This window comes from Amborella trichopoda, chromosome 1 (assembly GCF_054954075.1).
Source record: "Amborella trichopoda isolate Santa Cruz 75 chromosome 1, AtrichopodaSantaCruz75HAP2 v2.0, whole genome shotgun sequence".
Classification (NCBI taxonomy): domain Eukaryota; kingdom Viridiplantae; phylum Streptophyta; class Magnoliopsida; order Amborellales; family Amborellaceae; genus Amborella; species Amborella trichopoda.
This window is the reverse complement of record NC_142336.1, coordinates 36,955,495-37,020,785: the sequence shown is the minus strand read 5'-3', so window position 1 is coordinate 37,020,785 and position 65,291 is coordinate 36,955,495. Positions and strand designations below refer to the sequence as shown.

At 37.3% G+C, this 65,291-nt stretch overlaps 1 protein-coding gene and 1 long non-coding RNA gene across 5 annotated transcripts; both read right to left on the bottom strand.

Annotated features, from left to right (window-relative positions):
* Nucleotides 1-11,460: 11,460 nt before the first annotated feature.
* Nucleotides 11,461-15,921, bottom strand: LOC110007184 (uncharacterized). Of its 3 annotated transcripts, none has more exons than XR_002280777.2 (4): nucleotides 15,525-15,921; nucleotides 11,999-13,228; nucleotides 11,776-11,868; nucleotides 11,461-11,675 (listed from the first exon to the last, which is right to left on the bottom strand). It is a non-coding gene; the product is annotated as an uncharacterized LOC110007184 (long non-coding RNA). The 3 variants fall into 3 exon arrangements; XR_002280776.2 differs by having other exon boundaries at nucleotides 11,806-11,868; XR_016053363.1 differs by having other exon boundaries at nucleotides 11,806-11,868; nucleotides 11,999-12,506.
* Nucleotides 15,922-29,042: 13,121 nt separating this feature from the next.
* CHR5 (chromatin remodeling 5) lies at nucleotides 29,043-63,720 on the bottom strand. 2 transcript variants are annotated; one of them, XM_011624653.3, is made up of 31 exons: nucleotides 63,237-63,720; nucleotides 60,075-60,978; nucleotides 59,884-59,948; nucleotides 58,637-59,071; nucleotides 51,959-52,192; nucleotides 51,676-51,759; nucleotides 50,851-50,910; nucleotides 50,668-50,771; nucleotides 50,302-50,353; nucleotides 46,979-47,042; nucleotides 46,157-46,250; nucleotides 45,838-45,925; nucleotides 45,498-45,632; nucleotides 42,421-42,612; nucleotides 42,228-42,295; nucleotides 39,403-39,496; nucleotides 39,162-39,286; nucleotides 39,002-39,065; nucleotides 38,483-38,695; nucleotides 36,887-37,129; nucleotides 36,669-36,779; nucleotides 36,461-36,550; nucleotides 35,761-35,943; nucleotides 35,565-35,645; nucleotides 35,203-35,439; nucleotides 34,404-34,559; nucleotides 34,085-34,262; nucleotides 33,824-34,005; nucleotides 33,052-33,426; nucleotides 32,880-32,970; nucleotides 29,043-30,026 (listed from the first exon to the last, which is right to left on the bottom strand). In XM_011624653.3, exons 2-31 carry the CDS (start codon nucleotides 60,886-60,888, stop codon nucleotides 29,524-29,526), a joined length of 5,415 nt encoding a protein of 1,804 aa, XP_011622955.1. In that variant the 5' UTR covers nucleotides 60,889-60,978; nucleotides 63,237-63,720; the 3' UTR covers nucleotides 29,043-29,523. The 2 variants fall into 2 exon arrangements, with proteins under 2 accessions (XP_011622955.1, XP_088719961.1); XM_088863835.1 differs by lacking the exon at nucleotides 45,498-45,632.
* Between the last annotated feature and the right edge of the window lie 1,571 nt (nucleotides 63,721-65,291).

Genomic DNA, 65,291 nt, shown 5'->3' with positions numbered 1-65,291 from the left:
AAATGCATGCCAGGTCCCTGAAGGCCAAACGGCGATGAGCCTGACCGAGTCAGGCTCAGACCCGGAGCCTATATCCAAGTTACTTATGTTCATGCTCTAGCATCGCTCGTGCTCCAGCATCGAACACGACACTGAAGGACAAACGCCAATGGGTTGGACCGAGCCTGGCTCAAGCCCGAAGCCCAAACATAGGTCACCGTCGTCTGTGTAACTTGTGACCAGTGGCGTATGTGTAACTTGTGACCAGCACCGTCTGTGTAACTTGTGACTAGCACCGTCATTGTAACTTGTGACTAGCACTGTCTGTGTAGCTTGTGACCAGCGCCGTTTGTGTAACTTGTGACCACTGTGCATGTTACTACTACCCATGCTAGTGTCGTGCATGTCTAAGCCATGTTACCACTGTGAGTGTTCTGTCAACATCCCCAGTGGAGTTGCACGTCCCACAACCCATCATCCCCAGTGGAGTTAGGTTTATGCCAAAAAAAAAAGGCATGCTTGTCTCTTCAATTCCGAGTGGGTCTGTCTCACACCAAGTAATTATCCTCTTAGACCTATTCCCATCTTATCCCCAGGGAGTCGGGTCACATTCCATAAACCTATTCTCCATAGAGTCTTATCATTTACCCAAAGAGTCACACTTGCCCCTAATCCCCAGTAAAGTCTACATCTGTTTGCCATTCCTCGTCAGGTTGCCGCCTTCATCTAAGCCCTTTGCTTGTGTATGGTTTTAACCATTTTATCCCCAGGGAATCAAATTGTCCCCCATGCTTTTATTCTCCATGGACCTTCACCCATATGGCAACCCACACAATGGTCCGTGCTGTATGACCTTATACTACACATCCATGGTCCAAATTATACGACCTTAAACTGTATTGCAGGTCTCGTTGCACGACCTTAAACTGCATGGTCTTAGCAGCATGACTTTAAATTACATAGCCACGGTCCAAGCTATATGACCTTAAACCATAGTGCACGTCCTGGCCGCATGACGTTAAAAGGCTTAGCACCATGGTCCAAACTATATGACCTTAAACTGTAGCGGAGGTCTAGTTGCACGACCTTAAACAGCATGGTCCTAGCTACACAACTTTAAACTACCTAGCCACGGTCCAAGCTATATGACCTTAAAACTATAGTGTACGTCTTGGCCACATGATGTTAAACTGCTTTACCCAGGTCCAGGAGGCATGAACTTAAACATGCCCCCACACACGTGCATGTGCCCTATACATGCGTCCTCACACATGCCTTCCCTAACTCACCCGTTCGTATGCACGTACCACCTTCATTAACCTCCCCAGTAAATCCATCTCCCTTCATTACCATTCATCATTCCCAAGTGAGTCTCACCCATGCTCACAAAACGGTGAGCCATCCCTCCATCCATACTCGTCGTAAGCTATTGGGTCACCATTATCCACTTTCCATCCATTCACCATTCATCCCTTATAAACAGCCTCGTGCCATCTCCCCAAAGTGAGTTAAACCACCACCATACTCACTCCATGGCCTCCACAGACTACCATCCATCTCCACCATGGTTCATCTATTCCCTAAACTATAGTGTACGTCCTGGACGCATGACGTTAAAGGCTTCGCACAGGTCCCGAAGGCATGACCCTAAACATGCCTTCACCAAAAAAAAGGGAAATAACGAGCATGGTGTATACCTGAACAAGGGAACGCCATGAGTAAAAATGACGGACAGTCATGGTCACGAAACCATGAGTAAAAGAGTTTCGTAAAATAAAAACCCGAGCACGGTGAAAACCCGAAAGGGCACCGTGAGTAAAAATGAGAATAAGGGTTGACATGGCCGAAAGGTCTGGGTAAAAGAGCCTAAAATGAAAGGAAGTTGGTGAAAACCATTTCTATGGCGCCACTTCCCAAGTCCAAGTGAAAATCCATAAAGGACACTTGGACCAATAAGCAGGTTGATGTAGCATACGCCTCATTGGCGGCTTTAGTAACTGAGCAAGAAGAAAAATCCCTGGTGTCAAAATGCCTTGATACTAAGACCCAAAAAGATGAGTAATAAGGAAATATTTCGACAGCCTGAGTCCATTCGTAAAAGGGACTCGAAGGATAGAAGACTCGCCAAGAAGGCAAGACAAGTCTCATGAAGAAGAGCACTATTCCCAGGAGGTCACTATTGCACACCAAGATGCTGAAGGTGCCCCAAGAAAGCCAAGTCAACCGGACCTTGGACCTGTTATGCAGCAACAGGATTGAGCCCTCAGGGGTCGCCTTGGAAAAAGAAGAGAGGTATCCTGATTGTTGAAGCTACTAGTAGTAAGTAGGGCTGTGCCCACAGTTGGTCCCCTCGATATACTGAGGTACCCTGCCCGCCAACCAAATTTAGTACGAAAAGCAGACGACTGCCAACAAAAGGCCCATCAGCAGACCATCCAAAACAAAGAAACTAAGACTAAATGGGAAAAATACCCTTAAGCATAACACTCGACCGACAGACGGGCCTAATTCTGACCAACGAGGTCTGTACAAAATCCTCAACTGATAGAATCACAAACAGTCCATGCGAGGGTGAGGACTTTGATAGGATCCCTTAAAAAGTCTCTTCTCCCCGTTAAGGCTCCATGGATAGACCTGTACATTGCATCCAAATGTTTGAGCATTCTACTTACAACATTGCGTGGATCTCCTCGGTGTTCACGTGGTCATGTGGCTAGGAAGAAAAAAGTAATAAAGTTGAAGGAAATTTTCCAAATGTTGTCCTTCTCACTTCTCTCGAAGCACAACATTCAGCGGGGCAAGCTGTTTGAACACATTTTTCAGCACCTTGGGTCCCCGATGTGGAATAAAAGAGAAGCCGATCAATAAAGCCCTAATATACAGTGGAATTCTCGACAGTCTCATAATTGCCCCAGAATGGGTCAGAATCTTCCTAAGCACTCCAAAATGCCACCTGCCAAGTTTCATCACAATTCGACATATCTAAAGCAGCGCAGACAAAGAAACAATTTAAAAAAAAATCAACCACTAGCACTCTGAAACGGACCCCGTAACTAGAACTCTATTTTCGGTATGTCAAACAGCTGTGGGGACCATCGCCATTAGATTTGGCACGGTTGAAAATCTTTAGGGGTTTCTTCTTAAACAGACGTTCCAAGACAAATTTATGGGTGAAACATTAAAAAGGGATAGGTCGCACGCTATTCTCGTGCGGCCTTCCTGCACCAATCTCCAGTAAAGGAGATTGGTTCACATAATCACAAGTAGTAACTTTGAAGACTCGTATCTTACTCGTAATTAGTCAGATCGTGCTCAAATTTGATGAGCGTTTTCGTCTTGTCAATACGAGTGTTTTGATATGTGGCACAGCCCGTGATGATACCCGAGCAAGGAGAAAAACTAGAGAGAAGTCGGTGATTCATGAAGAAAGTTGTAGAAAATTCAGCAGCAACATGCCTCGTTCGAGCGGCCATTTCACGGTATTCACGTAGCCAATCGACGAGAAACCAATTGCATTAAGTACGTAAGATCCGAGGATATGTCTAGTATGAACCCCATGTACGATGAACGGTTGGATTCGACACATGAAGGCATCAAAGTTGCTGCAGATTTCGGCTGTCAGATTTCAAGTTTCGGTTAAAACCCAAGATGCTGAAATCTTCATTCCCCCACAAAATCGAGCTGTGTTTGTTGCAACGCATTCATGACGGCATGCTCAGTGCAATTCAGTGAAGAAACCAAAGAAATAAAATCAAGAAACGTGCACACTATTGATCGAAAGTTTTCAAGATCTATACAAATTTCGAGTCACATGATCGTAGCCTCAAAACGCGATCCGTACCTCGAAGTTAATATCAAATCGATCGTCATGCCGAGCCCAACAAGAAAGTAATCATTATTCGACCAAATGGACGTCGGAACAACCATGGAAGATCACGCACGTTCTAAGGCAGCAACATGGACTGTTTGGAAATTCCATATATTGTTGGGCAGGGGCAAAACTATCTTTTTGTACTCATTTTTAGATTTTATTTTAATTCAAATAAATTGTAATTATCATCAATTAGGCTAGATTTTGGGCATCCACTCATGTTTGGGTCCAATTCTATAAATACATGTTAAACCTAATTGTAAAAGGATCCCTCAGTTTTCAATCTTATGAATAAAATTTGAGAGTTTCACATTGAAATTGTGGGCACGTCTTGGAGGGAGAGAGAGAAAAAAAATTTCGATACCCTTTATTGAAGGTAACTTTCTCTTTTCTCCTCTCATCTCTCTTTCTCTCTCCTCTTCCCTTATCTCTCTTTCTCTCTCCTCTTCTCATCTCTTTATTTCTCTCTCCTCTCATCTATCTCTTTCTCTCTCTTACTTTCATCTATCTCTTTCTCTCTCCTCTATTCTCTCTCTTTCTCTCTCCTCTATTCTCTCTCTTTCTCTCTCCTCTTTCTCTCTTTCTTTTTCTCTCTTTCTTTTTCTCTCCTCTTTTTCTTTTCTCCATCTTTATTTCTCTCTGATCTTTCCTTCCTCTCTTCTCTTCCACCATACATGGCAGTGTCTATTGCCGAGCATGACCTCCTCCTTCTCTTAATCTCCTGGAACATACACAGTGAGCCGGGCCTTAACTTGAGTGGCGGGCCGGGCCTCTGTCCAAGTTCCCATGTCTCTTTCTCTCGTCATGGACGGTGAAACCTCATCACCATCCATGTTTTCTTCTATTTTCTCTCTCTTATGTTATGGACAGTGCAACCTCATTGCTGTCCATGTTTTCTTATATTTTCTCTCTCCTATGTCATGGACAACGGAACTTCATCGTTGTCCATGTCTTCTTCTACTTTTTCTTCCTTATGTCATGGATAACAGAACCTCATCGCCATCCATATTTTCTCTCTCCTCTATCATGGATGGCAGAACCTCATCGCCATCTATGTTTTCTCTCTCCTTTGTCATGGATGGTGAAACCTCATCGTCGTCCATGTTTTCTTTTCCCTTCTCTCTCTTTTGTCATGGGCTGCGGAACCTGATCACCGTCCATGTTTTCTTTTCTTTTCTCTCTCCTCTGTCATGGACAGCGGAACCTCATCGTCGTCCACATTTTCTTTTCCCTTCTCTCTTTCTATCATGGATGGTAAAACCTCATCGTCGTCCATTTTTTCTCTCTCCTCTATCATGGACAACGAAACCTCATTGTCGTCCATGTTTTCTTTTCTTTTCTCTCTCCTCTGTCATGGACGTCGGAATCTCATCGTCGTCCATGTTTTCTTTTCCCTTCTCTCGCCTCTGTCATGGACAGTGGAACCTCATCGTCGTCCATATCTTCTCTCTCATGTTCTCTCTCTCTTCTGTCATGGACGGTAAAAACTCATCGTCGTTTCTCTCTCCCCTGTCATGGACGGCAAAACCTCATCGCCATCCATATTTTCTCTTTCCCCTGTCACGGACGGCGGAACCTCATCGTCGTCCATGTTCCCTTCCCTTTCTCACTCTTCTGTCATGGACGGTGAAACCCCTCACCGTCCATGTTTCTCTTTTCCTTTCTCTCTTCTTTCTCTTTCTTCTTACTTCTTTCTTCTCTCTATTCTTTCTCTCTCTTCTCCCCTCTCTTTCTTCTTCCTCCTCTTTTTTCCTCTCCTTTCTTCTCTCCTCTAGTCCTTTCTTTTTCTTCTCCTTCCTCCTCTCTTTTATTCCCTTCTTTTCACCTCTCTCTCTTCTCTTTTCTTTTACTCTCTTCTTCTCGTCCTCTTCTTTCTCTTTCTTTCTTCTCTTTTATCTCTCCTTACTCTCTCTTCTCTTTTCTCATCCTTCTCTCCTTTTTTATTTTTCTCTACTCCCTCTCTTTTTGTTCTCTCTTCTTTCTTCTTCCTCTTTCGTTTGACCAAGGAAGGATAAAATTAGCACTGTCATGCTAGTTTCATCGTCGAGCAGTATTGTTGCCGTGCCGATCTGAATTACCGTGCCCGTCTTGCTGCCATGACTAGCTAGCCATCGTGTCAGGACTGATCGGTGATCTATCTATCGTCGAGTAGTATTGCCGATGTGCCGGTCTGAGTTACCATGCCCCTCTTACTACCACGCTCGGTTAATCACTTACTGGTCTAACTACTGTGTCAGTCTAGCCACCTGGTCAAATTTCTCTTTCTCTTCTTCTCTTCCCTCTATTCTATTTCTCCCTTCTCCTCTTATTACCCCAAATCTTCATCTCATTCCTTCCCTTTCTTCTTTTGAATGTGCATGCCTATGTGCATTCGCCCAAAGACAAGGTGGGGTCCCTTGGCCCACTTGTCTTGTCAAATTAGCCATATGTGTGTGATTGCAGAAACAAGAGAGTATAAGCCAAAGGAAGCTATTTCGAACCAATTGTAGGACTGGGGGCCTTCCCATCGTGATCCAAAAGAGCGCCCACGTGAGTTAGCCCGAGCGAGTCGTAGACTCAAGTGAGGAGTGTCCCGCCTCACATTAAAATTTCTCTTTCATTGGTTGGTATACCTACCCTTAGTTCCTAACAAGGTTCCCTAGAGAGCGGTCTCAAGTCTTAGGTTCTCTTGAAACCTGAGACACGTGCCACCAGGTCTTCCCAAGCCGGAGGGCGAGATCGAGGCACCTAATCACCGAGATAGGCATACCCAAATACATGTTTGGGAACTTCTCTACATTATAGCATGAAACTCATGTCAATGAATTTATCACTTCATCACTGCAATTTAAGCCGACAATCGTTGTTTTCCCAAAGTTAACCATGAGATCTAAAGCAACTTTGCAGCATATTAAGAAAGTTGCAATATGGCTAACCTGGGCAATCTGAGCTTCGCAGAATAGCAATGTGTCATCAAAATATTGCAAGTGGGAAATACAAGGTCCTCTATTAGGCAGATGAAAACCCAAAAATGGCCCCTCCTTGACTTTAGACAACATTAAACTAAGACATTCAACATACATATTGAAAAGGAAAGGAGAGAGAGGGTCACCTTGGCGAAGACCAAGGAAGTCCGATTGGGTCCAAATCGGACTTCCTTTATACAGAATAGAGAAGTGTGTTGAAGATAAGCAACCAAAGATCCATTGTGTCCATCAATTGCTAAAGCCCATGTTTTTCATAATTTCTAATAAAATACTCCATATCGTCTTTTCCATATCTAGTTTGATCACCACTCCAAGATTCTCACTACTTATCTGTGAGTGGATACATTCTTGCGCACTGAAGTCACTGTCCTAAATTAGCCTATCATTGATGAAAGCTGACTGGGGACTAGAGATAATGGAAGGAAGAACCACCTTCAATCGCTCAGCCAAAACCTTTGCTACTATTTTGTATAAGCTCGTCAACAGACTAATGGGTCTAATATCTCCCAATTAGGCAATACTTGACTTTTTGGGGATTAAGGCAATGAAGGTGGAATTCACTCCCTTAAACAGATGCCCTCTCCTAAGAAAACCTCTGGTCATTTCCATGAGCTCGCTACTAACCAAATTCCAGAAATTTTGAAAAAAGAGTAAAGGAAACCCATCAAGACTAGGGGCCTTTCACCCGAGAGGGTAAAAACCGCTTTTTTTAACTCTTCCAAGGAGACATCCTTATCCAATATAGGAATCAAATTGGAGGGGAGGACTTTAAATCCCACCGTACTTAACCTGAGCAGAACCTGGACTTATGAAGAGAAGGCCTGGAAATGGCTAATGATAGCTTGTCACATGCCCTCCCTATCATTAGAATCCACTTCCTGAATAGTAAGTCCAGACACATCGTTCTGGCGCCTTCGAGTGTTAGCTATGGCATGACAGAATTTGGTGTTCAAGTCACCCTCCTTCAACTAATTAACCCTAGATCTTTGACTCCAATACACATCTTCTACCCTTCTAAGCACATGAAGTTCATTCACTTTGAAGTTTTGCGCCATAGCCAACTCCTCAGACCAAACCCTTGACTGATGCATATGTTCATATGTCTTCTCTATGCATTTTAATACCTCGTCAATCTTCTTTTTTACAGAAGAACACATAACTCTTTTCCAATCCAATAGCTTATGTTTGATGCTCAATAGCTTTTTATGAATTTAGAAGTCTAAAGAGCCAAAGGAGATTGAATTCTCCCAGGTACTTCTGATTATCTCAGCAACTTCCTTTTCCTGGAGCTACCCAATTTCAAGCCTGAAAGGTTTGGGACCCCCTGACCAGACTTTAGAAGATAGCAAAAGAGGAATATGGTCAGAGGAGAGTCTAGGGAGGGCTTTGATAGAGGCTAAAGGGAACAATTCAAACTATTCCCCAGACACCAAGAATTTGTTAATCTTTGGCATAGACAAATTTACAACACTACCATTAGTTCAAGTAAATTTCGTGCCTTAAATGGGAAGATCAATCAAAGCATGGGATTCTATAAAGCGATTAAAAAGATGCATGGCAGCAATAATCATCCCCCCATTTGAACTCTCTTCAAGCCACCTAGTGAAGTTAAAATCCCCCAAATACAAATAGGATATTGAAACTGAGAAATAACATCAGACATATCAAAACTGAACATTTCTTTTTGGGTAGAAGTATGAGGGCCGTAAACATTCATCAACCCCCACTGAAAATCCGCCTCTAGATCCACAAAACCAACAAGCAAAAAGTTTTCTTTTTTCACCAAAGTAAAAGACAGCAAGACTGAAGGATCCCATAGGATCCACACACCCCCAGAGGCCCCAACATAATCCAAGCCCGCGAAATCTAAAGCTTCAGGACCTCAAACCTTTCGAGCCCCAGATAAATTAGGATTGGGAAGTTTAGTTTCTCGAAGCATAAGCACAATGGGTTTATACTTACCTATCAAAAAAAGAACACCGTTTTTACGCCTGAGGTCGCTCAGGCCTTTAACATTCCAAGATAGTACTAGCATTAGAAAGGTTTAGAAAGGGAAGAGCCAGACCCATCCCTTCTGAAGACGAATAAACTCTCTGCCTCCAATAGCGTATCCTCCGTAGCCTCATCAAAAGCAGCATCCAGGGATGATGACGAAGAAGGAGAGGGACTAAAATCGGCGGCATGTTTGTCACGGATGACAGTTCCTGGAGCAGCACCCGGACGATGTCCCCGAGCCAACAGTCGAGCTGACGATCTAGTGCCTTTCATCGAGCTCTTACCTTTGATCTTTTTCTTAGCCGAATCCTTCGATGGAGACTTCTCACCAGCAATTGCGTCCTTCTTACCTGCTTCATCACGAACCATCTTCCCATCATCATCAGCTTTCCTTCCTTGATTCTCATCTCTAAGTTTCGCCACTATGTCCTTGAAGACAACCCCAATGGGCACATCGAAATTCATTCTGTTATTCTGAACAATAGCACCCACCCTCTCCTCATAATGAAGTAAAGTAGAAGAGGGCATAACTGACATCGGAGCCGGATTCCAACATGCTCAGTTGTCAGGTGGACGAGTTGTGGCCGCTCTTCAAAATGAATCATAGACAACGGCACAATTGCTTCAGCTTCCACAATTGCGAGCACATGCTCCTCCACCCCTCCTTCGTCTTCTAATCCAGGAATAGGCGGAATCTCCATGTCTCCCTCTTCCATCACCGCAATAGGGTCAACCTCCTCGTTCACCACGACCAGAGCCAAAGGATTAATGTTGAGTGGATCAAAGGTCTGCCTTATAGAGGGGCGGTTCTTCCTTGCTGCACGACTATGCCAGAGGGGATACATGATTCCAAGCACAGTAAGTACAAGCTTTAGAAAAAAATATGATTGGTATTATGAAAATTGAAATAAATTGTGTTTTTTATTTTAGTGTAAATAAGTTTATAGGTACTCTCTCTATCTCTCTCTCTATATTTGGCCACTTAAAATGAGTTTATATCACAAATTTGTAGTATCTGTTGGGGTTTCTTCTGCATTTTTTTTTCCATTGGGGTTTTTCACCCTTGCTGTATTGAGTTTACATCACAAATCTGTAGTATCCATCTGTTGCATTTTTTTCCCCATTAGCACTTACTTGGGCCTATTGTTCCAAACTTTTGAGTTTCAAAATAACTCTTTTCACTTCAATGGTTGATGCAATCCATTGACGTGATAGTGTGAGAATAGGCCATTTGATCTCATATGATAATTTTAACTTAATCATCCTTTGAAAAACAAATCAAATGAGTTCATTGAGAACGAGTCTTTCTTTCAAAATTTCTTGAGCTCTGTTATGTTTATATTTATACATTTTCATATATCATATGTTGTGTTCATGTCCAATATCTTCATGTGACATCTGATGCACCATATAATGAATCACTTTCTATTAGAAATAGAAATTGTATTCTTCTTATAATGAACTGTAGAATACACCTGTTGCAAAATTTATTTGTTCTCAATTGTCTTTCTCCTTTATTTTCTTTCCCTTTTTGCTTTTTCACTACCATTTTATAATCTAGAGAGAGAGAAAACACAATCCCCTGCATGTGGGAAGATGTCATATCTGAATCTCCTTCTTCTTGGATTGCTTGAGATGTAACATATAAGAATAAAATCAGTATGGGCAATATTTTTCTTTTGGGTTGAGACAAAAAAATTGATTGTTAAAATGATTGTGATGAAGTTTTTAATATATTCGTTGTGACTTCTTTATAGAATAGATCTCGACAACCAATTCCCTTTATAAAATGTATCTTGAGAACCAATTCCGTCAAATGATTTGTAAACACAAACCAGGATGTGGTCGGACGTGTGTTTATATCAATGACACACGATAACTATAATAAGCATTTTTATAAATGCTCTAACTGGAATGTATGTAATATTCATTTATTAACATAATGTAGAAACATATTGGTGTTCATTTGTAAGCATATATCTAACACATTTATCTTATTATGTTAACCACTAGAATGAGACTGGATGCAGTTATCTAGAGTGGTGTGATAAAATTCTAGGTGAAGATAGGAAGCCTATGGTTAAAAAGTTTTTGTCTCAGAGGTCAGATGTTTGTGTTTGTGTTGCTAATGGAGTAGATAGATCTTCGTCTAAAAAAGAGAAGCGCAAATCTATTGCTATGGTCCTTGAAAAAGTAGACGTTCAAAAAATTACTCTCATATATGTAATTTTATTTATGATATTGATACTTGCCCTCATTTTTTTTATAAAAAAAATGGGTATATGTTTTATGGTATCTATATACTTATAATTGTATACACTTATAGTTATCTTTCTTATATGGAACAACAATGTTTAATTTAGTATATTTGTACATTAATGTAATTTATAACTCTCTCTCTCTCTCTCTCTCTCTCTCTCTCTCTCTCTCTCTCAAGCATCAGATATTCTTGAGTGGTTTGAATGGTGAAAGTTGAAGGGGTAGGTGTGAATTTTTTGTGGTTTTGTGGTTTGAATGATGAACAATTACTTGCTTATCGTACATCGTGAATGATTTGGTATTCCTTTGAGTATATAGTGCTCAAGCATTAGAGATTCTTGAGTGGTTTGAATGGTGAAAGCTGAATGAGTAGGTGTTAATTTATGGTGGTTTTGAGGCTTGAATATTTTCATAATTTGTTATAGGAATTTTACATTTTTGGAACTTCATAATTTGAGCGTATGTGATATCCTCCACAAACGTGAGTGAATTGCATACAACCTACATCAATAATGCCAATAGTTTAACAACAAAATTTTCACAAAAAAAAAGAAACAACATAGCCCCTCTTTTGAAGTTGTTCCAGATGAATTTGTCCGCTCTGTCTGAGACATAAAACACATTATGATGAGTAATAATAGTGTTCCAAATGAAATTACAAATATGTATTTACACGCATATAAAAATGTTTCAAAATGAACTTACAAACATGCCTTCCAAACAATTGCTTCTTACCATCAACACACATCTACTGCCTTCTTATGGGTCCAATGTTTATGACGTGTTTTGTCCTTAGCCCTGTAAGAGGAAGATAAATTCATATGTTAGCATTTCAATTGAAGCTAATACAATTGTAAATGAAATACATAAATAATAATGAAGATAATACAATTGCAAATCAAAATAATGTAAAGGTATGTAGTTGTACCTATCACAAACGAACGGCGCACAGTTCCTTTTGTCATGTCCCCTACCATTGCAGACTGTGCATTTCCTTTTTTTTGGTCTTTAGCTTCCATCCCTCATAACGAGCTTTCATTCTTTGAGCAGTTGGTCGTCCCTTTGTCCGTGCTCGTGCAGGTTCAAGGACATTTCAACAATGGTTACTTTTACTTGGTGTGTTACTACAACTAGCAGAATTATTATCTTCATTGACATAGCCCTTGGCATTATCCTTTGGACCTCTCTTGCACACAAACTTTTCATCAAACTGACGAATTCCATTTTGTATTATGAAAATTACAAACTCATGGCCCTCTACACTTTGTGAAGCATGCTCGGCAAGGGATCGACTTGCCTGCATAGCCTCATTATATCTACTGGAGTGCAGTAGTTCTGATGTTACTTGAACTTGTTCCCCAATGTCATTAAGAAAAATTCCCTTGCTTACATCCTTGGTCCAACGCCTCATTATATATTGGGGAGGGATTTCAAACCTGTCTTTCACCATAAAAATATTCAGTACATGCTTGCAAAGAAGGCCCATCCTCTCAAAGAAGTGACAACTACAAGAAACAGAATTGTAATGGCAATTGAGTTTCACTAAATATGGTCTAGATCCAGTCCCCGGGACTGCCACCTTAAAGGTAACAACCTGTCCATTGTCTTCAACTGTCTCCCTCGTAAAATTAAAGTAATTAGCCACCTCTTCCTCAAATATCTTTAAAATCTTTTGAGTATAGATTTTTTATGCATGTGACTCAATGAAAGTAGTTGTTCGCAAGACTGGAGTGGTTTGAATATCTTTCAAGTCATTTTTTCTCTCTTTTTGCATATTCTTATATTGGACTTTTGCAACAACTTCTAATAATGTACGCAAGCTTGTTGTGGGTGTCAAGTACATTTTGAAGTATGTATTCATCCCTTCACTCTTTTGAATAGAGGTCATACCGTGAACGTGCCCGCCAAGTATGCATCAACCCATTGCATGCGACAACCATAAAGCTTACTAAGCCATTCATTGTCTTTTAGCTTATAATTATCAATCATTGATTTTCATCCCGATTCAAATTCTTCAATTGTTGGGCTAACCACACACCTCCTAAAGGTATCTGAATAAGAACGATGTACACACAAGACAACACATTTTTTTCTTTGATCTTCACAAATATGTGCCACTTACAATAATGACGCTTGCTTTGGCAAATAACTTGTCTCACTGCATATGAAATTGTAGGATCTTGATCAGTTAGAATAATGCCTCAAATACCTATATAAATGATTCTCTCGTTTTGTCAAATATGAGTGCAAATCCAAATAAAGGTATACTGAAACGATGATTTATACCAAGTGTAGGTGCAAAGGGCATACCAAACATATTTGTCTTATATGTAGTATCAAAGGTAATCACATCAGAAAAGCATTGGTAGGAAACTCTAGATGTAGAATCTACCCATAAGATACTGTAAATGTGATCCTCATCATCTAATCTCAATCTAAAGAAAAATGATGGGTTCGATTGGTTCTTTTTATAGAGCCATTGCAGAATTACATTGCCATCTTCTCTTTTAAGTTTTCTTCTAACGCTTGCTATTTTATTTTGGATGTCTTTTTGTGTACAAGGGACATGGTCGATCCCTCCAGCCTGCCCTATGAATATGTCATGAATATGCTTAACCATTGCCGAGCTCATTGAATGTATCAATGCCTTTGTAGTACTCGACAATGATCGGTGTGTATGAATTAGACGAGCTTTTCTTGGACTAACTAAATCGTGATTATGATCTTTAACGATACTAATCACTTTCCACTCACCGTCTTCTTGACTACTTATGCACATCCTAACATTGCACCCACACCTTAACTCAGGGTAAACATTTCCACTTTTATTAGGTTTTTCTTGTTTAAACCCTTCATTCGAGCAAACATAAACCCTATCGATCCGTTTACCTTTCTTGTTATGAGTACTCTTCATGCGAATACCAAAACCTTCGGTCAATGCATAAGATTTAAAGAACTCATATGCATCATCCTCTGATCCAAACATCATCCCTAAACATGGTTCTTCTATTTCTTGGCCTATGTTTGGTGAGCCACAACCACCATCCGGGATTTCATTAATGCTGCCTACATTAGGGCATGTGCTAGATGTAATACCGACTGAATTCGTGAGATCCATCTCAGTTTTTTTACTTACCCAACATGAAACTGCAAACTACAAAAATACATGTATTCAAACCTTCATCTTAAGAATACCAATCATATTCTTTTCAACCCACCTTGCCGCATGCAAAAAATTGTAACAAATGGATACTACATACTTATAATATAAACTCAATGCAGCAGGGTCAAACAAACCCAATGGCCAAAAAAATTGCAGCAAAAAAGCAAAAAGGAAAAGAAAATGGGGGAGAAAGACAATTAAAAAAATAAATAAATTTTTGCATCAGATGTATTCTAATTTCCAAGAGTAAGTGATTCATTATATGATGTATCAGATGCCACATGAAGATATTGGACTTAGACACAATATATGATATATCAAAATGTATAAAAATAAGCATAACAAAGCTCAGGAAATTTTGAAAGAAAGACTTGTTCTTAACGAACTCATTTGATATTTTTTTTCAAATAACGATTCAATTAAAATGATCAGATGAGATCAAATGCCCTATTCTCACTCTATCACATCCAAGGATTGCATTAGTCATTGTATTTTCTTTCTATAGCCATTGCACAAAAACACATGGATGCTGAGAGAGAATCTGTTGAACTGAAATCAGAAATACAATTTATTTTAATTTTAATAAGACCAATCATATTTTTTTCTCAACCTATAAAAACTTATGCAAAAATTGCAACAGATGGATGCTACAGATTTGTGATGTAAACTCAATGCAGCAAGGGCGAAAAACCCCAATAAAAAAAAATGCATAAAAAAACCCCAATGGATACTACAGATTTGTGATATAAACTCATTTTAACAAAGTCAAATACAGAGAGAGATAATACCTATAAATTCATTTACACTAAAATTAGAAACACAATTTATTTCAATTTTAATAATTCCAATCATATTTTTTCTCAGCCCACCTTGTCACATACAAAAATTGCAATCGATGAATACATCACAAGTTTTTATAATATGGAGTTGGATTTTTCATAAAAAATAACCACGCCGCTTTCATTTCTAATCATCTTATTGACAAATTGAGAAACAATTTTCTAGTATGCTTTGACTTGGAATATTGTTCAAAAGTGATGAGGAAATATAACAACCCCTCCTTTGAATGTCAAAGGTAGTCTTACCATTAACCTGCAAAATTAATGGAAGTGTATGTACACCAATCTATTATCAAAAAGTTCCATCGATTAATGGTAATTTTTTGAAAGAAGTAATAATATCATTCAAAAAAATCAGATGCAAATTATTTTATGGTACAAACCTCAATGGATACTACAGATTTATGATATAAATTCATTGTAACCGAGTCAAATAGAGAGAGAGAGAGTACCTTTAGAGATGGGGTGAGTAGCAGTTGGGAGGCCAGTTAGGAATCGAGTGAGCGAGAGGCAGAGAGAGAGTGAGTGGCCTTTGGGGGATTCTTTAACAACAGGGGAAAATGAGAGACGGGGTGGGGAGGCCACACTGGGGTCGAGCGAGTGGCCTTTGGATTTTTCTGAGCGAGCGAGAGGCACAAGACAAGCGGCCTTTGGATAGGGAAGATGAGGGGCCTTTGGATAGGGAAGATGAGGGGCCTTTGGGTTTCTTTCAGCGAGTAGAGGAAAGAGAGAGACAGGGAGCAAGAGCCAGAGAGAGAGAGCGAGCGGCCTTTCGGTTTGAGCAGGGGAAAGAGAGACAGGGATGAGGAAGAAAACCAAGGAAGAGAGAGAAAACGTATTGATTTGGACAAGAGAAATTGAGAGAATAGGAGTGATTATAGGAGAGAAAAGCTATCATTAGTCATGTCAGTACTTTCATGTACTGATGTGTCAGCGGATCATTAAAAAAGTGTTTTTTTTTTAATGAAATGAGGATGGACCTTTGCCTAGCCATCCTGACCATCAATTTCAAAACTTTTGATCACAGCCATTGGGTGCAACTCAATGGGGTGCGCGAGCGCTAATCTCATCTCATCACTTTCCTATATATATATATATATATATATATATATATATATATATATATATATATATATATATATATAAAATACTACAAAACGCTTATATGAAAAAATAATTAATGATTTCACCTATCTTCATCACCGTCCAAAGTTCATCGAATAATCACAACTGTCTCGTAGTATTTTTATTTTTTATTTTTTTTACATATCAGAACAATTTGATATGTGAACAGTGCGTTCATCAAAAATAGGAGAATCTACGAAAAATATCAAAAAACTATTTTACATAAAATAAATTTATCAAAATACCTCTGAAACATTTCAGGTATATTTTGGTCAATTTTTTTTTCACGGATTATTGTTTTTTCATTTTTATTAGGTGAGTCTCACTAAGATGTACACACGCTCCAAAGTTTAGATCATTCCGAGTTGTAGAAAAAAAATGAAAAATAAAACACTACCAGACAATCGTGACCGTGCGATGAACTTTGGACGGTGATGAGGGTAGGTAAAATTACTATTCATTTTCGCTTATAGGCGTTGGAAAGACTTTTCTATATATATATATATATATATATATATATATATATATATATATATATATATATATATATATATATATATATATATATATATATATATATATGGTACAGTTTGTATGGAGCCTAGGCTCTAAACAATCAAATTAGAGCCTACCTTCAAATAGTTTCGAGAAATGTGGTTTCAATATTGGAAATCTTTGTGATAGCTTTAAAATATATTTTCATATGTATTTATAAACTTTAAAACTTTAAAATAGTATAGATTGACAAATCTATAAAAACTTGAAAATCTTGAAAATTGACGGCCAAAAAATGCGGTACAAAATACACTATTTTCAAAACTTTAAATCCATTTTTTTCTCATGTCCATGCATCTTGATATCGAGATGATCAATTTGAAGATATTTGGCCATCAAAACAACCACTTTTAGTAAAAATTTTGAGGTAGGCTCAAATTTGATTGTTTAGAGCCTCAGCTCAATATAAATATAAACTATTCCCATATATATATATATATATATAGGGAAAAGTTTATATAAGGTTGCAACCTTAAAATGTAGAATTACATATGCATCTCAAAAATCCATTGGAAAAGGTTGTTTTAATGTTGAAAGACCCTCTAACTGATCATCTCGATGTTCAAATGTACGAATGTGTAAAAAAAAAAATTTTGAGTCGCAAAAGTAGTGCATCTTGTAACACTTTATCTAGACCATCCATTTTCAAGATTTTCACATGTTTATATATCTACATGATTTTAACCATTTTCACATTTTCAAATTTTAAAATTAGATATGAAAATACATTTTTAGATAATCCTATTAATGTTTTGCACCAAAATTACATGTTATAATAAAATTTGGAGGTGCGCCTTAATTGAATTGTTTAAAGTTGCAACCTTATTGAAACCGCACCTATATATATATATATATATATATATATATATATATATATATTGTGTGTTTTTTATTTTTTCTGTTTCCTCTTTTTTTATGTAAGTGCTCCCTACGGGTAATATTTCTTAAGGTATAAGATGTTGATAGGGTCGGGTATTTCCAACCCATCTTGGTTTCTTAACCTGTAAGAATTGCCTGGATGAACCCTGGTTACTACGAATGGTCTTTTCCACTTAGGTTTGAATTTTCCCAGTAGGTGTGGGTTCGCAGATGAATGAAATATTTTCTTTAATACCATCTCGCCAACTTGGAATTGCCTTGGAATGACCTTTTTTAGAATGGCTTGCTCAATGTGCTTATGGTAGCTTCGCATAGTGTTGCAAGCTTGGAGTCGCCTCTCATCTACAGTGAGAAAGGAGGTTAACCGTGCTTCATGTATTCCATTTTCATCTATAGTGCGATGAACAAGTATCCTATGAGAAGAGATATCGATTTCAACAAGCGTGACCCCCTCCATACTGTAGACTAGTGAATATGGGTCATATCGGGATGAGTTCTATGTTGATGGCGGCCCTTCGAAACAAAGGAAGGGAAGCTTGATGGGCCCCATGGTGGGCGCCAGACTGTTTATACTTGAAATTACGTGCAAGGGACTATGCACTGCCTTGAATTCGGGTGCAAACAAATCGATGAGTTGGTAGAGTATGGGTCCCGTCAAATTACACTTCGAGGGAGAATCGGATCCTAAAACCTTATCCCCCTCGGACTGCCGACAACGCCGGCTTCCCCACTATCTTAACCTTGGAACTCAACAAAGAAAGTTTTAGAAAATGGGGTTTAAGCTAAAAAAAAGATTTTAAGAAAATAGATTTAAAAAGAGAACTTTAAAAAGAGAACAAAGGAAGAGAACTATAAATAAAACTAAACTAAAAAGACACAAATAAACAGGAGTAAAAAATCTAATTATGAGATACAGTAAGAATAAGAAATTAAAGGGCATAGAAACAAAATAGTGAGTCTAACCTAAGCATACATGACATTTAATGAAAGAGAGAGATAATAATATGAAAATACAAGCATGGTTACGAAGAAAGATAAGGATAAGAACCTCATCAACAAGGCAAAGAGTTATGAGCATGGAATGCGAATAAGGATATTAATATCATGAGGAGAAATAAAATGGAAGAGAGGGAGAGGGAAGAAAGCTAATATTAATAAATAACATGCAATGCTAATAATAAAACTAAATATAAGAAAGAAATAAGAAGAAGGTCATAAGGATGAGTGTTAAGATGAATAAGATAGAGAGAAATAGGGAATAATTGATTAAGAGGGGAGTAGTAGACCCTAGATGGATGCAAGTTCCTAATAGAAGATAGTGAAAAGCAAGAAAGGTAAATATAACAAGAAGAGACAGAGAGATTAAGCTATTAAACAAAATATAAGGGTAAAGAAAAAATAAGTATGAGAGAAGATAGGGAATGAGAGGGATGGAAGAAATTTACATTATTAAGTAAATAGGAAGAGAAAAGAGGAATAAACACACCGATCAAAAGAAATAAATATAACAAGAAAAGAAAATACCATCACAAAATAAAGGAGATGAAAGATAGAGGTGAGAAGAGAGAATCTATGCTATCAAATGGGGGAAACAAAGAAGAGACATAGAGGTAACAAACCAAGAAGAGTATTTACTATGAAAGGACGGAAAATCACTATTTAATGCAGAGAGAAATGAGAAAAATAGATATCTCTATTATCAAAGTAATAAGGAGAGAAATAGGAGTAAATACAATGATCCTAACTAAAAATAAATGTTGTTAAGAAATGAATAAAGTCTACTTAATAAAGAGGGTGATAGATAAAGAAAAAAAGGGGTTTGTTTAGAAAAAAAGATCCATGATACCAAACAAGGGAACAAAGAAGAGTAATAAATACATTAAAACAAAAGGAATAAATACAAACTAACAAAAGGGGAAATGATCATGCAATGAGAAGATAAAGAAAGGAAAGAAAATATCAAATATAACTAACTATGCATATTAAAGACTACATTAAATGAGAAAATAAGGGAACATAGATAGGATCATAAATAGAGGAAAATGGGGAGAATCTATATAAAAATAACTAAAAGATGAATAAATGCATGAATCAAAAGAAGAAGAAAAAAATAAAAGTTAAATCATGAAATGAAGAAAGGAAAGAAAAAAACCATAACTCTAAAATAAATGCTAGAAAAATCATTGAAAAAGAAGAAGAAAAACAACATTTTGGCTGGGCTGTCAGGCCCCGAAGTCCAGAATTGGTGGTGATTCAGATCGTAAAGTTGCACAATTAATCTCAAACTTTTTTGGTTTTTAACGGGGCAAATGAAAATGGGAAGAAGATGCCCTGGAAGGTCTAATAATCCAGGCCACCTTTGATTTGAAGTGTAGCTTGAAGGAGTTTGTAGTTGTAGTTTTAGAATAAAGCGTTTGATAGGATGGGGGTTGCTCAAATGGGCTCACCTTGGGGCTCTTCTCTCAACCTCAAGTATAAGGTTAGGCCTTCAAAACTTCGATGACACTTGGATTGGCGCTAGTTGGAATGACGCCATGTCATTAATGTTGTAATAATGATGGTCAGTGAATATTAATTGCTCATTAATGTAGATTCTATACAACTTGTCAGAATCTAGTGCCAATGGCAATGGCGCCGGCAACATTCTGAGTGCATTTAAATACTATTCAAGACACATGTCACATTCTGGTGGCTCTGATTTGGTTCAGATGGACCAATCGCAATTTGAAGCTATTCCGACTATCATCGGCGACATTCAAACTATCGCCAGATACTAGTTGTCCCGCTGTCTTGGTTGTATCTTTGACTAATCATCAACCAATGGAAGTTCGATAACCTCGCTTTGTACTAACGCATGACATATCAGTACATGCATGCCATGTCGGCGAGTATGGACTTACATGTCAGCTCGTCACTTCAGTCACATTGACCATGTTGTATCCCGCCTGGGGTAGGTCTCGAGACCTGGCGCTGGTGGCCTCTTGATCCTGTTGTAGCTTAAACATGAGCGCCTAGGTCTTGGCACCATTTGGACTAGTGATGGCACCAGGCTTTTGGTCCCCCAGGTCGCCCATGCTGTGACTACGATACCTTTGGTACCTCACTGTCAGACTTTTGGTAGGGCTTTGGTGCCCTGTTGAGGTAACACTATAGCTTTTTCTTTTGAATGCTTCATGTTCAGGCCGCTTCGGATCTGTCTCGCCTTGTTTTGCCTCTTGACGCCTTTGGTCTCACTGGAGCAATAATGGTTTGGTGGAGGCTAGGTTACGAAGAAGGGGTACTACTGGGGTGAGTGGTCTAAAATACTCGGATGGTCTGCCTGAGACATTTCAACCTATACACAACTTTTCCAATCGAGATCAGGTGTCTACAAAATGCCAGTGGTGCGGTTCAGTTTTGAGGACATAGTGGTTTATTCATTTGCTGCCACAAGCCAAGAGCTATCCACTTCTAAAGAAGCTACATGGGATATTGACAGTAGCAGGTAAAGTAGTGTTACGGATGAAAAAATAGAGTCTCTTCAGAAGAATCGTACTTGGGATCTCGAGAAGTTGCCTAAAGGCAAGTGAGCCATTGGATGTAATTGGGTTTATAAGAAAAAAAATATGTCACTTGAGATTGGTATTAATGGGTTTAAGGCATGTTTGGTAGCAAAAGGCTATGTGCAAGTGAACACAAGGTGAATACCCATGAGGACGAGTGTGGAGACGACGGTCGTTGGTTATTTCTTTTAGAATTCAAGCCAAGGAGGAGATTTGTTGATAATTGACTTGAATCCTTAATTTGTGGAGACAACGGTCGTTGGTTATTTCTTTTAGAATTCAAGCCAAGGAGGAGATTTGTTGATAATTGACTTGAATCCTTAATTTATGGTATCGGTTTTCCTTTCAATTTGGATTTCTTAATGTTTGGATAGTTCATATTATTTAGCATGATTATCTTTTGGTTTAGTCCTGGTTAGGTTATGATAGACATGTAAGTCTATAGATAAAGATAAAGTTTGGAAGTCCAAAAAGTAAGGGAAAAGCCAAGGTTTGTACTTACAACTTTTTGGGGGTCCTTTTTTATTTAAACTTGCTTTTGTAGAGAACAGGTGTGCAATGAAAAGAAAGAAAATTTTGGGTTTGGGTTATTTTGTAGAAAGAGAAAATTGCAGATATAGAATAAGGGTTGGTGAGAGAACATTGTAGAGAGAGAATAAGGCTTGGTGGGAGACTGACTTTTGTCTCTAGTTCTCTCAAGTAAGTGCCTTGTAATTTTTATTTTTTTTATTTAACAGAAAAACATCGATCGTTTTCGCCCATAGTTATAGTTACATCTGTGATGAACCGCGTAAATTATGGTGTTCTCTTTTTCTGTTATTTCTTTCGTATTTTTACATTTGTAACGAACCATACTAAACAAACAATGTTTGCAGATACCAGATTGTACTTGACGATTTAGGTCAATCGGTTGGAAAAAACCCATGTTTTCTAGGCATAAAGAACAAATCAAGAAGGGTTCTAATGGATTAGCCCTTGATGAGGTCAGAGAATATGCTAAGATAAGTGAGCCGAGGGACTGTGTGACCCTTGTGTGTGATGGTGGCCTACAGAGACAAGGGTCAAAACCTCATCCATGTACCATCACACGACATGCATATCGATAGATTGTTCGAAAAAGCCAAAAATCTACCTTTTAGGGTGAAACGTATGCATGTACGAGAGATACCCATATGCGTCATAGAGTTGCGGTCGGATAAGGTCTTGGTGACCTTGACTTGTCTCTAGGGGAGGACTTGAAATCTACAAACTAGGATTGTGATCTCATGGCTCATCGGTCGGACTTTGGTGACCTGCTAATGAGCACATGCTTAGACTGTGGGTTATGAAAAACACTAGGTTGGTCTGATAAAGCAAGTGTGGTCTGTAGTCCATAGTTGAAGGTCAAGTGGTCCATGATTGTTGATTCTTAAACCATATGGATCATTTTTCCTTCAAATTAATTTAATTGTGTTTGTTTTATAATGGAAATTATTTTAAAATTATTATTTCAATTTTTATGAACCCCTGGATATTTTATTTATAATTTTTGGATTTATAAAATTAAATATATTGATTTTATAATTGTTTAAATATTCAAATAATATTTTAAAATCCTCTTATGAATTGTAAATATATAAAAATATCATGGGGGCCTATTGTGCATATGGGCCTGCCATATTTTTAAAAGGTGGGGCCCATGAGTGCCTACCTAGGGTGGCACACCCTACCCTTATTCTCTTTCCTATTTTTTGGTGATATGGCATGTGGTCATATGAATGGAAGATATTGACTAAATATTGATTTGATATATCTTTGAAAGATTTTGTAGAAAGATTCAGTAAACTTGTGCTATTTTATGGTATGCACAATATTTTGATTAGATTTAATTTACTTAATTTTTATTGATGGGAAAATGGTTTAGGAAAGGGAGATAATGGTTCACGCACATTCCATAATGTTGATGGCCCATCTATGGAATGGATGGCTTAAATCTCTCACCCCACAAGTAACCCTTGATCGATGGTCTATGTTCATTCTCACAAGAAGAGTCAAGCCAAAGAAAACCCTAAGGGACCCTAATCTTATTCAAAGCCTATAAAAATGGATTGTTTGTACCAAAAAATCTCTACAATTTATCTTTCTATCTCTCTCTCTTACTAAAGTTTATCTCTCTCATGTTTGATATCTCTCTCCCACATTGTGAAAGAACCTAAGGATTTAGGTTATGGAATTCTTCTCTCTCATCTCTCAAATTTGGATTTATGGCTAAGGGTTTTAGGGTTTAGCAAAAGGAAAATCCATCTCTCTCAAACTAGGTTGCTAAGAGAATTCACGTAGGGTTTGAGTTTGTGATCAAAGGGGTTCATGTTCTATTGGTGTGGCTTAGTCGAAATTTGTTTTCCCGGTTCGAGATTGATGTTAGACCGTTGATCCCATGCCATCGGATGGTGGTGACTCGATATAGCATGTAATAAGCCCGGTTGAGGTAATCTCCAGCACTCTTCCTTTTGTTTCTTGCAATCTTATCTTTTATTCTCAAGCATAGTGCTTAGTTGTTTCAATGGTATTAAGTTATTAAGATCTTGGTTTTATTGTTATGTTGATTTTATTTTGAAATTTATCTCATTATAATAAAGTCCACATGTAAGTGATCTGTTGTCCTAAAAAAGGGGTGAAAAAAAAAATGTATTCACCAGTAAATGATCACATAGGTTATTCTTTTATTGGTATTAGAGCTATTGATATTTGATGCCATTAGTTCTCTTTTCTCTTTATTGAGGTTGAGATCAAGCTTTGGAATGAGATATAAGAAAGCTAATGACCTTTGTAGTCAAGAAATACACCCACAGTTAAGAATTATTGAAATATTTCAACACTGAAAAGGCACTCTACATAATGAGTATTCTGGGCTATTTTGTAGTAGAGATATGAAGAATATAATGAGGTATTTTTTATTACATACTCAGTGATATTTTGTGTATTTACGAGGAGGATCTGCCTGAAAACTTTCAGTGGGAAACCCTAAGGGAATTGAGAGTTATGGAATCATCAATGAAGGGTGTCAGTTCTGACCCTGTAAAATCGAGGAACTATCCATTGAATTCTGTGATTTTTCCCACCAATCATGTGATTTTATTTCTTATTGAAATTTTACTGCAACTCACAAAATTGAGTCTACTTTCAAGAAAAAAATGCGTCATCAAGAAAGTCGTTGTGGTTTGAAAGATATGATCAATTTATTGAAGGGTACACAAGTGATGTTTTCTACAACGAAAACTATTTCCATGACTTGGAAGTCATGATTTTATTTCTATACTTAACATAATGTTTTATGGTCCACACTAAATTTTTAGTCTTCCATTCTGAGTCTATTTTCTAATAAAATTTATTTGAAAGAGAAATATTTATGAGAAGAGAGGAATAAAAATTTTAGATTGAAAAGAGGTCATCTTGAATTTTCTGCATTTTGGTATATTCTTCATTGAGACATGAATAGCTATATTTATCAACCCTACTTAACAAAGTCATATGAGGCCTGTGGAAATATATGTACTATCATTATGTATCTAATTTCAAACAAAATTAGTTTGAAAGGGAAACTCCATGATCGTAGAGAGAAAATACAATTTTACTAGGTAGTGCTCATCCTGGAATTATGCAGCATGATTTATTTTGTGACGTGAATGTCACTTATTTATTTATCTGAAGATAAATATTATGTGGGATTCAAACTATGATTTTATGATTTGGTTTTGAGTTTAGTTTTCAACACAAAAGATTTCAAGAATAACTTCTTCAACAAAGAGAAAAATGTGTTGCATATATAAATCCTTTGGTGAAATGATTAATGGCGAAAGCCATGATTAATGTATTGAGAGAATAAGTAAAAATGCTTGAGAGAAATTATAATTGAGAGAGAGATATGGGAATGAGAGAAAGTGAGAAAGAGATAATGTAAGGCCTTCAAAGGCCAAGTGGGAGATGTTGGGTCTATGTGGCCTTTAAAGGCCTTATCAGTGCTTGTCAAATGAAATGATATTGTGGAACATGAACTCAATGAGAGTGTGGTCCCTCGTGGACTATACTAAGGAAACGATGTTTGCAGATACCGGACTGTGCTTGACGATCTAGGCCAGTTAGTTGGGAAAAACCATTGTTACCTGAGCATAAAGAACAAACTAAGAGGGGTTCTAATGGGTTAGCCCTTGATGAGGTTGGAGAATATGCCCGGATGAGTGAACCGAAAGACTGTGTGACCCTTGTGTGTGATGGTGGCCCACAGAGACACGGGCCAAAACCTCATCCATGTACTATCACACGACATGCATATCGATAGATTGTTCGAGGAAGCCAGAAATCTACCTTTTAGGGTGAAGCGTATGCATGTGCGAGAGATACCCATATGCATCAAAGAGTTGTGGCCGCATAAGGTCTAAGTGACCTTGACTTGTTTCTAGGGGAGGACCTGAAATCCACAGACTAAGATTGAGATCCCTTGGTTCATCGGTCGGACATTGGTGACCCGCTAATGAGCCCCTGCTTGAACTGTAGGTCATGGAAAATACTAAGTCGATCTGATAAAGTAAATGTGGTCTGTAGTCCACAGTTGAAGGTCAAGTGCCCCATGATTGTTGATTCCTAAACCATATGGATCTTCTCCCATTAAATTAATTTAATTGTGCTTGTTTTATGATGAAAAGTATTTTAAGATTATTATTTGAATTTTATGAACACCTGAATATTTTATTTATAATTTTTGGATTTATAAAATTAAATATATTGATTTTATAATTGTTTAAATATTCAAATAATATTCTAAAATATTTTTATTAATTTTAAATATATAAAAATATCATGGGGGCCCATTGTGTATATGAGCCCGCCATATTTTTAGAAGGTGGGGCTCATGAGTGCCTCCCTTGGGTGGCATGCCCCACCCTTATTCTCTTTCCTATTTTTTTGGTGATATGGCATGTGGTCATATGGTTGGAAGCTATTGACTAAATATTGATTTGATATATCTTTGAAAGAGTTTGTGAAAAGATTCAGTAGACTTGTGTTATTTTATGGTATGCACTAGATTTAATTTATTTAATTTTTATTGATGGGAAAATGGTTTAGGAAAAAGGGATAATGGTTCATGCGTCTTCCATAATGTTGATGGCCCATCTATGGAATGGATGGCTCAGATCTCTCACCCCACAAGTCACATTTGATCAACGGTCTATGTTCAATCTCACAAGAAGAATCAAGCTAAAGAAAGCCCTGAGAAACCTTAATCTTATTCAAAGCCTATAAAAAGGGATTGTCTCTACCAAAAAATCTCTACACCTTATCTTTCTATCTCTCTCTCTTAAAAAAGTTTATCTCTCTCATGTTTGATCTCTCTCTCCAACATTGTGAAAGAACCTAAGGGTTTAGGTTATGGAGTTCTTCTCTCCTATCTCTCAAATTTGGATTTATGGCTAAGCGGTTTTAGGGTTTAGCAAAAAGAAAAATCATCTCTCTCAAACTAGATTTGTAAGAGAATTCACCTAGGGTTCGAGTTTGTGATCAAAGGGGTTCATGTTCCATTGATGTGGCTTGGCTGAAATTTGCTTTCCTAGTTCGATATTGAAGCTAGACCGTTGATCCCGTGCCATCAGATGGTGGTAACTCGGTGTAGGGTGTAATAAGCCCGGTTGAGGTAATCTCCAGCACTCTTCCTTTTGTTTCTTGCAATCTTATCTTTTATTCTCAAGCATAGTGCATAGTTGATTCAATGGCATCAAGTTGTTAAGATCTTGGTTTTATTGTTATGTTGATTTTATTTTGAAATTTATCTTATTATAATAAAGACCACACATGTAAGTGATCTTTTGCCAAAAGAAAGGGGTGAAGAAATAAACAAAAAAAAATTTATATTCCCCGATAAATGATCACATAGGTCTTTCTTTCAATTCTGTAATCTCACTTATCTACAAATACCTGTGAGATGCCCTTGACACTAAAAAATGTACAAATTTGTTTTTCCTCTTCTCCCATAGAGACATACAATTTCTAGGAAGGCCACTAAAATTAAGCAGTGCTGTTTGACACGACTATTTAGTGTATATGAACAAATCTAATATGTTTCATGAATTTTGATTTAGTGTAAAAGCTTTCTATATGATCTCACTTGCATAAGAATTATATGTGACCCTACTTATCTGCCGACCCTACTTATCTGCCGGTCGATCTAAATAGACGGCTAGGATGGCTCATGTCTTGCCAAAATATGTCTGATTTTTAATTTTCCATCAAAAAGCAAAAAAAAAACATTCTCCTAAAAATAAAATAAACAAAATACATCCAAAAAGTTTAGTAGTATTATGGTAATTTTCCATCAAAAGAAATATGTTATTATTAATTTTATCATTTTCGCCCGTGTCAAATATATGCATACCCCAAATTGCATTGCAAAATGATTTTCACAATAAAATTTAAATATAAAACACTGCACCATCGATTCAAGATTTGATGCCCAAGAGCCGACTTGTTACATTGTGATTTAGTCGTCCCAACCATCTACTCAAATCTGACAGCTGAGAGCAATGTGATTAGTCATTCTAGCCATTTACGTAGATCTAATGGCTGAGAGCAGGATCACATATACTTTATATGTGGTTAAGAGCAAGGGTCACATATACTTTTTTATGTGGTTGGGTTCACATATAAACCTTATCTTTTTTTATTTATATTTTAAGGAATATCATCATCATCATTATATAAACAATGAATGCAAGCATATGGCTTCGATGAAGTGAATCGTCAATTCATGTGCAGGGGATTCAGCATAATCTGCATTTAGGGCTGTCAACAAGACGGGTTCTGTTGGCCAACCCAAAAACGAAGGTCGGTCCAAGCCCGTTAGTAGCTCTGCATTATTTCATCTATATTTAGAGTTGTTAATGAGATGAGTTCAGGCCAGGCCGGCCGGCCCAAAGACCGCCCCGAGTTAGTTGAAGATTTACTTGGCTTAGGGATGTAACCACATCAAATATGTGGTCATATGGCGCCTACGGTTGGGGTCTGCTGCTCTCCCCAACTGTCCAACCAAGCACTTGGTCCGCGATGAGACTTATGACGGCATATTTGATGGGAGCACTCAACCCTTTTTTATATAAGAAATAAACTATCAGGTTTACAATAACATTTATATCCAAAATGAGTTTCCCATTTATTTTAAATCTCAAAAAATAATAATATTTGGAATTTTTTGAAAGCAACTTTCCTGAGCATCAAGGTACCTTTTCCATATTTTCTACTGTCGGAAAACCTATTGAATAAAAGAAATATTTTTTTTTTGGATGAATATTGAATAAAGAAAGGTTTGTCAAAAATATTGAATAATATTCGTAAATGTAAGCATGAGTTAACAATGAAAACGAAGCTGTAAAATTCAGAGAAAAGTACGCCACAAAAATTCAAACAGGAATCGGAAAGTACATGAACAGAGAACTAAGCATCCTCGCAAAATCCCATTTAATGAAACTTCAAGGATCCCCATACATAAAGACCATATATATAAAGAGCCATAAGCCAAATAGAAGTCACCAACAACCCTCAAGAACCAAGTAGAAACCACAAAATGATCGTTGGCTGAGAAATAACCCGCATGAAATTTTGAGTTGCAGTTGAGCGCGAGTACTTGTCACTTTTGAGCACCTGCCAGTCTTTGGTACAAACACATCACAACTCCAAGAAATCCAAAACACAAAAATGGAGTCAAAAGTAGAAAATCTCATCTTGCTTTATTGTATAGAAAATTTCCCGAGTCACTGATATCTCAGACAGAAACAGAAATCATCAATATAGTTCATGTTTGTATATATGGTAGAATCAGGGGAATGAGAAAGACTCACAAAATACCTCAAAAAGGTGAAACATGATATGAATTTAATTGATCAAGCTCTGCATAGTAAAATGTTACACATTGTACTCGCAATGGAAAAAGGCAAAAAAAGAATACATAGCAAGCATCGTGAGCCGCAAATGAAGTAGTCAACACCTTTGCAACGATACAATATTGACCCCCCTCAATACACTATCTGACCCACCCATGCAACTACATGACCCGCTTCACGTACCTTGTATTGCCTACAAAACCACTCTATTGATCATTTTTTTCTCTCAAAACCTCACCTGCTTGCTTCTTTCTCCTCTAGTTCTTGCCTTGTACAACCGATGCTGCTCCTTTGGACTTCAAACCAGCTTCGGATCTGCATATTTATTATACTTCTTCACAAGAAAAAAAAAAATTTCCCCGAGGGCACAGCTCGTCAAAAAGACGGCTATACACCCTAATCTCAAAGATCCCCCTAAATAGTATAAGCCCCATCCCAGAAAATTATTGCGGCTGCTGAGGCCTACCACCCCACTTATCAGGGCCCATCGCAAATCGCCTATTATCTGGTGGACCCCACCCCAAAATCCCCGTCATGTTTGGTTCGTGCAAACGGCTACCATTATTATGAGATTGACCATAGGATGAATTATAGGTGCAAGGCTGAAAATGAGGATCACTATTGTCAATTTCGCTCCTCCTTCGCCTTTTCCAAGCTTCTGATTTCCCTGTCTCTTGCTCTCTATGGCATGAATCAGTTGTGTATGTGGGCAACTTGTGGTATGGCTTCGTTGGCTTGTGAAACTCGCTGCCCATGACGGGGACAAACTGGCCATTGTCACTCTCTCTGCCACTGGGGCCTGCAAGGGGAGCGGTATTACTGTCAGAGGGTGTGGGTCCCACTTCGGCATGCTGCTCTTCCTTAAGCTTTGAATAGATCTCAGAAAGCCGCTCACCAGACAGGTTTGAGAAATTGGCGACATGGTTCCATAAGCGCGTGGTCATTCCTGTAAAATACATTGTTTCTTATATTGAACAGTGACCATTTATAAAGTGCTAAATCCTTGATGGCATGGGAGATCTAATATAAAGGAATATATATGCACAAGCAAAGGTTTTTAAATAAAAGAAAACAAGAAAGAATGGTGGACAAAAACGTAAAGACTGAGCTTTTGAAGGGGAGTCCACAGAGAAAACCAAAATCATACTTGAACATGTGCTTCTACAAACCATTGTAACTATCCTATATTCTCGAGTATGTATTTAATCTTCATACTTGAGAATGGAGACAAAAGAATAAACGACCATAAAGATTCTCAGCAAAGAACAAACAAGAAGTTCCAAAGAACAGCATGGACCAAAGGAATAAGATATTGTTCGCAGGGCAGATACACGGTCAGATACACAATCACAAAACCTAAACATAGGTTGGAACAAGCACACCATGAAGTGCAATTTTGTGTCGAGAGAACATATAATCCCATATTTTTATCTGCATTAGTGTCAAAGCAATATATGCATAGCTTGCAGATTTGGCTTGATAAGAAACCAAAAAGTAAAGTCACGAGAATCAATTTCTTAATAGACCCGGTCGAGACCTTAAATGTCTGTGTACTTGACTTTTCATTTTGCTAGAGAAGTACAAAAAAACCACAAATGGTTATGGGCTTTGCCTACAGCCCAAGGTTATCAAATATGGGATGCAGACTTGATGCCCTAGGAGTCCATAATGCATGCTATGTGGCTCAAGTGGTCACGATGTGGGCATTTCACTTGTATGAGGTCAATAAATTTAAAAAAATTAAAAATAAATTATGAAATACAAGAATACAAAGAATAACATGAATATGCAATTTATGTGATTGTAGGCATTTTAATTTGGCATTATTTAGCATCTGCCTCCAATATATCAACTGTGTAAGATAGCATGATCGCTAGATAATTAGTATACACTTTTGTTGTCTCTGTTTTCTAATGGAATATGTTCAAAATAAATTAATCCACTCATTCATTAATTTAATAAAACACAAAAGTATGTATTATACCAAATGACCAACCAAGCACTTAAAAGAAATAAATTAGTATCTAGCAACTAAATAAATACACTATAGGCTGTACATTCTCAAAAAAAAAAAAAAATACACTATAGGCTGTAGCATTTAGCCAAGACCCAAAATCCCAAATGTTAAGGTCTGCATATTTAAAGTACTTCACAAGTACATAGCATCCAAAGAATCACTAAATTTTATCGAATTCTTTGGATTCAATAAAAAAATTTGATTCATAGTTTCTTTACTTGAATACCCTAAGAACCATGAGCATTGTTTTAAAATGCGGCTGGATAACGCATTATACAGTTATGCACCTCATATTGCATCATGTGGTCTGAAGCGCATCGCTCCAGGCCGCATAGACAAAAGAATGTGATGCGCCAACATATGCAGCGCATCACCTGCATATGCGGCCACATTGAAATTTCTTTGGGTTGTTTGCTAAGTTTTCCATTTCCTAATACTTCTATTTTTTATTTTTTTTGGGTACAATGTCTTCATCATCTTCAATTAATGAGAATCCAGCACGAAAATATGCTAAACTTAAAAACCCCAAGGATTGAAATTGCGCTATTTGTACTCTATGCGGCAATACTTATAGGGTACGGTTTGCATAGAGCCGAGGCTCTAAACAATTAGAGACCACCTTCAAATAGTGTCGAGAAATGTGGTTTCAACACTAGAAATCTTCGACTAGACTTAAAATATATTTTTATCTTTAATTATAAAATTTTAAGCTTCAAAAATAGTGTAGATTGAGCATATCTATGAAAACTCGAATAACTTAAAAATTGACGGTCCAAAAATGCATTACAAGATGCACTATTTCCAAAACTTGAAATTCATTTTTTTTCTCAAGTCCATGCATCTTGATGTCGAGATGATCAATTTGAGAACATTTTGGGCATCAAAACAACCTCTTCTAGTGAAATTTTTGACGTAGGCTCTAATTTGATTGTTTAGAGCCTAGGCTCTGTATAAACTTTTCCCATACTTATATAGGGTGTACTTTCCAGCAAAAGGAACACCTGGCTGGTGTTAAAGGGAATGTTAAAGCATACTCATGCAAAAGGAACAACTATCCCCCTTGAATGTCAATGTGGGACCTCATCAAAATGGAACTCTAGATGCGACACTATGGCACTTGCCACCTTGACCACCTCTGCCAAGAACCTGTTCTCCTTTGCATATTCTTTTCTAAAGGAAAGGGTAGGTCAGCTTGTTTCGTTCTACAGGTTCGAACACTTGATTTCCCTCAACCATAAAGCATGTCTACCACTAAGCCGAAACTTTAGTGACAACTTTCCATATTCTATTCTAGACACCACAATTTTATACCAAAGATGCAATAGATAGATTTCATGGCTGGTCTTCAGTCCTTAGAGCAATTATAAGGCTGAGGCCCAAAATAGTGTCGAAAGATGTTATTTCAGTACTGGAAATCTTTGTGATGGTCTGACAATTTATTTTTATCTCTAATTATAAAGTTTAAAGCTTCAAAAATAGTGTAGATCGAGCATATCTATGATCACCTGATAATCTTGAAAATTGATGGTACAGAAAATGCATTACAAGATGTACTATTTTCAAGACTTAAAATCCAAATTTCCTTATGTTCATACATCTTAGGTCGAGATGATCGATCTGACGATTTTGGGCATCTAAACAACCTTTTCTAGTGAAATGTTGAGATCCGCATTAATTTCATTGTTTAGGGGCCTCACCCACCCTTAATATAAACTTCTTCCATTAGATAACAACTGAACAAAATTTGAAACAGTCTCAATGACGGATAAAATAGATACTTACGAATATAATTACGTGCGTTTCCGTGCTCCTTAACAATAAAATCAATCTTTTTCCCAAGAACTTGTAAGTAGGTTTTAACTTTGAAGATCGCCTGCAGAAAGATCAAAATTTAAGTTCATGGTATCTTTTCTTAATTGTAGGGAAATAAAGAAAAACTAGGGGTAAAACAAACCTCCTCCTTGGGTAGATCCACACTCGTAGTCTGCAATTTTTCCAGACGCCTCAAAGTGCGGATCTCATCAGACATTATTTCTGCACACCATTCCCGCCATTTTTCTTCCTTTGTTTCTTTATCTAATTTTTCCTTGTACTGTTTGTATCTATCAGGCTCCTCTGACTCAGATATCTCTCCTTCCTCTTTGACCCTAGGTTCAACCTTTTGGCGCTTTTGCATGGGATCTTTCTTCATCTTGGCGTTTTGTTTAGCAGAAGGATACTTCCCATATGCATCATTAGATTGTATATTTAGGGCATTCTCCCTTTCGCGCTTGGGATTTCTAGCAGTCATGTTGACTTTTGTGCTCTTGTCATGCACAACCTCAAACTCCTGGAAAGACAAAAAGGAAATTTAGGAAAATGAATCCTAAGTTTGACTCATCATTTCAAAGAACTTAACCGAGATGCATATTGTAGAAGAAAAATTATAGATTCTTTTGAAGATTTAAGGGAAAAACTGATTTCCAGAAAGCACACAAAATTCCCAAAACCTGGGCATTGCCAATAATCAGTCCACATTCAATAGTTAAAGATCAAGAACAGTACAATGACACTCCACAATTTCAAAAAAAAAAGCAATAAGTTATCTGCGAAGGGTTCCCAGCAAAAAAAAGCTGTACATACTCCATGAAACATAGTTTCAATAGTCTTTATATAGCACGAAAAAGTTTTCGACACCATTCAAGATGATACCAGTGGGCCTAAGAGATAAAGATACAAAACAATACCTTTCGCAACAAAACAGAAGCCCGGGTATCCAAGTGTGGTGCACGTGGCAAAAATGTTTCAGAAGCTGAAAGCCCAGCTGGAGCCATCTTCCTAGTGAGACCAAGCCTAGTGTCCAGCCTTATCTTTTCCCAGTTTCCATATCCATGATAATAAATTCCCAAAAGCAACCTCGCATCATCAACTAATTTGGGTACAAAACCATCAGCACGAAAACATATGAAACAATCAGCAAATATACAACGAAGTAAGAATCAGTTTACCTTGATTCCAACTGCAAGATTTTGACCATGAAGGGTTTTTAGGGTGTGTTCTCAACCGAAATTGTGCAACTGGGTCCTGATAACGTTTAATACGCTTGGATAGGAGCTGCAGTTCTTGGACACGATCTAGCAGCTCTTGTGCCTTTACAGAAACTCCAAAGAAATCCAACACAGCACCCTGAGATTGATTAACAAAGCACATCAGTTATAACCGCTACAACCAAGTTGAACAACTGATAAATCAGACACCCACATATATGTTTAAGTATTTTATATGCCTTACACCAATATCAATGTGATCATTAACAGAGGAACAAACCTTGCCATCACCATTCATTCCATTAATCACTTCTTTGCATCCATCTATTAATGCATTAAAGAGCTCTATCTGTGCATGAACTGGAGCAGCTTCAATTGCACCACCAACCTCTGCCACAATTAAGCTGATCCGGCTTTGATCTCCAAACTTCTTTATCTGAATTTATCAGAAACTAGAATTAGTAGTCGTTTAAGTGTAAGCAAACATATGGACTCAAAATGGTTATCTTAGTTAGGAGAAGATGGTAAATACTACATTTTGCACAAACACCAAAAAAACCACAAACATTTATCAGTTTCTGGATGACATTTTTTTTCAATTAACAAATTCTGTTAACGACCAAATAACATGGTAGTGTAAGACCAGGATTTATTGCTAGCATCATAATTAAAAAATGAGAGCCTTTCCTGCCTTATATAGCATGGACTGACTTTTCTCCTAACACAAAGTATCATGAAAACAAGAAAGTATAATGCTTAATCTGTTCATTTTAAAGGAACACTTTCTCCAATTATATGAGAATATAATGAAAAGAATGCAAAATCTTATTTGGAGCTGTCTTAATCTACACTTTTTTATTCAGAATTTAATGTTGAAGACCTCGATTGTTTTGTGAAGTAACAAAGCAAATTACAAATTGCAGGTGATAGCAACAAATTTACATAGAAATTCACGACAAAATCCCAATATGCATGCATAATTGTAGGTATCAATAACAACCAAAGATAGTATTTTATTATATAATTTAAAAACATTGTACAAAATATTTATAATTAAAACATCATTGAATGGAGCTTACTGCACGGATAAAACTGTTGGCATCTTTCTTGGATAAATTGCCACCAGACCATTCCCTAACATGACCAGAGGCCCCCTCGAGAACAGGGAGGGAGTGCGATGCCAAATCTGAAGCTTTATTATTACGTTTTGAGGCTCTCTCTTCAACCCCTCGGTTTTTCCTTTTAGTGCTCTTCTCAGTCTCATTAACTTCAGCATAGCTTTTGGTATTCCTTGCAGCCCGAGGAACCAATGCATCCTAAAATATAAATAATGGCATAAATCACATATTAAAAAAGTGGAAACTGTGAACGCTGAGTAGATAACAGGAAAACTCTGATGATGTAGACATGAAACAAATTTCAAATGGGAAAAGTGGCGCACTTCAGCTTGAGCTACTGCTTCAGGTTGAATCCAACGACTCCAAAAGGTTGCATCATCTTCAGCATTAGAAAAATTGGCAACCTGGATGCCAGACGAAGCAATGTCATCAATGAGAGAGAGTCAACCACAATAGACACAAAAATAATAGCATTAGACACAAAATAGGTGCACTACGCAGGAACATAAATTGACTTGCCTTAAAAGCATTTAACAACTCATTTCCTTCTTCCGCTTCAAGCCCCTTGGATTCAACTTTCTCTGCCCTCTCAAGTATCTCATCAATGTCCATGTTTTCAAGCTTCCTTTTCCCCTCCTCATCATTCCTGTCTTCCTTAAAAAGTTCCTCAGCCCCAAATCTAAGTATTGCTGACAGCTCATTCTGCAGTGGCAAAGAAAATGTGTTCCAAAGATCAAGGAGAAATCTAAACATAACGCTACTCACTATTTTAATGTAGCTATAAATGAGGCCACTTCACAGATACATATGATGCATATGCACAACAGTGTAACAGATAAGATTCAGCCATGCAGAAATATGTCTAGATTAAATAAAAGTTTAAAGATAAAGTATATACTATAATGCAATGGATTGAAGTTTTCCATTGATCACTAAGTCATCATCTCCAACAAAATTAACAGTGACAGAGACGTAAAGAGAGACACTAGAATGGAATGCAACCCCAACGACAGGGTCCAATCACGACCATCATCCATCATTTCAGTAGATAGTGATGACCCTGAGGACAAATGTTCTTTGGAGGTTTTTCCATAGAACCTTGAATTATGATATGCATGGCCAAAATTAAATGAATAAGAATCTGACTTTCAAACCCCAATGGATGAAAAGAACCTAAGACAATAAACATCTGCAAACAAAAAACAGAAGTATAACTTACCTTGTCAAACATGGAGGCCCCTTTCTTTGTTTCTTTCTTTTCCAGCCTGCCTTCTGCATTGAGCTTTTGAATAACAAGGTGGTCCAGAACCTACACAGTGCAAGAAGGAAAATTGTATTCACATCAACACAGAAAATTCAGCTTCCGCAAAATCTAGAGCCAGATGATGAAGATTCTATAGAAGTAACAAAAATAAAGGCTGCCAAACCATCTTTTTCTTAGCGCGCTCAAGAATATCTTCCTCAACACTTTTGCTAGTAACAAACCGGTATATGTTGACCACTTCTTGCTGCCCAATCCTGTGAGCTCTACTCATTGCCTAACAACAAATATGAAAAATGTTAACTATATACTTAACATCTCAAACAACACACAAAGAATCAAAGTTTTAAAATATTTTAAACAAATAGTGATCTGTTATCAAACCTGTAAATCATTTTGGGGATTCCAGTCTGAATCAAAAATTATAACAGTGTCAGCAGTTGCAAGGTTAATTCCTAGCCCACCAGCACGAGTCGACAAAAGAAAACAAAAGTCTTCACTTCCAGGAGCATTAAAATGCTCCATAGCTTGGTGACGGAGGTCAGCCCTCGTACTACCATCAAGCCTCTGAAATTGGAATCCTCTCAAAGATAGATACTCAGCAAGTATGTCCAACATCCGCACCATCTGCAAAAGGTTGGCTGTGAGAAAGACAGGTCTAGATGTTCTGAAAAAGTAAAAAATAAAGAACTAAGCACATGATGTATAGCACATGTGACCAATAGGTATTGCCCTAACATTTATAGAAGAGATAAGTTAAATGGCATCCTCTGCTATAAAATATATAGCCTACATTGTTGAAGCAACTATACATGACATGCCATCCGTGTGTGAACATAACTTCCACATGGCTAAGACCAACCAAACAATAATGTACCCTCCAATTATCCTTGGCATCTAATAGCTGATAATCTGTACATCTGACAGAAAAGTTATGGAAAATATTATAGAACTTAATAGTTAGGTTACTAGAACAATGAATACCTCCAACCCCCATCCGATCCTAACTGAAAAAATTAAAACATAAAAATCAGGGTAAATAAAAGTTTCAGTTCAGTCCTTATTGTCACTACAGCGGTTGGGGACTTCAACGTCACAATCATGAGAGCCCTCTGATGAGCTTAGGATCCTCCATCATAGTAAGATCGCTGCCCATGGCTTTACTTCTAGCTAGCATATGATCATCCACAATTTCGATTTATCAATTCCGAGTAGTGAGATCAATGTTTTCAAACCTGCCAATTTCAATTCTGGATGGGAACCGGTTAGGACCAAACCAGTTCAGGGCCCGGATCCACCCTAACACCCCCCTTATATACTTTTTACTTTTTGTTATAAGCTTATCTAATGTTTTCTCCCCCCCCCCCCCCCCCCCCCGGGCATCCCCCTCCCCCTCCCCACAAAAACAAAAGAAAAATACTTTTTCTTTTTATTTATAAGCTTATGTAATGTTTTCTAAGATCCCCTCTAACTCCGCACCCCACTAATGTTTTCCTAGATCACCAATTTGTACCAATCTGGATCGCTGATCCGACACGGACCTGTGGGTGATAGATCCACACCACCGGTCCGGGTTTTGGAACACTCTGAGATTCTTGTAACTAACAAAGCAACATGGTATTCTTTTATATCTAGTTTTCCACTAAGATGATGGGTAGATAACATGACAATGTTGAAGGCTATGATTCCAGTCAATAGAACAAAAGGTCGAGTGTGTCTAATGAAAGTATCTCCATACAAATGTATAGAGCAACTGGTATGAGGCATATCCATTTGGCGGTTACAGAATACTTGACAAGAAAACGCTTACTAACTAACATCCATATGCATGGGCACATCAAAAATCATGAAGCAAAACATAAACATGTAGAGAATCAAGAATAGAGCCAGTGATTTATTGAGCTTCAGAAAACAACAATTTACTGATCACCATATTCAAGCGATTTAGTCTAAAATCCATGAAGTCATTCAGAAACAAACCTGAGAAAATATCAGAACACGGTGATTTGTTTCTTTCAATCTAACAAGAAGTTTGTCCAATATTACAAGCTTCCCACTGCTTAACACGATGCGCTCAACTTTGCTACTATCATTCATCTTAGCATTCCCACCATAGCCATGATCAGCACTTTCAAACAGAAAAGGGTGATTACAGCATTTCTTCAATTCCACAACAATATTTAAAAGGGAAACCTGCAGAATTAGAAGATAAATAAGCATAATCATATCTCAGTAAACATCCAGAGCACAATACGTAAGCTAGACGATAAGTAAAACATTAACAAGGATCATGGAAACGCTAGTCCTTAGGGTCATCATCATCCGTTGAAATGGTGGACATCCGCAGTCGTTAGGGCCCACCATCAAGGTGATGATGTCTTGTCGTAGGTCCTCTCTCTATCACTCTCAGTCGCTCATGTCTATGAATAGTCTAGTAGGATTATTGTATACTTTCCATGGCTAAAACAGGGAACTTACTGACAGGAACCATATCCTAACCTGGTTTCCACGCACTCCTTTGTTCAGATCATGAAAATTCCGCTCCAAGATCCATTTATAATATCTAGTCCAAATATCAAATATCAGTTCTAGAGAACCACAAGGGAGTTCAACTAACTGAATACAACAAGAAAGATGAAAACATGAAGGATGAGCTCACTGTTTCTGCAGGGGAGACATTTCAACCCGAAGAATGCGTTCAATCTTTGGAGGCAATGATTTCTCCACATCTTTGATAACTCTCCGAAGAAGATGTGGCCTCAATTCTTTATGAAGATTACCGAGCTATGGAACAATTCAAGAATTCAGAACTGTTTAGAGGAAACTAAATGACAGGAAAATTCGAGTTGCAATGCGAATATAGAAAATCAAAGCTGCATGCACAAGCAATAACATCATACCTGAATCTCATTGAAGGAACTCAAGTTTTTGTATTTCTCAATGAAATCATCCTTACTCTTAAACTTCTCGGAATCAAGGAAATGTAATAGGGCCCTACAAGATAGTGTAGCAAACATGGTCAGAGGATTAGTCATAAGACCAAAATCAATGGCAACTAAGGTAACAACTACAAATAAATTAAACGGCATCTATAAAAGTTGATATCTGTTGTGAAGTTTTTACTGCATATACAGTGATAGAATAGTACATAGTTGAAAAGAACAACAAAGCACTACAGAATGGGTAAACAATCAGGAGTGGGTCACTCAAATTACTGGTCATCTTGGACAAATTGGCAAAAAGAAGAATCAAAATAGTTTTTTTATTTTTGGGTATATTTTTCTTCTTTTCGTTTTTTTTTTTCGGGTGGGGGGAGGTGGGGGGAGGTGGGGGATAGAGAAGCAAAACGAAACAACACGTGTACGGGGGAGAGAGAGAGAGAGAGAAAGAGTGAGATAGAGAGAGAATATCAATGGGCAAAAGAGAAGATCGGTTCAAAATTCTAAGGAATCTAAATTTCCAGAAGCAAAAGCCCAGAGGATGCAGCAGGCTGTGCGGGCCAACAATGGAAGTTCTACAAAACAATTAAAGCTTTCTAAGAGTTATAAAACTAACAAATGACTAAAAACTGTGATAGTATTTAAGAACAGGAGAAATGAAAGCTGTATTCACGATGACAAATGAAAACCTACCTATCAATGTACTGTAACATTTTGTACTCATACATAACCAATCAACATTCAAGGAGAAAGTGCGACTGGATCAACTCAGACTTTTGTTGACCATACTGTGCATTAGTGTCTTCTAATAATCTGCACATCAGGGTCTAATGTTATCGACTGCTCCTCAAGGTCCGTGGCACATTGCCGAATTTCAGCAGAGACACCACCAACCACGGTCACTGAACCAAGCCATGATAGCAACAGTCACGAGGCTAATTTTTATTATAGTCAATCCGTATTGTTCCTAGCCAAAGTCAGCCCCAGACTAAGGCAAGCCTAACCTTCTATGAGCACAGACAAGAAAAATGGAGAGAGACAAACATATAAGGCATGCATAAAGTGAAGAAAAGGGACTCAAATGGCTCTTATTAGCTCCATATAATTGCTCACATTTAGCCACGAATGCACCTAAAGGGTCTGGACAAGGGCTTTATATAGCCCCAACTATGAACTCACACACACCAGTTGTTTCAATCGAGGTCCGTACCACCACTACTACGCACCACCTAGTGAGGGACTAAGGCAGTTGGAAGCCCGTGCCCCACCATCAATGGCCTGCACTCAATGGCTTATAAAGGGGATTAATGGTTTAGTTGATCCACTTCATCGATCATTGCTAGTTTACTACACCATCCGTGCCAATTCAAACATGCATGGGCATTACACATCCATTCATGGTCACATAGGCCCACTACATGTGCACTCACCCTCTCTTAAGCCTATGGCTGCTACATAAGCCCATGTCTAGGGAAGTTACACAACTTGAATCCCACAATTGATCATTGTTGGTCAACTCACCTGCCAAAGCCAGGTGTATGGGCAGCCATGCCTCTTGCACATGGGTCATGTCATGTCATGTCATGTCCTATTAGGTCATTCTGGCCATGGGCCGACCAACTAGGCCTCAACCCATTGCCAAGTGGTCCACCAAGTCCTGCCATCTTAGCAATCGGTGTGCCATCTTGCCCAACGTTTCTCACCGAGGGTCTTTAGCGCCAGCCCACATGCACAAGTGAGCCGGAGCCTTATGTTCCATGCGTCACACCAGTCTTGCCTCCCATCGATGGTTGGTCAAGGTTGGCGGTACTCCCTCATATAGGTTTGTCGGTCTAAAGAACTACCCACAGGGAGATAAATAAATCCCCCAAAAGTAACACAAGTCCTCGCAGGATTTGTGGTTTCTTTGGTATTTGTTTTGTCACCCGGGAGGTTTCCTACCCCTCACTTTGCCTACAAGCATGATGCTGAGGAGGGGGGACTGACACCAAGGCATTGAATCCATCACAAACGCCAATCCAAGTCAACCCAATGAATTTTCCTTTCCTATTGTTTTTTGGCAGGAAAGTAAAGTACACTCAGTGAATTAGAGCATGAAAGAGAGAAAGGAAGCTTTTCTATCGTAAATGTCTAACATGTTATGATCCCATCAAGGTACTCAACAGTCATCACATAACATTTATTCTCATGCACTTCAGAAAAATGTCGTTTACCATTTTCCACATCAACATTAAAAAAAATTCCACGAAATGGGTCAATCCCCAGTCCAAAGTATTGCAGATTTGAGTGTTTAAAGACTAGTCAAATATTCTAGATACTTAAAATCTCAAGGTCATATTATGAGGACCATTTTGCTTAGCAACAAATACCCACTACAACCAAACTGAGAAAGTTCAGAAAAAAAAGAGAAAAGATAAATTTGCAACAAATTTATCTGCAAATCTGCATTTCCTGGATGCAATACCATGAAATTAACAAGGAAATAAGTCTAAGAATATATTACACTTTCTTAATAGGAAAATCATTTTACTCTGAGATTTGCCAATGCTGCAATTTGTTTCATATTTACTAAGTCTACAATTTTCACAACCTCGGTGGGACACAAAAATAATAAGAGCAATGCCAAGAAACCCGATGGTTACAAAAGTATGGTTTTGTTGAATTAAATAGTGTAGAAGTTCTTCCAAAAGAATACATTAACAAGATCAAATACAAAGGGGCTAATAACAGTGAAAAAAAAATAACTGATGAATACATAAAAAGAACAGGAAGTTTAGAAATATCACCAGAGCTCTTCTACACTGTTCTGTAGTGGAGTTCCTGTGATCAGCAACTTATTTTTTGTGGAAACTTCCTGGGGCAAAACCAACGTCTATACAATTAGCATTTGTTAAAGAAACTCTTGCAAATCACCATGGGACTACTGACCATGATGAAAAGCTTTCAGTAAGATGGTACATATGTGGGACAGTAACATACTGAGAGTGTTGTATATAATGAAGCTTCACTATTTTTCAGCCGATGTGCTTCATCCACCATGAGATAATTCCATCTGATCTTGGAGAATACTGCTTTGTCCTTTAGTACTACTTCATAAGTAGTCAATAATGTGTCCAACTTAATATGGCGACCTGTCTTTTTATTTGTGTAGAATTCGTATTCTTCACATACCTGACATCAGAAAAAAGAAAGGAGACTCCATTACAGGTGAGCCAAAGAAAATACCCATACTTGATAGTATTGGTTTTCAAAGAAGCAAGGTCGACTACTCCGTATTTCTTAAAAGATCATCATCAGGTATTGTTGTCCTTCTAATCTATGTGGATGACATCATTGTCAGTGGAAATGATATTAAAGGCATTGAACTTATTAAGAAAGAACTGAACCTGAACTTTGAAATGAAGGATCTTCGAGAATTCAAATCTTTTTTGGGAATTGAAATTCATCAGAATGAAAAAGGCATTGTTCTCACCCAACACTATCAGTAACACATAATTTTCAAAGGTTTCCAAATAATGATCTTTGTTGGGGAAAGGAGACGTCACAAACGATAATCCAAAAAGGTATTTCCTGATGGAACTACAAAAAGGACAAGGTTTTGAGAGAGTTAAAATAAGATTGCCAATTGGAACAATTGAAACTGGAAAAGTATTAACACACGTTCAAACACGCATCTGATTCATTCAACACTGACATTTTTATTCTAAAAATTGTAACCAGTGAATTAAAAATCTCCGTTTCTCAGTTAGACTTGAGTTAGATGCCCTGTACATCTAACCAATAATCCATATTCAATCCCATTTTGATCGATTTAAACACAAATCGATCACTGCTACATCCAAAAACCATAATTCTGATCAAAATTTGCATTTCCGCGAGACTTTTGCGTAAAAGGCTCACCTTTTATTAGCCCTAAAACCTATTCCCCCTCTTTTGCAATCTCTCTCTCTCTCTCTCTCTCTCTCTCTCTCTCTCTCTCTCTCTCTCTCTCTCTCTCTCTCTCTCATTTCGCAATAAAATCATATACAATTTGATTCAAAATGTTGGTAATGGATCTCTCTGATAACAATTTGTTGGATAAAAAAGTAACAGAGAAGAAATTGAGAGTCCTAATCTTGAGGGTTTCTTGGATCCGAAATAAAAAATCCGCAATCTCTCTCATTTTTCACCAAATTAAATCAAGGTTGTCCCACAATTTTCCTACCAAAATGATGTACAAAAGCCTTTGACATTTCTTGTTTTTTTAGACCTTTCTTGCTGCCATCTTCCCAAAGTGTTTTTTTTATTTTAATTTTTTATTTGATTTTGATTTATACCTCCTTGTATATGAAACAAAATAATGGTTTTCCATCTTTGATTTTATATTTTTCTTTGTTTTTTGGCCATTTTTCTCTATTTTCTCAGTTTTTTATTTTTAAAAAAAAATTTGGCCAAGCCGGCCAATCTAACTTGGCAATTTCGATGGTTCAACTTGGGCCTGTGGTCACAAGTTCCACCCACCGGTCTGATTTTTAATACGCAGATCCCACCATTTATTATGCCATTGATTATGCTATTGAACAGCTCATAAAGCTGATGATTCAGCATCCTTGTGATTTTGTGGTAGATAAACTTATTTTTACTCCCCTCTTTTTTTGATAATGAAAAAAAAAAAAAAAGGTTGTCATTTTCTTTCTGTGAGCAAATATTACTTTCAACGAAGCTTGACCCATCTCCTTTAGAACTTCAATGGTGGACTGGTCAGAATATCTAACCGGTGCACATGTTTCGTAATGAGATTGAAGAGCATTAATCACCAACACAGAAAAAAAAGTAATAAAGAAAATTATGACATGGAAGAGTCTTTTGAATCCTTAGGGTAAAATGATGTACCTATAAGAAAACCAACAGTAAAAAAATGAAGCTAACCAGAAACCCAAGGTGCAAATATCAAACTCAGTATAGCCTTCATTTCAGACCAGTATTGACTTATAAAATTGTGGATGTCATGGATTAGGGGCTGCATTCAATTACATGCCGTGTAGTTGACAGAAAAGGGGGATGGGACTCCTTTTTTAGTAGAATGCAAGATGCTGCTAAGTGCACAGGTTATGAGATTGTGAGTTCCCAAACACCTAGCATTGATCGCCAACACTATCTCATGCATTATGCACCAGACTCCATTCTGGAAGCTTTCCCAAGTGCAGCTTAGTGATATAAAAAGGGGGGAGAAATAAAAGACAATTGATCTCCCCAAAAGGATGTAGGAATTTCAAAAACAAATCCAGGACAAAATTAGAATTGAAACAAACATGATAGAAAGAAAATATCTCATAAATCTATGCTAGTCACTTAACAGGGAAGCATATGCAAGTCTCTCACAGGTACACATATCATATGGTGACACCTCTCTTTATAACTTCCCTAATTCCCAAAATACACTCTAAAACCAAAAATAGCTATCCTAATTCAGAACCAAGCAAGAGATGGAAAATGGGAGTTAATTAACTACTCTTCAGTTCCCTCTCTTCTATATCACGTAAGTTTTCTCTCTTGCTTATTGCCCCACGCATAGCACAGGCCACAGGCTAGTTGCAAATAATAAAAGGCATATCAAGGTTATACATTTGCATAAAGACCTTCAAAGAACAATCCCAAGTTTCCTTGAAAACAGGAGAAAGGGCCCCTGGGATTACACAACTCATCCTAAGGAGTGGATGGTATATTTACACATTTATGAACACATTTTGGTGCCTTAGAAATAACAAAGCTTACACCTAATAATCTGATGAATAGTATTGTGTCTACCAACATCCAAGACCAACTATTCCACAACTACCCAAAGAAACAACCACTTGGCCGTTTCTTTTCAGTAACTGTTCTATGGAAAGGCAGGACCTAAACCAGTACAAAACTTAATTTGACCATCTTACAATATCCAGGGAGTAAAATACAGTCAAACGTGACATAAACTGTAACACCTCAAGGAATCACATTCAAATGAACCTCGAAACTCATATTGCATCACATTTTTCACTGACATTCATATTCAGATTTTAAAAATGAGCATAACTCACCCGTCTGCTTTCACGATTTCCAACGTAAACGACTACATTCATTTCTGGGAGCCACTTTCGAAATTCCTTAGCCCAGTTTGTCAAAGTTGACAAAGGGACAACTACAAGAAACGGCCCATGAATTTGTTGAGCATTCTGTGGAAGAAAAGCTCTATAAGTTACCTAAATACATCCCATAATAAAAAAGCAACTATATTAGCCCAGTTTGTCAAAGTTGACAAAGGGACAACTACAAGAAACGGCCCATGAATTTGTTGAGCATTATATGCAAGAAAATCTCTATAAGTTACCTAAATACATCCAATAATAAAAACGCAACTATATTAAACAACAGAAGTACCTGAAGAAAACCAAGCATTGAAACTGATTGAACAGTTTTACCGAGCCCCATCTCGTCAGCTAGAATGACATTTGTATCATTCCTCCAACTGTACTGGAAATAACCAACTGCTAAGTACATTTTTCTCAAGAGACGAGGTCAAAATATAGACACATGTATGCAGACACCCACATAAAGCTATATTAGAGAGAGAAATAAGAAAAGAAATTTTTAAACAGGCTGCAGTGATACTAAACAGCTCTCAAACTCCATGTTTTCCCACTTGAAAGTTGCTCGCGAAGTCAAATTAAGATGGCGAAATAGACAAGAAAATAGCTACCTGTTAACCAAAAAGTTCAAGCCTTCAAGCTGGTAATCACGAAGGGTACCACCTTTCAACCATTCAGGTTGTTCAACAAGCTTGCGCAGACTAGCTGAACGGTGACAGAAAGGTTTTGAAAAGTCATTTGACAATCACATTACATAATAAGCAACATCTTTCAGCAATTATAGATCCAGAAAAGACAAACTAACAGAGGAAATAAGCCATGAATAGTTTTTCTGAAAGCAAGTGGTGAACTTTGAAAAGTAAAAACCAATAACATAGATGTAACAGCGCAGAATGGAAACAGTAGAACATTTAATATGATACAATTTTTTCAGTATTGCAAAAAAAAAGAACATGCCCAGAATCTGGGCAGGCTTCAATCATAACCAGATAGCCATTGGAAAGCTCCCAAAAAGGTTTTTTTGTTTTTTGTTGAACATTAACTCCCAAAAAGTATATCAACAAGAAGAAAAAGAATCTTGAATCTATCACAAATCAAAAGGCTGCGAAACATCCTTTTTTTGCGCTCAATTGGGGGGAAGATTTTTACGCTCAAGCCCTGGTCAAACGTAGATCACATTAAGATTAGAACTTCTAATGGGTCAAATTGCCTATAGTTGTTCCTAAAAAAAAAGAGCGAGGGGGGGGGGACTTGGATCACCTAACCTGCAAACCCAAACACTCATTCACCATGATGCAAAGTACATGCTTATCATGGCACAATTGGATATACTTTATTAAACAAGAGATTAAGCATCCATAATCAAATGATTCATATACTAGTTATCCTACCCGTAAGGAAATTGATAAAGCAAATAAGTAAAAAGGGTAGACCTTTGCTTTTCTTCCTCTGGCCATCCACCATCTTTCCTTGGACAAACATTGCAGCCTCACGGGCCTGGTCAGAACATATAAATGAGAGACTCCAGAGATCTCAAGGAATCACATAGTTTTGAGCATTCAATGAAGAGCTAGGACAATATAAGCAAAAATAACAAAGCAACTTTAGAAAAATAAAAAGTAGTACAAAAGAAGACAGTCAACCATTTAAAAACCAAGCCATCACTGATCAGAAAAGATCTTTCCTAGATAACATCAAAAATTTTCCTGGTATATCAATGGTGTCCAAATCCACAATCTCATTCTTGCAACATCATGAGCCTTCCCATTATGCTGTGGCCTCAAACCACATCAGAACTTCCCAGTAATACCAAAAACAAAAATGAAATGACAAAGTGGAGCATCGTATATTTAAACTCAATTATCTGTTTTTGCAGTGATTGGCTAATATAAACATTGACAGGGTGAACTAGAAGCATGAAGGCCCCATAGAGTGAAGAGAGAGGAACTTAAAAATTATGAATCAAATGAAATGCAACCAAACAACTTCCCACAACAAAAAGGAAGGGCAGTAAACGATATTGGCCAGTAAGAGGCAGCATATCCCTATGGCTTGTTCTATATAAATAGATAAGACTACAGAAGAATAGCAGAAATAAGATTACAAAAGAATAAAGCACTTGTACCTCTGATAGTCAACAGTTGGTAGAAATCCAAGTTTCAACAATCAATGGGTTCTATTTTTTCCCATCTTGTTAAAAGTCCAGGTCATGTTTGTGCTGAAGCAACTCATAAAGGCGAGATTAAAAACTAAGAACCACTAAAAAAACTCAGGTATAACATATCATCATCATCATCATCTGAAGCCCCATCCCAACTAGAACAGGTATAACATACATGATATTTGTTGTGAATATATTCCTATTTTCTTACTACATCTTATGAATCCAGACAAAATATACCTGGTTAAATCCTCACATGCCTAGAGAAAGCCCCAACTAAACCCACCTCACAATGATATTAGTGCTCAACAGTCAACACTCAACACATATCAACAGAATCAGTTTGACCAGTGGTTTAAAAAACGGATCGGTGACTTGGATCGGGCACTCCAAAAACCCATCCGGATCTGTGAATCAGCGATCCGGATCGAGAATCGACCAGCTCGGTCGAATTAAGCTTTAAAACAAATCCAAAAAAATTATTAAAATTCATTATAAATGTTGCCTTTTAGGAATCCAATAAGAAATGACGGTACTACATTGTTAACTTTCATTTTTTTCATCATTTTGTGAATAGTGAGATGTTCTTTCCCCGTATAAACTTATGTTAACTACTTAATTTACATCACACAAAAGAAAAATCAAAGAATTATCATGGACAAAGTATATAATCATACATGGACTACAATAAAGAGTAGACTAAATCGATAAAAAAATGGCCACTAAAATTTTGAATTGGCGGAAAACCCTAATCCGCTAAAAAAACCCAAATTATTACAACCTAACTAACTATAATCCAAAATTATTACAACTTAACTAACTATAATATTACATACTGAAATTAAAATTGTTGGTTTACATTTTATAATTACTTTGTTATACAAATAATAACAAATCCAAAATATTTTATAATATCATCAAATTTAAAATGTATTATTGACAACGCTAAGAAAAATAGTACATTACATGATTTATAATGCAAAAATTAATAAATAAAATAAAAGATTTAGTTATCAATGTAGAAATTATTAGAATGTGTACCAATTTTCAAAATGACACTTTAATTTTCAAAATTTTAAATTTTTAGATTTCTAGAATAAATTTAGTAGAAGAGATTGTTAGTAAAAAGAGAGATTTCAAATGGAATAAACCAGTGGTTTAAAAAACGGATTGGTGCCCTAGAGTGTATCATGACAACCTAACTAACTATAATATTACATCATTTATTCCTAGGGTGAATTAAGAAATACTTGTTGTATTTACAATAAAATATCTTTTATTTTTTTTGACAATAAATATTTGTTGTATTACCTTTTTTTTTTTTTGCTAAGAAAAATATGATACTTGTTGTATTACTTTTTATTTTATTTTTTGACAAAAAAATTAAGAAGATGTTGTACTACATTTTTTTTTTTGTATTATCTTTTATTTTATTTTTGACAAGAAATACGTTATATTACTTCCTTTTTTTTTACAAGAAAAATAATAATAATAAGACAAGAAATACGTCATATTACTTTCTTTTTTTTTTGACAAGAAAAATAAAAGATGTATTATTTTATTTTTTTACCAAAAATGCTTGTTGTATTACCTTCTATTTTTTTATTTTTTTCCTTTTATTTTTTTTACAACATGATTTTTTTTCATCTATTTTTTATTTTTTTCCTTTTATTTTTTTTACAACATGATTTTTTTTCTTTTACATTTTTTAAAAATAAAGGCCCAAAGGGGCACGGTGGGTGATAATCTTGAATTGCACACGGGAGGAATTGATGGTGGGAAGCGCAGGCCATAATCCTCAGAGCTAACCTCCTCCACCAATTCGTCACATTATGCTTTCAATGTTGTAATAAATATTTACCTTCTATTAGTTATGCAACTCTAATTTTGTCCCACATCGAAGGACGACAACACTACAAAGCTCTATAAATAAGAACATAATAGACAAATATCGTGCATGTGGAGGTACGGGGACGATGTGTTACGCGTTATTGTGGCTCGGCACGCGTGAGGTGGGTTGCCACGTGTCTGCTAGCTAGATAACCCTGCGAGTCTACTATTGAGAATCGAGGATATTTTGCCAATTTACAACAGTAAATCGGCGGGAATCGGCGATTCCTCTCTAGACTCGTCCGGTTTCCGGTGGGAATCAATGATTCCTCTCTAAACTCGCCCGGTTTCCGATATTGCGAAGGAATTGGCACGGGCAAGCCGATTCTCGTGTCGACCCGGGCGATTCCAGGTTGACGCGCCGATTTTTAAACCACTGGTTTTGACTAAATCAAAAACATCAGTGACTGACTGGTATTGCCATCCATGTTTTGGATGGCAGAATAAAAAATATGAGACTTACTAAAAACATAGATCGCCAAACCAGCACTCTATTTATAAGTAAGCGAAATCAACATTAAATTCAAACATAACAATACTGCTTTCTAGTCCAACCAAAGATACTGACAAATTTTTGAAGGACAAGTGCAGGGAGCAAAATAGTAATTTCACCCAAGCTAATAGTGAACAAAATAAAACTCAGTCCTTATATGAATAATGTGTTTCGAGACTTGTATGCATGTGAGTTTTGCAAAAGGGTCGTACTTTGTACTCATCAATTGCATCTTGAGCAAAGGCAATATCAGTATCCTTCTCCCTGCAATACAATGACCCAAAAGCAATCAAAAAGGATAAAGGAATTTATATGATAAGGGCATTAATTGACCCAACTGAAAAAATCAAAATCCATCATCTAGGAGCTAAAACCAAAGCAATCACAAAGAAATGAAATTGCAGAACATATCAAGAATTTCTATGTAAAACTACCAGAGATAAACACAACCCTTCTAAAGATAAAGAGAAAAAAGAAAGAGGCAAGAGAGGAGATTGGGAGCAACTATGATATAATAACTCTGTGGAGTACACCCATATTATTTATTATCTGCATATAAAAATGAAGGAGGCAAATACCAGGTGGCTTCAGCATAAGAGAGCCCCCGCCACTTGACTAAATACTCCTGAACCTCGTCATCTGAGCCACTTTTCATTATTCTATCTGCAAAAACTCTTTCCACCTGATATTTCATACAAAATAACAGATCAATTCACACACATAAGAGACTAAACAATTACGCCAAAAAAACTAAATCAAACCTGACTATATTGCTTGAGTAGGTCTAATTCCATTTCCTTGCTCACATCATGCACCTCAACCTGATAAATTAGAAGTGAAGAGAAGAATAAGCAATTCAAACGAGGATGGGAAAGACAGCAAACATCATTTACCGTCACACTAATCATCAAACCTAATCAATTCCCCCTTCACCTCCAGCCCAGAGCAAGATTTCACATCAAATAATACTTAACAAAGTGCAAAAAGTGATCAGAATTCTTAAAGCTTCGCTTTGCATTCTGACAACAGAGAGACCCCATCAAATGACAAAACAATGGCATAGAAAAACTAATGGCACTTGCACTGTCAATGCATCAGCTAGGTAATTCGACTCATACAAACTACATAAATGTCATGTACTGAAGACAACATAAAACGAAACTGTAATGATGTAGCATGAAAAAGTGCAAGTCATACTCATAACAACACAGCCTACTCAATGATACACAGAGCCAAGTAACGGAAACGAAGAAGACAAGTGGGCAACAGGGAGAAGAATATGTTAAATAAAGTGTCTCCAAGAGACTATAGTAACAAAGAATAATAGGCCCCGAGATCACTCCAATGATTCCAGCATAGGAGACTGGGATACGGCATCATATAAGCTTGAGCAGCCTCTCTAGACTAAAACTTGAGCAACACAAAAATCAGAAACTTCGACAGCATAAAAGCTAATCAATTTCAGAAATAAAAGAACTCAACAAATCATTATTTCTCTGGTAAGTCAGACTATGTTGCATGTTTCCCTCACCAATCATGTGATGCTTACAACCTCCAATCCAAGAAAATGTTCGGTCAGAAAATACCTCCTCACGGGACAGCGCCTTCCTGTATTTTCTTTCCTCTTTCACCCTTTTCATGTAGTTTAAAACCTTCTTGAAACCACTGAGCTGCAAAATTTAGCCATGAGAAATGACAGTAAGAATATTTTTTTTATTATTGATCACTAAGATAAGTACACTCCTCTAAAGATTCAAAGAACCAATTCTAGCATCAAGATTCAGCCACGACCTTTCATGAAGAGCAAGAACAATCCATGCCTTGGAAACATCAATACAAAAATTTATGGACAAAACTTAAGTAGCTCACTTGTTTAAGCTCGGCGAGCGATTGCCACTGGCAATGAAGGTGTGACTGCCCCTTCCATTTTATAAAAAATTCCACTTCATCCCAGTCAACATCAGAGTCCAACAAGGAGCTTGATACAACTGGCTGTATTGAACGATTGTTCATCGAGGCATCCTGAGCCACTCCCTTAGGCTGGTGCCATAATACTTTTTCAATTGCATCGCCATCCTCCTCTTCGGCATCCTCTTGGTAAGCCTAAATCACGAAAAGAAAATAAAATAGACTTCATATATGAGACAAAGAAAGTCGAGATGCATACTTCTACAGCAAAGAAAATGAATATCAATTGTATAAAACTCAGAATTGCTCATCACTTCTCCCAATTATTTTGTGGATTTCAAATCAAACAAGCCATAAACATGAAACATCCATGTCAATATAGGTTACTTCAGTTTAAACCAGCAACTGATTTGAAGGTTAATCACAACCCCATTAATGCTTCATGATCGTCACGACAAATTAATTGCAGATTAGAACAACACCAATGGAGAAACTGCCATGAGAAGATTACCCAATTATTCTAGATTCAAGAGCAAGAATACATGAACTATATTTAAAATAAAATGGGTACAAGACCCTGGCCCTGTCAAGACTGTTCAGTTTGCATCATTATGAACATAAAGAATAAGTAATGTGACCACCCAATCTATGTATAATACGCCCAAAAATGTATTATAGATAGAACAAATAATTGGTTGCCATGGAGAACAGTTTCAGCAAGGCCAAGGTAGAAGTACAAAATCTGCTTCATAAAATCTACTATTGCGCTTCAAAGTAGGATGCCCAAGGTGAAAGAACAAGTGCTTGGTACACTGTCAGTAGAATACATTGTTTCACTCTGATGGGCGTCAGAATGTGGACACGACCATGAGACCAGGTAACTCAAGAAACTTTGCATATCTGGGTGAATAAAATAAGTATCAGGATGCATTGCATCAAATAGTCAACAGATCTTTCCAGGATTTCAGGAAAGGAATTACTGTCTATAGAAGAGTATTGATATCGTATATAACTGACAGGGAGGTCCTCAAGTGAATCATTGGCAGAAACTTCAGAACCAAGGAATGAATTTGTTGAAATATATGCAGGTCTGGAATAGTGACAAATTCTACCAATGAATTTCTTTAAAAGGTGTGAATTTCTTTATGGGTTTTACAATTTAATTGTTACAATAGGATTTTATATAGAAAGGTCACATATTTTCTCTAAAAGGTACATCATACAAGGATTACATATAAAAGCTTATTAAGAAGCAAAATTGTAGATAGACCCCTAGGAGGACACTAGAGCAGAGAGTTCACAATTCGAAAGTGAGAGGAGAGCATATTTTAAATATTTGATCGTATCAAAGATATTGGTTTTGTCAGGTAACCTTTTTTTTTTTTTTTTAAGGAATGGTTTTGCCAGAAAACTTGATAATCCAGAAATGAAATTGCAGATGGAACCTTTAAGAGGGGGTTAGAGCACAGAGTTCACATTCAATAATGTGAGTAGAACAAATTTTAAATATTTGTCCATCCAACCATCCAGCAGCATACCAAAGATGCGCTTTTTGTTACAAACATTATTTTTCCAGAAGCAAACTCTAGACTTTAGACCATAGGGGTCTCTTGGGCAGAGACACTACAGGAATTTCTCTTCAAAAATAATACATAGATGGCAACTTGAACTCGATTAGCAAACATCCTAAAAGAAAGACCGTAAACAGATAACAGGTAGAGTCGCAGAGAAAACCTCAAACCTGTCAAAGATGTCCATCATAACAAAAACAATCCAACACACCGCAACATATTGGACAACCATCCAGAAATTCATCAGTCAAATTGACCCAACTTAGACCCACAAGAAGATCCAAGTATTGAAACCAAAGCAGCCAATAATGCACTTTTTTATAGTTCTCCCTGTTTTTTTCTCGCCAAAAGAAATTAAGTCTCCTAAAAATAAAAGAATAATAATAAAAAGAGACCAACTCATTGCCCTGCTATTAGTTTCATTTGGACTTATCACCCTGGTTGGAAGTAGTCCGCAAAGATATAGGGACTTATGGCCTCACTGAGGATATGGCCTCTAACAGAACAGAATGGAGAACCAGGATTCATGTAGCCGACCCCAATTAATTGGGAAAAGGCTAAAATGATAATGATGATGACCCTGGTTGTGGACCACGCCCTTTAGAAGAGTCTTCTTATTTTATGAAATTAAAGGAGGAAAATAACAAAACAGTCACTCGTGCACTGTGTCACAGCTTCAAATCCTATCGCCAACCTACCCAATGACATTTAACTCACGCAAAGAAACATCAAGTGAAAAAAGTGGCAAATCACAATACTGTGGTTTGCTTAACGAATTATAGAGCAGGGTCCACATAAAATAATTCCAAGAAAACCAAGCCAGGCATATTGATTTTTTTTATGTTTCAAAAACTCAAAAGTTCTTTGCATTAGATAATTTTTAGAAGTTGTTAAAATGACCGATTAATGTCAAAAGTGGTGCATCTTAGTGCATATAATTGACATATAACTAAGGAGCAAGAAATGAGTGGCATTGCATCAACTTTTTTTTTTTTTTCTCAAAACCTGGCGTTCTATCAATATCCCTTCATAATGCTTTTCGTACATCCTAGACAGTCAGCCCTCCAGCCATGTCTAGCCCATCATCTTAAGATTTAGGGGTCCATTAGCTACATCCCAGTAACACATGTCAAACAATATATCGCTCAACCAAAAAATCAGTATTAATAGTGTTTTGGTCCAAAAATAACAGAGTGAAGAAAAAGGGTCAAAAAGAACAAAGCCCAAGAAAATTGTTGAGTGAAAAAACATGGATGGTTTGGATTTGGCTCAAAAAATGGAGTTTAAAAAAACAGGTGTATGCATGTACATTTCTGTGTATATGTGTGAAGAGGAGCAGTCAACTATTAACTTTCAAGGAAAACAAAGAATGCCATTTCACAATGTAAGCAATCAACTAATATATTATTATTAGTGCAAAATATCCCATGAGCTATGACTAATCTGACAAAAATAACAAAGAATAATAAACTTAAGGTAAATTTTAAAAGTCTCTTTGGGAAGTTCTTTAAAAAATTAAAAATATGGTAACATTTCATTTTCTTCAAAATATCTACTTTTTTTAACTTATTTTGAGAAGCACTCCTATAAAACATTTTTATAAAAGTCCACTCTAAATGGATTTTTTTGAAGAATGGTTTAATCTCAATTGGTTAGGGAGTCGAGTGAGAGATGGAGTTCCCCTTGGTGTTCTCTGCCATTCTTTTTTTATCCCCTAAAGTTTGCATCAAATGAATGAAAATCTGCAGTTGTAAAGATTACCACAATTGAGTTTCAAAGTGGAATAGTATGTTCTATGCTCACCACACAGCTCCGTAAAAAGTTACCTTTTCCAATAAAATGCAAATAGCAACTGAAATCTTTTGAATGACAGTTCATATCAAATAAGAAACTTTGTATTATTGAGATTCATATACATGAGTTAATAAATAACAATGATATTCAATAGAAATCATGCAAGATAGAAAATTAAAGAGAATGACCGAAAGAAAAAAAAATAAGAGAGAAAAAAAAATAAGAAAGATTAAAAAACAGACAGCAACCAAACAAAATCAGGGGAAGCAACAGTCTTCCCAACCTGGATAGGGAGAATGGGACCACCTACTTGCTCCCATTTCTGACATTTGAAGACATGGGAAGAAGAGATAGGATCTCCTTCAGCTGTTCTGAACATCACATAGTGATATGAACTCATCCTCAGGGATAATCTCTCACAGCGAACCCCACTGATGATATGGAGTGTATAACCTTCCATGATCAATGGACCTGAGAACTTCTAATCATGTGTGAAAAGGACAAATGTAAATGACAGTGGTCAATGAGTTCCTCCACCTCCCGACAGAAGAAACGAACATTAGGCATTGGAGGTGTATCCATCGTAAGAATGTTATCTAAGGTAACCAGACAACCAAAGAGAATTATGACCGCTGCTTTGATACCCCAGATCCAGAAAAGTCTCAGAAAATCATGCCCATTTCCCCAAGATCATCTCTTGGGAAGAAGGTGACTAGAAGCGACACAACCTGCAAGACTTCCAAAATCTCTTATAAGACTTCTAGGATGATAGCCTATTCCGGCTTCCATAAGTGCACCATCTCAGGTTCCTTCTAAAGCAGGAAACCACACCACCCATGCCCCCTCCTCTCCAGGCAGTCCAGGGAAAAATTTCTAAGCAAAAGCTAAACTGCCCAAATGTAGAAAGCATGTAGCCAAAGCTCGCATTGCATCACATATCTCTCCCCCAGGGAGGAAAAAAGAACCCAAATAACCTAAATTCCCATGTTTTAAATTTTACTGAGCCCAATACACACCATGTAATCCATTTTGAACTTCTCATCTTAATACCATACAACAAACTTCATTTTATAATCAGGAAGTATTTAATCACAGAAAGCAATAGCAACATCACATAATTATAGTTTCAATTACCATAGACAATGGAACAACACAACAAGAGCCATGCAGGTATGACCACGACACATAAGCTAGCCAAAGCATATATAATCTTATAATCACATAAGCATCAGGAAATATGGATAAACAAAGATGAGGCCAACCTAGGCACCTTGTGGATCACCTTCAAACTATCAGTTGAACTCCATGTAAATGAAATAGTACCTAGAGCCACCAAATGAAATTAATGGAGTCCATTCCAACAACTAAGGCCCAAAAGCATGCTATAACCAATGTCTACATCAACCTCAGGCCTCAAACCTAGAGCATACAGGATTCCTGAAGGATTTGATATAGTATTTAATTGCAACACCATTCTTATCCTTAAAAGGCACGCCTCAGGATTAGTAGACAGGGGAACCCCGAGGTTCTGATCAAAGATCAATTCCAATTACACGATCGGTAGTCAACAGTTCATAGATGATGTATTCTATTAGGGTTACATCAGTAGATCAATAAAACTTCAATGAATAACAACGGTTGGCACCAACCATTCGCCCCTCGATCCTCCACCGACACAATTGTTGAATTCTCACAGATCAAAGCCCACCATTAGCATCGTTCTATTGGGAACAGCACCGCCCAAAAGAAAAAAGGAAACAGCACTTTCAACAACCTCATTGACGTCACAAATGGACCCTTGTGTGACTGTGAACTACTCAAGAAGTAAACGGGCAGATAATTCCATTGTAATTTGGGACAGATCATAATGCAAGGACAACTGTTGCATGGTTTTTGTTGCCCCTCTTGGAATCACATGCACTTCAGAAAATCAGAAACAAAAAGCCATATGATCCATGTTCCAGTTAGAAAAACAGTAAATCAACCATCCGAACTGTGTTACCCTCATTCATGTTGGTACCAATTACAATGGCCCCAAAGAAAGCAGAATCTTAAAACATCATGAAGTTTTCACCGTGAATTATCATTTCTAAATCACTACCCTGACTAGCTATGCCTTGAGTTCAAGTTCAATTCCTACCACTGAACCACTCCCACCCCCAAAAAAAAAAATATTATCATATCCAAATCTAGAAAATATCACCAACTTGTTACATTCTCACGAAAAATTAGTATCCAGTAAAGGAATCAATCATACAGCATGCCATATTTGAAAAGCATGATTGAATGACACATTACAAATTAGTCAAGAAAAAATGTTAACTTCTCATTGATCAATCTTATACTTCACCTGTAGAAAGCATTCTTTGTCTTTTTTTTTTCTTTTTTTTTTTTTTTTTTTTTTTTTTTTTGGTTAATAAGTGATTCTTTGTTTACTAATGTTATACTCGATTTTATTTGATGGAACCTTTCATCCCATTAGTTAGTTTGGTAAAACGTTGGGCCAAGGATCCCATCTATGCAAGTTGATCAATGAATCATGTTGACTTCAGGCTTGTCCTTTATTACAATGTCTAATTTTCTACAAAATTGAACACTATATAGCACAAACTTGTTCTTAAAGAAACGTCGCCCCAAATTGCATTTCCAATCATTGTTCCATTGACTGTACTCACATTTTGCACTTCCAAGCAAGAGAGAATGGTTTTCACTTGCAGAGGAGCTACAAACTCAAAACCTCCTCCTCCAAGCAATTACATCCTAAAACTAGTCCATTCCATTGAGTATAATTATTTCTCTGTACATGCCACAACACTATTGTTGAATTAAATTATCAAAGAGAACACTAATTGTCATGCAATCATGGTTAGAAGATTAATTAATCAATCAATCATCATAATTGATAAGCATTGCGAATAGACATCATTTAACGTTTAAATTTGCATATAATATTAGACCTGATACAGTGACTAAAAGTAAGATGTCAACCCACAAAATCATACAAGAACACAACAAAAATCAGAGGTTCAAGGCAGAATTTCATAATTCAGCTAGCTGGAATACGCTCATGGATGGCAGCAAGGATAATGAGACTCAAACCGCTACTCCAATCCCAAAGAAACCTAGGTTTAATTACTTAAGATAGAAAGGAAGGATTAGAGCAGACAATAACGGGAGAGTTTCATAAACTTTACAGGGGATGGAGATTTTGTAAGCAAAGCAAGCAGTCAGTGGTCCAAGAAAAAGAATGAAACATAAATAATAAAAGAAATACCTTTGGATGATTTTTCATCTTACTTTCATCTTCTTGCTCACTTTCTTCACTTTCAACATATGAAACTTTCCGAACTGACCTTCCTGAACTTCGCAGTTCTCGATTCCGAGAGGTGCTGTCAGCAGGTAAGGTAGGCCTTCCAAAACTTTTCTTGCGGCCATTCAAAGCCCGCCTTCCCTTATCATCAAAATCATCGTCACTATCTTTCTCTGTCTCTTGTGCAGATGACTCATCCTCCACAACATATGCTTTCCCACGTTTCTGACGAGCAGTTGCTAAAAAAGATTTCGGTTTCCTCAAAGAGTGCATTTTCTGTGCGCCTTTACGTCGTCTACGATGGGAAGTTCCCATATAATCCTCATCACTTTCATCAGAGACATCAACATTGTCATCTTTATCATCTTCAATGTGATCGTCACTTTCCCATCCTTGAGCCTATAAGCAAAATAAATGGAAAATGTGATGCTTTTGAGGTTAGTTCATTAAAACAAATTTGGTCGGTAAGAAAAGAGTGACTTTTCCTGATAGAATACATTGGGAAAAAGGACTCAACTAGGGGAGGTAATAGCATAATATGCTAAAAACAATGTAATCACGTACAAATATTCAACCAAAACACATTCCATTCATATGCCAGCTCACTTACACTTTTGAAGAAACAGTAGGTGGGGAATAAGGCGATGAATTTACTCAGAACTGCCGAGAGCCATAAGAGTGTAAATACCCCCTTCACACATGTTTTGCTTAGTTGTAATGAAACTCTTAAGTAGATTCACAGTAAAATAACCTAACCCCATCTATCAGTCATCAAAAAGAATAAATAAAATGAAATAACAAGTTTAAGATCCATATAACTTTGTGACCCTAAGGAATATGCTGCCGCACGCATCAAGATTATGATTCCGAGCTAATTCTTGTCTGTGAAGAATAAGCTTAAGTAGATACAAAAAATAAATTTCAAATTGTGATAGAACTAAAAAAAATCCCAAAAGAAGTATGATACCCTCAACTCATAGCACAAGGAGCAAATAATGCAAAAAGTTATTCAATTTCATCAAGTGAGTCAACTAGAGAAAATCCCCAAGAGAACATCAAGAGAGCAGTATTAATAAATGTCTAGAAACAAGCATAAATTCCTAGGCAATCCATTCACAGTGGAAAGAAAAGAAATTCAATTTTTTTTTAACGTGACACAAAAAAAATAATCTCTAGTATCCAGTTGCGATCAAATGAGATCTTACACTAACCTTCCGCATACAGACCCTTCTGCCACCATGTTGAGGTTTAAAATCCACATCATCCAGCTCATCATCTGCACCATGAGGAAAAGAAAAGTTGGCTCACAGTTAATTTTTAGACTATATATAAGCACACTGAAATGGCAATACATTTATGTACAAAAAAAAGTTAAATATCAAAAGAAATTAAACGCAAGCACCTTCTTCTTCATCTTCCTCTTTGTAATCATCATCATCACCATCATCACCATCATCAGTATCATCATTGTCATCATCATCACCACCATCATCATAATTACCATAGCCACCATCGTAATCATCATCATCATCATCATCATATTCATATGCCTTCCTAGACTTTAAACTCCTTGAGGTATTCCTCTTAACCGCAAGAGACCTCCCATTCGTACCAGTATTTGTTACCTTAGAACTATTTGATGCTCTATAATTCAATGACTCACTCTGCTCGTCTCCATCCTGCTCGTAATAATCATCAGACAACATCTCATCAGCTGGGACATCAACTTGGCCCCTATGTCTCTCACCACCATCCTTCAATCCACCATCGAGATCTTCCAATTCCAGTTGTTCAGCTCCCCCAGCAGAAGTGGACCCTTCATCTCCTCTCAAATCAGAATCCATGTTTTTTGAGTCCCTTCCAGAGTCAGACTCTTCATGATTGAACAGAACTTGACAATCCTTCCAAAAAGAGGAGCCCCATTTTCCAACTAGGGCTGATCTTCTTCCTGGTTGCTGAAAATTTTGTGACCTCTTTCCAATAGTATTATTACCTAAGTCGACCTGAACGTGATCATCATCTCCCACTTCCTCCTCACTTTGGTACCTATCATCAGCTTTCCCCACAACATCCTTGTCGCTAGAACTTGCTTGCACCTCTCCATCTCCAGCTGAACTAGGGATGCTTTCATCATTCTTGTTACTTGGGTCATGACCTTTTGCGCCTAAGAGGTGGTCCGAGTCGATTCCATTGCTGCATTCTCTGTAAAATGCCATTATTTACATGGAAGCGCCGAGAGTGTAAGAAACCCGTTGCCTGAACTCTCCTCTCACCCTAGAGATGTAGCTTGAAGTGTCTTCTGCTCTCTGGTTGTAAAAAGAAAATATAATGAATAATCTAAGTGCTGGCATGCAGTTGAACAACGAATTGTAAAACTACTTATTCTCTTACCTCCAAGCAAAAGATAGTAATAACAAATCAAATTCAAAATCTCATCGAGTTCAAAAGTGACTAAGATAGATCAAAAGATAGTAAAAAACTTAATTAGGAAGTTCCGTTTCCAGGACAGTTGGGATATCACACTAATAAAACAATTAAGCACCCTAATGAGTTATGGGTCATATAGCACGACACATTAGTCACAGAAATGGAATCATCACAGTGATATCATCATCACGTCAAACCCTAGAGATGTAGATTGAAGTGTCTTCTGCTCTCTGGTTGTAAAAAGAAAATATAATGAATAATCTAAGTGCTGGCATGCAGTTGAACAAAGAATTGTAAAACTACTTGTTCTCTTTACTCCAAGCAAAAGATATGAATAACGATTCAAATTCCAAATCTCATCGAGTTCAAAAGTGACTAAGATAGTTCAAATAATAATAAAACACTTAATTAGGAAGTTCCGTTTCCAGGGTTGGATAGTTGGGATATCACACTAATAAAACAATTCAGCACCCTAATGAGTTATGGGTCATATAGCACGACACATTAGTCACAGAAATAGAATCATCACGGTGATATCATCATCACGTCAAACCCTAGAGATGTAGCTTGAAGTGTCTTTTGCTCTCTGGTTGTAAAAAGAAAATATAATGAATAATCTAAGTGCTGGCATGCAGTTGAATAACGATTTGTAAAACTACTTGTTCTCTCAACTCCAAGCAAAAGATAGGAATAACAAACCAAATTCAAAATCTCATAGAGTTCAAAAGTGACTAAGATAGATCAAATGATAATAAAACACTTAATTAGGAAGTTCCGTTTCCATGGTTGGACAGTTGGGATATCACACTAATAAAACAATTCAGCACCCTAATGAGTTATGGGACATAAAACAGAAATCGAATCATCACAGTGGTATCATCATCACGTCAATGGGTTGGACGGTGATTATGGTGATGGTGTGAGAGTAGTCCATACACTTCTTAATGACAATGTTATCAATGAACAACTTTAACAAACTACTAGCAAAATAAGGTCAAAATATTGCCTTTTGTTTTTCAAGTTAATTATAGTAATATGCATTATAATCAGACCATTTTGCTGCCTAAGAAATCATTCATTTCCTTTTGAAAGCTAATAGAGACAATAGGTCCACTTTACTCCGAATATTTGTTATGTGAAACTACCATTCCTTCAGGACAATTAACCACAAGTGGCCAACTGCATGCCCCTGGCATTTAAGGCAAATGTGCATACACTTAAATTTTGAAGCAACAAGACATCTATGTGTTTTGAATTGCATCATACAAGCAGAGCATGCAAATTCACACAAATAGAAACTAGTTAACCCTGAAATTCCAGGAGCTTGCTGAATTCCACAATCAAGTTTTATGAAAATTGAGAGGAAATTAACACTTGGGCAGTGAACTATCCCCATTATCAAAATCAGCAAATCCCAAAAGCAATAAGATTTCCAAAATACAGCTTCAAAAAAAAAAAAAAAGATTTTCAAAATAAAAAAGTATATAGATGGATGAAAATGAAGTACTCTTACAGTAGGTATCCACATATGATCCTGAGATTACAGTTTAATACCACAATTCTTAAGAATATTGAAACTCACTTATGGGCTGTAAACCATCAGATTTTAGAAGTCAATAAATGGCAAAAGCCACGAGTTTTCCAAAATGAGAAAGCATTTCAATGGGTTCAACGAAAAAATACTCTCTAAGCCTATAATCCAAACATGAAAACATGAAGTTACAGTTCAATAACCATTAATTATCAAATTAATTCAAAAAATGAGAGATGCCACAGCCTAAACAAACTGACTCACTAAGAATAAGGCGGTCTGAAAAGATCAGACAATCCATCCAAAATAATCAAAGAAAAGGAAAACAAAACAGAACCCAACAGAGTTCTCCTTTTCAATTAATACCAACAAAAAAACTAAAAGCAGCAAAGCATGGATCGAAATAAGACAAATTGAACATCACCCCCTACATCAAACGGACAACAAAAAAAACCCTAATTATAGTCAAGGAATCAAACCCTAGAACCCAGAAATAGCAATAAACAAAGTTCAAATCGAACCAGAGGAAATCCTTCTCTCTCTAGAATCCAACGTGCAAGTAAATGAGAGAGAGGGTCTTTCACAGATGAATCCCAAGATACATACCCAAGATAAGAAGCCATCAACAGGGGCAGAGGGTATTGAAATTTCCGGAATGAATCCGAGGCCTCGATGCCGATAGAGAAAATCTGTAGAGAGAGAAAGAGAAAACAAATCGGTAGAAAGAGAAGGGGTGACCAATAGGCCTTTTTTGGTCGCCAGAAAACGATTCAGAGATTAATCCCGATCACTTTCCAGCGATGAGGTGATCACTATCAGGCGATGGAAAACGGAGGTAGATTTTTCATCGACGATGTCCATGAAATTGAAGTTTTTTTTTGTGGAGGCTTGGATAGACAGAGGGCTATTAAAGGAGGGAATTGCAGAGCTTTTCCCAAACACATACAGACGTTATATATATAGAACCCCTTCCTTTCACATTCTCTCTCTACTTCTCTCTCTCTAAAATTTCTTTATTTCTTTCTCCTCACGATTTATTTCGTCCCTCGCCCTCGGGCAAAAGAGATACTTCCAAAGAATTTTTTATTTTAGATTTTAATCAATTTTGAGATGATATTTTTTCTAGCATGCAGAGAGAGTTGAATTTTTCTTGTTTTGAGGTTGGCCTAGGTTCAAAAAGGTTAAATCCCAAAATTTGACTTCCAAAAAATACTTCTGGCTTAAACTTTAATGGAAGGAACAAATGGACAGTATGTTCCTACAGGAGCATCATATCTTTTGGCTATCTCTCTCTTCCTTTTAAAAAATGTGCAGCATGCGGTTATTCAGGTACCCTGTTTATCAAACACTCTAAGTTTGTCGTCTCCTCGTATCATTCGATAGGTCGGCAGGCAGGTCTTCTCTTGAGCTTAACTTGCTTGGACCTACACATTATACCCATAAGTCGGCGGTTAAGTCTCCTTTTAAGCCTAACTTATCAGGACGTAACATTATATCCATAGGCCGCGGTCAGGTTTCTTCTTGAGCCTAACTTGCCTAGATGTATATCTCATATCCATAGGTCATGAGTCAGGTCTCCTCTTGAGCTTAACTTGCTCGGATCTACACATCATATACATAGCCCCATGGTCAAATCTCCTCTTGAGTCTAACTTGCTCGGACCTGCACATCATACCCATAAGCTAGTAGTCAAGTCTCCCCTTGAGCTTAATTTGCCCAGACCTACACATTATATCCATAGACTGGAGGTTTGGACTCCTCTTGAGCCTAACGCCTGGACTTACATGTCATATTCATAGGCCGACAGTCAGGTCTTCTCTTGAACCCAACGCACATTGAAGTACATCTTATATCCATAAGCTCATTGTCAGGTCTCCTCTTGATCCTAACTTGCCCAGACCTACACATTATATCTATAGGCTGGAGGTTAGGTCTCCTATTGAGCCTAACCTGCCTGGACTTACATCTCATACTCATAAGCCGACGGTCAGGTCTTCTCTCGAATATCTCGAAGTACATATTTTATCCATAAACGCATAGTCAGGTCTCCTCTTGAGCCTAACATGCCTGAACCCACATCTCCTACCCATAGACCAGTGGTCAAGTCTCCCTTTGAGCGTGAGTCACCCAGGCTTACCTCTTGTGCTCATAAGTTGATGGTCAGATGTCCTACTCAATGTGACCCAAGACCAAAAACCAAAACCTTAGATAATCAAACTTGTTGGCACCTCACTTTGGGAAACCTGCCCTCACACACTCACGAAGGTTGTGGGTAAAAACCGCCCTTAGTAAAGCACATAGGGTCCTTAATGATCACACAGCTTCCAATGAATGGAAAGCCAATGAACTGAACGAAAATCTTAGGGCTAAAATGCGCGCAGGGTTGGTTGACCTAAAGCCCAAGGTTATCTTTGAGTTAGCCGAACGCCCAACTTTTTTGTGCATAGTCACACCTTGATGTACAACGAAAATGATGTGAGGCTTTAAAACCTACAAATCCAAAGGGAATGTTTGCAGATTTTCCACTTCCACTGGTGCTGAAAGATCCGATGAAAGATGATCTCTTTGAGGTGTGCGCATGCAATCTAATGGGGTTCGTCAAAGAACAAGATGATAAAAAGGGCAAGGAATCTCGAAACACCAAAGTTGCTTTCAAATTTA

Coding starts and splice junctions, on each gene's coding strand:
- CHR5 (XM_011624653.3), bottom strand. CDS start 60,888: ATGGCATTTTACAGAGAATGCAGCAATGGAATCGACTCGGACCACCTC. Junction 51,760..51,958: donor CGCTCGCCGAGCTTAAACAA/GTGAGCTACTTA, acceptor TAAATTTTGCAG/CTCAGTGGTTTCAAGAAGGT. Junction 46,251..46,978: donor CCAGAGGAAGAAAAGCAAAG/GTCTACCCTTTT, acceptor GTCACCGTTCAG/CTAGTCTGCGCAAGCTTGTT.